Genomic DNA, 72,089 nt, shown 5'->3' with positions numbered 1-72,089 from the left:
TTCAAACAAATGGAAGAAGTTTAGTTTAGAAGAAAGTATTGTTGCTCTTGATAGAATCAAATCGGGACTCCAGCAAACCCAAGTGGCTAGAGATCTAGGATTGAACGAGTCTACAGTTCATGGATGGACAAAGAAGGAGGAGAAACTTCGTGATGCAGCTAAGTCCTTATCATTTGATACACTCTGTAATGACAAGATCGAATTGCACAGGTACTGTAAAATCGCACATGTGCATACTGAACAACAACACTATTGCATTATACAATATTGCAGCAAAACACTTTACTTGACACGTCTGTTGTTCCAGCCCAATTCTTGTCTCATTCTCCTGATGCTGGACTCGGACATTGTCAGGTTTTGTTCCTGCTGCAGAACTTCTTTAACTGCGGCAGCACAAAGTTCATCATTTGAATTGCTGATCTCATCCACAAGCCACTTTGCCACCCTACAATCGGACCAACATGTGAATGATTACAAGTGTGCATATGTATTTATCACACGACTGAAGTTAAATATGGCAATCGATAAACATTTTTTATTTCTACATAATTGTCCCAAAAATTGCTACAAGAAATGAGGGAGAAAGGGATGAGGGAGGGGGATGAGGGAGAAAGGAGGAAGAGGGGATGAGGGAGAAAGGAGGGAGAGGGGATAATGGAGAAAGGAGGGAACAGAAACAATAATATTCTCATTCAATAATTTACAGTTAGACTGTCTGTCTATACAGTACAGTACAGTACAGTACATACTCTGGTCTGACCGAGCGAATCCTCTTTATAACTTTAGTCTTTGCATAGGCATGATAGCAAACAAAGCTATGAGTGACGTTGAGTCCCAAGCTATTTAACCAGGCTTAGATATGGCTTATTTGTTTTCCTTTCAGGTACATCTGCCGTATTCTCATCCTCATCTCCTTGGAAATAACTGTTCTGGGCATTGCTGCTTATGAAAGGAAATGAAACGAAGCACAGTGAACGTTCACAGTAAGGTATGCACAGCATTTGTCATGTAACGTTAATGTTTACACCCTCTTTTAACACCTGCACCATCGAGTCAAGGATACAGTGCATAAAAGGTCAACCAAAATGGATCTCCTCCACAAAGTCTGATCTGTCTCTGAAACTGCTTTCTGTCCAAGATAACGTATTGTGCTTAATCTTCTGACATGGATCAGTCCCAATTCTACACATGCAACAAGCGGCTAACTGCTGCTGTCCCGAGTATAGAAAGAGAAATGCAGCAGCTGTCTGCGTGCTAATGGCGAAGATAGTCAGAAAGCCTACGGTGCCTAAAGAAAAAGCACTAAAAGTTCCCAATGCAATGTACACAGAAGGAAAAATCTGCTACATTGAAGTGTTTCTCTGTTATGAACAGTATTGATGTCAAAGTTTTATATTATATGAACTCTATTATATATTAAGTGTTTAATGATGTTATGAATACTATAAATACTTTTTATATGATCTTCATATCATATACTGTTCTCTCCTCTGATAAACAAGGTGTTTTCATTTTCCCTATGAACATTAACTGTGTGGGTACATCTTATGAAATAACATTATGTATGTATACTCCAGAAATATTGTGGTATGTTAGACAATATAATGTTTGTGATTATCATGACATTATACATTGATTTAGATAGAGTATGACATGCTCACTTAAATATGTTCTATTTAGTGTTGCATACATTATTATTCTTATATGCTCTATCAATCATTACTATACAGATAGATCTCCTAATGTATACTACCTCTATTTTTTCCATTTTACAGTTACATAGGGTTGCTGCTAATATAGTAACTAGTTATTTGTATTTTATTCGTTTATTCTACATTGTTTGTTTAATAAAGTTTTTGTTGTATAAAAAATACTCTTCGAGATTTTGTCAGTCTACTGAATATGACATCACATTGGCGCGACCATTCTATATGGTGCACGTCAATGACGTCACTCGGTGGACTGAAGCGTGATGTACTATTATGTCCGTTTATCCTCTGCCCATACTGCCCACTCTATAGGTGCGCGCGCACCATTCTCGCGAGTTTTCGCTGATACAGGCGACTGGATTAGCCGCCTTTACTCTGCGAGACGCGGGAAGGTGACGCGGCACGCTATTGGTTTGGAAGCAGTTTGGGTAAGTATAAATTAGCAGCGTTAATACACTGTGGTCACCTTGATAAAGTACATTAAGTACGAAACGCGTAGGTGCGTTTACCTGTCCGTTCTTTGTGTGTTATTTTCAGCATGCAATAAATCCAAAATATTTTTTCATTTTTTGAGTGGTCTGGCTGTTTCCTTTTCCTGAATGATTTTCACAGGATTCCCTGGCAGTGCGCTATCAACGCTCTCTATCCCAATGCAAAACATCCTGAACTGGGCTTTTGCAGGAAGTAAATTGAAACCGTCATAAATAAGGACATCTTATGTGTTCAAGCGAACGTTGCCGAACCAGACGACCCTCGGTCTACCCAAGCTGAAGATGAACAAGAAGTCCCAAGCACCACCTATGCACAGCCAGACGTCCACCAGACAACAGAAGCCGAACAAGACATCCCCTGCCGCACTGATGCACAACCAGACGTCCACCAGACAACAGAAGCCGAACAAGACATCCCCTGCCGCACTGATGCACAACCAGACGTCCCTCTGACAACAGAAGCCGAACAAGACGTCTCCTGCCACACTGATGCACAACCAGATGTCCCTCTGACAACAGAAGCCGAACAAGATGTCTCCTGCCACACTGATGCACAACCAGACAGCCCTCTGACAACTGAAGCAGAACAACACTTCCCCTGTCCCACTGATGTCCCCCTCCGATCACCTAGCCTCTTAGAGAGAGAACACTATTCCACCCTAACACCTTTTGTGAGCCCGTAATCTTTAAGTGACTATGGAAGAATTTGCAACACAACACAGCAATACAGGGAAAGAATGGAGGCAAAGTTGGATCAACTTTTGGAGAGAATGGAGCTGATGGAGAGGGGCATGGTCAACCTTTACAATGACATTGCTGGGCTCTATTATTTTGTTTCTGTCCCTCCCTGTGTATATCTGACGCAGGAGCAGGAGGAACGCCACCCACCACCTGCACCTTCTTCTTCACCGGAATTGGCCTGCATGTCGCCAAGACAACACACACCACCGGAGGAAAGCATCCTACCAGACACTCTACCCTCACCCACTGACAGAAGCACACCTCTTCCACCAACAGCCAGTGCACTCAGAGGTATACTGGTGCAAATGCGAAGCCCCACAGACTATCTATCCTTGCCCAGTGAATTAAGCACACCTGCTGCACAACTCGCAGAACCCAGGAGAGTACAGCTTCAAATGCAACTCGATCCGGGCACAATCCCAGACATGGCTATTATTTTACCTTGAGGCTGCATAAAAGAAAAAATACGTTTCAAGATTTTTGTTTCCTAAGTTGTTTGGTCAGAAGACATTTCTCATTTCTCTAGCTTTTGCTGTCATCTTCATCCAGATTACTTCCATATAGTGAACTATGAAAGAGTAGATACAGAGAGGTTCTTTAAATCTGGCTACTAATGTGACGTTACCTATGTAGTTAATGTCCATTAGTTTTTCTCCGTTTAATGGGTAGCCACACAGCCAATGATATTCAAAAACAACGGTCATTCAGCAAACTAGCAACTAATGTTAGCCGTATTAAGTATAAGGAACAAGGGAAGGGGGGGGGGAGAGGGAAAAGCTCCCGCATCAGCTTAAAGTAATGAGATAATGAATAATGTAATCAGAAATACCATCCGGTGCAAAAAGGATAAGGTAATAATGAACAAAAACAAACAGAAAGGTTCCTTCATGAATGCACTCAGATCGATAAAGTGGGAATAGTGAGGTATAATTAAAACTAATTTAATGAATAATAAAAATATATTTAAATATATTTTTATTATTCATTAAATTAGTTTTAATTATACCTCACTATTCCCATTTTATCGATCTGAGTGCATTCATGAGGGAACCTTTCTGTTTGTTTTTGTTCGTTAGCCATATTAAACTTAGATTTTCATTGTACAGAGACGTGTTAACCAATTCACTGCACAGGTGTGTTGGCAAAACTATAACGTCCATTCCAATTAATACACATGCACTACAGCCACCTTACACATGTGTGTTACCTAAGCTTATCGCCCGTTCAAATTAAAATAAATACACATTACATACTGAAATTACTCAGCCATATCAGCAAGACCTTTGAAGTGTTGGCATGGTTGAGTAGACTTCAACTTCTGCTGCTGCTGCTCCTGGTGCATCAAGAATAAGAAGCATAAAGTTTAATCGAGGAGGAACTTGATAATCTTATAAATGCAATGATGGACAACCACTCCAAGTTGCTGAGTGCTTTGTGCTCACGTACAAGCACTGCAGAGAAGCAGATGATTTGGGGCAGGATTCTGAGCTGAATCATTGTCCACACTGTGGACATGCTGAAGAAGCACTACGCCAACAGCAAGTACAAGCTGAAGTGAAAGCTTGCTGACCATGCAGTGCACACAGAAAGACAGGAGGGGGAACATCTGCTCGCTTTGACCTCACGGATATTGAGTAGCGGTTCATGAAGGTCATATCCACCTCCCAGGTTGTGGAACTTCCAGGACTGGTCAATATAGAGGATCTTGAGAAGGATCAACTTGGTACGTGAAAATACAGTACATGTTCTATACAATATATATCAATTTACATGTATAGATGTCACTTTATACACAACATTGAAGATCAGAATAGTGATTAATGTATTATTTGCTTTGCAGTCACACATAGAGGTGTTGAATATTTTGCAAAATAATGTATGTGCTTGGATGTCTGCCCTCATAAGATTAGAAAACACTGCCTTGTATGCCTTGCATATGCGTAACTTAGCAATCATTATTAAGTAATCATTTGCATATTTTAGGAACACATAACTGCTTCTAGATAGGATTATATGGGAATCAGACTTCATTTTGTCTTATATATTCTATGTTGTATAAAATTGTATAATTATAAATAGAATTTTGAGTTTGTTGAATTCTATAGTTTGAGTCTGGAAGGTACATGCAGTACACATTCAGCCTTGCCACTGTACTCATGTAACATGCAATACACATTCAGCCTAGCCCTTGTCCTCGTCTAACATGCAGTACACATTCAGCCTAGCCCTTGTCAGCATGTTTTTCCTACAGCTAGACAGGAGGGGACACAATAAGTTACGATGACCGACTTGAGATTCTGGCTGGTATTGCATATAACACCACATATCGAATTTCTGCCTACCTTCAGGTCTCACTTCACCCAGGTTAAAATCGCGGATAACTTACATAAATTTCTTGGGAAATCTCATGTAAGGGACAGAAAAGGGTCAGGAAAACCCCAGATACAAACAGACTAGTACATCGTATAGTCAGGGCCGCCAACAGTGGGGGACAAAGGGCACTAGCGTCCCGTGCCCCGTTATGCTTCCGGCGCGCCAGTGTGAGAGGGAGGCCCGGCATGCGCGGGAGCAGCATCGGGAGACAGGTGTCTCAGTGGGGCTGGCGGCAACTGCTGTGACCAGCTGCTGGCCCCCTCCCCGCAGCCCCTGCCACCTAATCACCCCACCCCACCACCTCCCCCCCACAGCCACCGGGCCAAAACCGCCAGCCCCCGCCACCACAGCAGCATCGGGGCACTGCCCCTGCCCCTGCTGCCACCGGGCCATCCCGCCCCACCACCCCCTCCCCCCGCAGCATCGGGCCAGCATCGACCCCACCCCTGCAGCACACCGGGAGCAGCAACGTGGGGTGCCTGCAGCAGGGCTGGCGGCAACTGCTGTGACCAGCCGCTGGGCCCCTCGCAGCACTGCCACCCCTTCCCCGCAGGATCAGGCTGTCCAGCCACTCCTTGCAGCCGCCAGACAACCCCCGCAACCGCGGGACACCCCCGAACTGACCCCCCACAGCATTGACCCCCGCAGCATCGCCCCTCCCCCCCTCCCCAGCTGCACTGCCACCACCACCGGCACGCCACGGCCTCCCCTCCCCTCTTGCAGCCACCGGCCTGACCGGCTGAGATCATCCCCAAGGTAAGTTGGATTTTTATATATATGTATTGGGGGGCTTGGGGTATTTTTTTTACATGGATTGGGGGGCTTGGGGTATTTTTTACATGATTGGGGGGCTTGGGGTACTTTTTACATGGATTGGGGGCTTGGGGTATTTTTTACATGGATTGGGGGGCTTGGGGTATTTTTTACATGGATTGGGGGGCTTGGGGTATTTTTACATGGATTGGGGGGCTTGGGGTATTTTTTACACGGATTGGGGGGCTTGCGGTAATTTTTACACGGATTGGGGGTCTTGGGGTATTTTTACATGGATTGGGGGTCTTGGGGTATTTTTTACATGGATTGGGGGGCTTGGGGTATTTTTACATGGATTGGGGGGCTTGGGGTATTTTTACATGAAATGGGGGGCTTGGGGTATTTTTACATGGATTGGGGGGCTTGGGGTATTTTTACATGGATTGGGGAGCTTGGGGTATTTTTTACATGGATTGGGGGGATTGGGGTATTTTTTACATGGATTGGGGGGCTTGGGGTATTTTTTACGCGGATTGGGCAGCTTGGGGTATTTTGTACATGGATTGGGGGGCTTGGGGTATTTTTTACATGGATTGGGGGGCGTGGGGTATTTTTTATATGGATTATATATATATATATATATATATATATATATATATATATAATCAAAAAATAAATAGATGATACCGTTCTGTGGCTAACGAAATGCTTTTATTTGTGCGAGCTTTCGAGATACACTGATCTCTTCTTCCGGCTATGTTACAATGAATGAAGCAAGGATAACTTAAAAACAGTGTCTCTTGGAATGTTATCTGTGCTTGTCCTTCCCCCGGTGTGGATGTGTTTTATGGCTAGAGGTGTCAAAGGGTAACTGAAAGCAAGTGAAGAAAGAGTGTGTATGTGTATCAGTGTGAATAAAAATGAATGGAGAGCCCACAGTATAAACAGTGCTCTACACAAGGTGTGTGTGGAGTGAGAGGGATATAAATGGTGTGGGTGGGTGTGGAAATGTGAGAGTTTGTAGTACAACTAAAAGTGTGTGTGGATACTATGTGGTCCCTATTGGTGTATATGGATGGAAAAATAAGGAGTATTAGTATGTGTGAGAGACAGCTGTGTGTGCATACATATAGCACAGTATGTACAGACATGGCCTTTAGCGCTCATGGGAAGAGACTTCGCTAGTGTCAGTAATGACTCATAAAATTTCGATCTCTGTTTAGGCCACTGCTAAGTGTCCCGAACAGTTGCATAAATTTGTATTCATGCAACCGTCTCTCTTTCGGGGTTTTAAGATTACCTTTGAGTATGGCAACCTTCAGATCGTTCATCTTATGGCCAGAGTCAGAGAAATGTTCGCCAACAGGACTTATTCACACTGATACACATACACACTCTTTCTTCACTTGCTTTCAGTTACCCTTTGACACCTCTAGCAATAAAACACATCCACACCGGGGGAAGGACAAGCACAGATAACATTCCAAGAGACACTGTTTTTAAGTTATCCTTGCTTCATTCATTGTAACATCGCTGGAAGAAGAGATCAGTGTATCTCGAAAGCTCGCACAAATAAAAGCATTTCGTTAGCCACAGAACGGTATCATCTATTTATTTTTTGATTATTGAAGCTCGGCTAACACGGTACTGATACCTCTACATATATATATATATATATATATATATATATATATATATATATATATATATATATATAAAGTGTTCGACAGACCTATACATTTGCTCGCCCCGGGCGAGTGGATTTAACCCCTGGGTGAGTAAATATTGGCCCAAGCAGCACACGTTTGGTACTAGGTGGCGAGTAGATTTTTTTGTGTGGCGAGTAGATTTTTTGGTGATTTGTCAACCACTGTATATATATATATATATATATATATATATATATATATATATATATATATATATATATATATATATATATATATATATATATATATATATATAAAGCTGTGTCTAAAGCAGCATGCATTGGCTAAGGGTTGCTCATGTAATGTGAGCTTGAGATAAAAGGTGGCACTGTGTGCTCATTTGCATGTCATTTCCCAGATTCCCTTGCTGCAGTGGAAGTGCTGTGTGCTGGGTGATAATGGTGAAAGACAGGGTTGCAGACCAGTCTAAGACATGCAAATGAATATACAGGAATATTTACAGTTGCTTTATGCTTTACTGTGGAGGGTTTTTGTCACGTTTTTTTACCCACCATAACCTTAATAAGTGTGGTGATTACCGACTCTTATATCATTTGAGCAAATGCCAGCAACCAACCTCACACTGATGATACCCATCAAGGTTGAAACATGTCTGTGAGTGGGTTTACTGGCTTTGCATCTCCCAAGCCCTTGCTTAAAAGCTGCGTCTAAAGCAGCATGCATTGGCTAAGGATTGCTCATGTAATGTGAGCTTGAGATAAAAGGTGGCACTGTGTGCTCATTTGCATGTCATTTCCCAGAATCCCTTGCTGCAGTGGAAGTGCTGTGTGCTGGGTGATAATGGTGAAAGACAGGGTTGCAGACCTGTCTAAGACATGCAAATGAATATACAGGAATATTTACAGTTGCTATATATGTATATATGTATATATGTATTATATACACACATTCCCAGTAAGGTGTGTGTGTGTGTGTGTGTGTGTGTGTGTGTATTGGGTAGGTGGGGTTTTTGTTTGCATTTGGGGGGGGGGGGTTGTATATATTTTGGGATGGGAAGTTTTTTGGTGTATATATCTTGTGGGGGAATTGTGTGTTGGGGGGGGTATGGAATGAGTGAGCATGGGGTAATTGATGGAGGGAGAGGAGAGGGGGTGAGTGAGGAAAAGAGGGAGTAAGAGCGAGAAGCAGGGGAGAGAAATACATGCGAGGCGGGAGGGTGAGATGGAAGGGAGAGAAATACATGGGAAGAAGGGGGGGAAAGAGAGGGGGCTCATGAGGTGTGAAATGGGGGTGGGAGGGTGGCGGGCAATACCGCCGACACGGGGGGGGGCGGCCTGCTTAAAATGTTTGACCTGGGCCCCACGATTTCTGTTGGCGGCCCTGCATACAGTATACTGTAAATAGTCATAATTGAAAGATAAATGGGTAGTAATATAGTAGTAGTAATAATAGAGCTGTTACAGTTCAAATTACAATTGTAAAATAATAAGGAAATGTACAGTTTAATAAGTGATGTGCCTCCTCATCAGCCTCTGAGAGGAAGAAAATGTTACAGCTGTTAATAAAGATTATTGTTATTCAAATCTACAAAACTCCTGGCGCTCATCCTTTTAACACCTTGTTTATCATCTGGAAGATCCATGCCCAACCACCACAACCATCAGTTTGGACTAAGGTATGCACCCTGAGAAGCTACAGTAGTACCACCTTTAACTTGTAAACTCCCTTGAAGCCGGGCAGGGAGGGTTAAATATTAAATAAAGTTTCTATTATGTATGAAAAAAGCCTATAATAGTAATAATTCCCTCAGAACAGGGCATTACTGGCCAATAATGCCCTGGCTGGGTTAAAGTCCCTCAACTTGGCCACAGGCCTTCAACTCTTCCAGCCAGGGCATTATTGGCCAGAAATGCCAGAAATGGGATTATTACTTAATTATACTGTATCAAATATAATACCTAACAGCCCTTTTCAGTGTATTGGAGCATGAGGTCTTCCGCTTTATGATTTCTTGAGGCACACTGCTGCCACCTTTACTCATCCAAGAAGCCACCATGCTGCCTCCTCCATAATTCTTTAGACATTCAGCTCCCTGAACTATATTTTTATCTGTACAAACAAAAACAGAAAAGCCAGCGCATCATACAAAATGACACAACATATAATGCAATATATATACGTATGTATATTTTTATCTGTGTTATCTTCACCCTTACAATATCTGTCAAATGGAGAATGGTGTACGTACTATATCTTATGTTTTTATGCTGACTATTTAAAGTTATACATTGTTCAAAGGGAAAAAAATCTACGTATCCAATTTTATAACTAAGTTTGACAGTCCTATAGTGTAATATTTGAGAATGAGCATATAAATTTGTTAAGGGGTGTTTAAGTGCTGTCTATGGTGCTGAAATCATCATAGGTACAATATTATACCGTAAGTGACTAGGTGTAGATCTGTTGTTATTTGTTTTTTACAATACGCTGTGTTATATGACTGTATAATGAAAATGATCTTTTCCAAACACGTTTATGTTTGAAGGATGTGACTAGAAATAGCAAGCAGTGATATTTTGTAAGCAATGATTTTTTTTAGATGTTTTTACACATGGTGAATAACCTTTTAAATTAAAGTATTATTATGTAAGAGTCCCTTTAAGGAGATTGTGTTACAGTACTTTATTAGATACATTTGTAAAAAGGAATGTGCCAGCGGCAAATACATATTAAAGATGAAACTCCCTCTTTCTTTTTTGTTGACTACTAATAGAATAAACTACCCCTACAGAATATAAACTGCATTTCCTAAGAAAATAAAACATGATTTTATAAGAATTTTTCCTTCATAGTAAAACATCTTTATATTGTAATGTCCCAGAATCCCTTGCTGCAGTGGAAACACTGTATGCTGGGTGATAATGGTGAAAGGCAGGGTTGCAGACCTACCTAACAGTGAAGGGATAGAGGAATGAACCCCTAGCGATGCTAACCAGGAAAATGTCCATGTAATGGATGTGCAATGCATAGCATTAAAGCCTTCATTTCTTCCAAACAAAACAGCTTAATGAGCCCAGAAATCCATATTCCACAATGACTGTAATCAGTATGTAAACCCCTGCATAGGTCACTCAAAAGCCACTATCTGCAAACACCCAAAAGCCTTGTAGTAGGTATGTCTTATATGAGTGTCAGTGGCTAACCAAAAGCTTGATTGCAGTAGAAGTCACGTTTAAATGTGTAACAATGATAATAGAGTTACTCACTGGTGACCATGTGGAGATCCGGGTGCTGTCGGCGTGCTCCTACCAGGGGGATACAGCATACAAAAGAGTTGTGAGCGGCGGTGCAGTTGCCTTGGAGGAAAATATATGAACCAGCACTGCACAAGTTCTAAGTACAAAAATGTATTGGTGGCACATTAAAAACAGCAAAAGAGCACTCTTACGCGTTTCGCGTGGTCACCCACGCTTTATCAAGGTCCCATTCGTGGACCGAAACGTTGGTTTTGTGTTTATTTTTTCAATACACTTGTTTGTTCAATTCTGGAGTGCTGCCTGCTGATTTTGTTTCCAAACGGTATCGTATTGCTTATATATATATATATATATATATATATATATATATATATATATATATATATATATATGTGATAAAAAATCACTGGCACTCCAATAGAAATTCAATAATGAATAGGTACATGTCCCATATAAATAATAAAAGTATATATTACCGCATAGCAGCAAATAGGGAGACAGCACTCAGGTGAATGAAAATAAATGTGGAGTTATGTGCTGTATTTAATACATTTATCTTCATTCACCTGAGTGCTGTCTCCCTTTTTGCTGCTATGCGGTAATGTATACTTTTATATATATATATATATATATATATATATATATATATATATATATATATATATGCAAATATAACTGTATGCTCATCTGCATGTCTTAGGCAGGTCTGCAACCCCGCCTTTCCCCATTATCACCCAGCATACAGCACTTCCACTGCAGCAAGGGATTCTGGGAAATGACATGCAAATGAGCACACAGTGTCACTTTTTGCCTCAATAACCATTTTTAACATGGTTCCCTATAGGCTTAAGCTTGCTGCATGGTCACAGCTTTGAGCACAGCCAGGGTTAAGGTGCATACCCAGAAAACCACCCACAGACAGCTGTTTCGACCTTTTTTTTTTGTTTTTGTTTTTTTTAAATGTTTATTCACATTCACATATTTACAAACAGTAAATAAGAAAACTTTTCAATCAATAATACATTTTCAAGAACAAATAAGAAACTTTCCAGCAAATCATAAATCACTGTTAATTCACACAAAAATACATTCTAATCCTAACAGAAAATTCATGTTTCTTAATTTCTGAAAACGTAGCCATGTACACAAATATACTGCATTGGTTTCACATTTTAACACCCATACATTACATAAGAAAACCATCCGCCTCATAAAACTCAATACATAAAACACTCCATTCCTTTCATTTTTTTCAGTTTAAGGCATTCCATGGCATAATACACACCCCTTGCTATCTATCTTTACTATCCCGTACAAACATATTATATAACTCGTCTAAACCTTTTCTCACATCCTCTTCACTCCTTTCTGCCTCCTGGCAAACTTTAGCCCACGAAACTGCATCACTTATTTCCTGCTGAAACATTTTTTATAATTCTCTTCCGTTTTTCCTCAAAAGACCTCTTCAAACTTCCGTTAATCTTACCTTCTCTCAAATCCCCTCCCTTCATTACATTTTCTTCCTCTTCCCCTGCACCCAACTCATCTTCCTCCATTGTTGTCACCCTATACTTATTTCCACTGTCCTCCCTCTCCTCCCCACTATCCTGTCCACTACCCTCAGACTCAGTTTCCACCTTCTGCACACTGATTTCCTCCTCCCCCATACTGTCCCCCTTCCCTTCATCCTTATCTTCTTCTCTGTTATCAAACTTGTCTTCCACTACCCTCTTCCTTTCCTTTCTCACCCACACCTAACACCTCTTCCTCTGGACAAAAACCGTCTTCCACCATATCTGTCAGCCCAACACTTAGCTTTCCAAAAAAACCTCCCTCCAACCCCTCCCCCAAAAATTCTTCATAAAAGTCCATAGTCCGTTCTCCTTGTTTTTCTTCCTGATTCACCTTCTCCTTTAGGCTTTCCGTTTGTCCAATTAGCTTCCCAGTACCAAAACCCGTGAAATGTTTGTCTCCGTTGTCAAAGTTACTCCTTTTAGAAATATCACACTTTGCAGTGACCTGCATTTCTCTGTCATATAAGTGGTCACCCAGTCCAGGGGGCTGCCCTGGAAACCACAGAGCGCCTCCCTTCCCTTCAAAACAAAACCTGGCAGGAGGGTAGGTCACCCCTCCCACTCCCTCCGGGTCTGGCCCAAGGCAAACCCAGAACTTTCTTTCACCATTGAACATTCCATATTAATTTCTTTGTTCTGCACCACCTTTAACGACTGTACAAAAGTGCTTCAAAAAACTCACAATCGTTTCCTTCCGTACAAAGGCATTATTCATCTGTACAATCACCGGTCTTTCTCTCAGCAAAAACTGGGGCAACACGCTGATTCCCAGCATCTTTGGATCTCCAGCACTTTCTTTCCATCTTTTATACGCCTTCCAGCAGTCTGCCTCCTGAAAGAAGGCCAAATCAAAGATCCCTTGCTTCCGGTACTCCAGTAAACAAAGATTTCTTCAAACTCCACCTTGAGTAAGTCTCTCATCACCTCCTCCACGATAAAGCGACGTCCCACTCGATCTTTCCAGGCCGTCTCCACCAGAAACCTGAGGGTGTTCTTCGTTGTCCCCTCCATCACCATCTGCCGTCCACGCCTTTGCTCTCGTCCTTGTCCGCCAATCACTTCTTGGCTCCGGAGCGGCACCCTTATAGCAGCAAGGGGGTAAAGTCTGTTAGGACGATCCCCCAAGGCCAAGGCGCCGGCCCTTCGCCATCTCTCTCTCCTTGTCCGCTCCTGATCACCTCCCGCTGCCTGAGATGGCGTACCCCCCTAATAGCAGCATGAGTCTTAAGTCCCTTCCGGAACGATGACTCAAGGCCAAGGGGGCACAGTCTCAGCTACACAGCTGTTTCGACCTTGATGGGTCTCATCAGTGTGGGGTTGATTTTATTGGGAATGCAAGAGAGGCTTATGGGATAGGCTAAACCATAATACTGAGTTAAGTTATGGTGAGTAAAAAAGTGACAAAAACCCTCCACAGGAAAGCAAATATGCAAATATAACTGTATGCTCATCTGCATGTCTTAGGCAGGTCTGCAACCCCGCCTTTCCCCATTATCACCCAGCATACAGCACTTCCACTGCAGCAAGGGATTCTGGGAAATGGCATGCAAATGAGCACACGGTGTCACTTTTTGCCTCAATAACCATTTTTAACATGGTTCCCTATAGGCTTAAGCTTGCTGCATGGTCACAGCTTTGAGCACAGCCAGGGTTAAGGTGCATACCCAGAAAACCACCCACAGACAGCTGTTTCGAGGTATCAGTACCGTGTTAGCCGAGCTTCAATAATCAAAAAATAAATAGATGATACCGTTCTGTGGCTAACAAAATACTTTTATTATGCTCGCACAAATAAAAGCATTTCGTTAGCCACAGAACGGTATCATCTATTTATTTTTTGATTATATATATATATATATATATATATATATATATATATATATATATATATATATATACACAGTATGTATGTATATATACATTATACTGTATGTCTGCACAACCATATTAATATAGTTAGACAACATGGCAAAAAGTGCACCACATACTGTATATAAAACAAAAAATCTAGTTAAAAGGTAAATGAATTTTTCTAGATAAAATCTGATGCAGTAGGCACCAGTTTTGCAATTAATAATTTGGATATGACCCATGCATGTAGATGAAACTTGCCAGCTTTGGTGAAAACCTGCTTCTGAATTTATTTAGCATCATATGGGAAAAAACATTTTGCTGAAATGTAGTCAAAGAATGTCTGAAATATGTTACACCAACTATTGAAAATGTTCCAATGCCCATATACATGCAAAAACAAGATATGCCCAACGAAAACTGCACTAGCCCAAAATAAAGAAAATGGGAGCTATATATCCTTGCACAAATGCCCCCACAGCATCGCTCGGATAAAAGACGCAGTGTTTCGCTGGTAGTTCTGCTGAGAGGACATGGGCAATGTGAAAAGAAACAGACAGCCCTAGATAACAAAGGGGAACGCCACATCAATACTCACTAAACACTTCAACATAACCCTTCAATGCCTCCCCATGTCTATCGCTGCAAGTTTGTTTTAATATTTTACATTTGTGGTTTTAGCGCTTGTCTATTTTTTTTCTTTTGTTTATGCTACCACAATGTTTACATGTTCTAATATTAGGTCGGCATATTAGTGCCTTTAGCTAAAATGATGTCTCAAATGTTCAATTTTTCAGTGGTTTTCTCCTACAGTATAATAGGTTAGTTCTAGCCATTATCCAGTCGGGGTATTATTATCACATGGTGATGCTACCACAATAGTCATTATCACAGTTTCATGAATAACCGCCATAGTCCAAGATGGAATAGCTGCTGTTGGCATTCAATGGCAAAAAGCGAATGAAATCCGATTATCTGAGGGTTTTGAAATACACATGATAAATATAAACAGTGGGTGCAATTTATAACCGGTTTTACCTCAAAAGATTCAAGAATAATTTTCTGCCTCGGGAATACAAACAAAAAACAGGGATGCCCAATGCTACATCCAATTGACAAAACATATAAAGTAATAAGTATAAAGTTTAAATACTTCAATAATAATAATAATAATAATAATAATAATAATAATATTTACTTGGTTATTTAGTTAAACCCTTTGGCCAAAACATCATAAGCCTGCATACCACATCAAGGTAAACCAAAATGAACGTGGTATGCAGGCTTACAGTATGACGCTGGGAATGTGTGTGCCTCAGGAATACACCAATAGTTTAATTCAAATGTCCTATTCTGGAATATTAGAGGATAGAACAAAGTCAATACACATATTGCCTTTATTGCAGCGAAGGCTTTGTTTTCATTCTGTTAATATCAAATCATACATAATAATACAGCTCCTGGAACAGATTGATGTTAGTAACCACAGAACTTGATGTGAAAGTATTCCGTGTTAATTCTTCACATTGATAGCTATATAATTATGTGATGAATAGGATCACATTCATGTGTACAGTACCAAGACAAAGGCTAGCTAGAATAAAAGAACTTTGTATGTGTACTCGTAGCGTAGCAAGCAGCCTAATGTCATGCTGCTTTTCAAAAGGCATTTGTTAGATTAACTGCTTCACACACAAAGGGAGCGATTCACTAAGCAGTGAGTTTTTGCGTCCCGATTGGGAAATTTGTAATCACACGATAAAAAACGATGCCTGATCGCGCGAGCTGGTCTTTATCCCCCTGCTATTGTGCTTAAGATTCTAAAGCGCGAAAGCTGATAGAAAATCGTACAGTATAAATATACATTTTACTAGTGTACATATGTAGGGGGTTTACTGAGATGAAGCGCATTGGTTTCAGCCTCGGGGACCCCCTACTTCATGAGATACAGGCCCTGTTATGGGGTGCTGATATCCCCTGTGCTTTGCAATCTCCTGCATCATGTGACCGGGGGATTTAAATCATACAGGGGGATACCGGCACCCCATAACGGGGCCTCTATCTCATGAAGAAGGACAGGCCTGCACTCCAGTCCTTGAGGGCTGCAAACAGGCCAGGTTTTCAGGATATCCTTACTTCAGCATAGCTCACAGTCATACTGAGCCACTAATTGAGCCAGCTGTGCAGAAGTAGGGATATCCTGAAAATCTGGCCTGTTTGTGGCCCTCAAGGACTGGAGTTGTGCAGGCCTGAAGTAGGGTGTCCCCGAGACTGAAACTAACTATTGAAGATATGTGAACACTAGCATACATTAAGAAAGAAAAAACATACTTAGTAAAGACATATGTAGCCCTGGGCTCCATCCGGTCCTAGAGACCCCCCTCCCTTGGAGCCGCGCGGTCGCGGGTGCCGCCGGAGCCAGCGACGGACCCGACGGCTGCTTCCAAGGGTGGGGGCCGGAGCAGGGAGCAGCGCGTCTTCCCCTGCATTCAGCAGGTTGCCGGGGACGCGATCGGGCTGTTGCTAGGGCCGCGATCGCGTCGCTAGGGTCTCGGCGGCTCGCGGAGCAGGGAGACGCCATTGCGAAGTGTGTTGCGCATGCGCAAGGGCTAGGAGCGCCGGGAGGCCACCAGATAGCTCGCGCATGCGCAGATAGGAGCCCGCGAAACCCTAGGCTACCAGGGAAGGCTCTGAGCAGGGACTACGAGTCCCATGAGCCTCTGCGTGCCCCACGTGATGCCAGGGAGCCAATAGGGCTTAAGATGTCCCTGCAGAGTGTATACATTTCGCGCGCTGAGGCCACGGTAGCCAGTTGGAGCAGGGAGCTGTGAGGGAAGGAAGGGTGCGGGCAGCGAGTGCAACTCCTGCACCCAGATAGGTACCCACACCCAAGGTAGGCCCCAACTCCCTACCAGGTTAGTGGGTAATTGATCAGGGACGGCCCAAGATAGGGACGCTGCCCTTAGTGTCAGTGTGCTGTCTTGTCAGAGTCACGGCTGTCAGTGCCGTGAGGTCTGACAAGCAGACACAGTGTTGCGCAGCACGTTGGCTGCAAGCCTCCAGTGGGTCACAGCTTGTTGCTGCAGGCGCTGGGATCAGTTAAGTAATAGAGAGGCGGAGGGGACTTGGGTAGTACGGGAGGAGGTAGTGCGGGTGCAGGGGGTCAGGGACCCCTGCATAAGATAGGCTACCCCGTAGGCCCCTAGGAGTTTTCCCCAAAGCCATTACAGGTTGCTGTACAGATAGGGACGGCCTATAGTACAGAGCGTGTCACTGTAGTTCAGAAGGAACCATATAGGGACACAGCGGACGCTGCGCCACCGTGCAGCGAGTGGGCGCAGTTCTTCGTTGCGGCTGTTGCAGTCCTCCGGGTGGGATCGCCCTGGAGGTGGTTCCGGTGTTCTTCGGTCGCCGGATCCTTTGTGAAGCCAGTTGGAGATCCGTGCTCGGGCAGGTACTATCAAATCCACAAGTGCACCAACGGGCCCTTAGTTTAATAGTGACTGCGCAGTCACCCACATTCTCTCCAAGAGTGCGGGACATTGGTTGGGAACTACTGGACACTGGGTGGGATCATCCTGTGTTGGGAAAGGTTCGGGGTGACGCCGCAATCAGTGTTGCCTCTGGGGAGGGACACCTGTTATATTCAGTGTGATAATATATGTGTTGTATGCTGTTTCAAAGTAAAAGGTAGTTGGTTATCTCACATATTGTGTATATGGTTATTGTATGATGTCCTGCGAGGAACAATTCCTGCTCTGCTAGGAACCATCACAGGTGGAGGCGCTGCACCGAGTAAGTGGTTACTCATAGTATCATATTGCCCCAGGTTCCCCTTGGCGGAAGCTCAGCCCTCCTGTGAGCCAACAGGTAACGCATCACACGCTGGTAACACTGTACGTTCTCCACACCCACACTATAATCTGCGATTGGGTGGGGGAATACCCGTTACATTTGGAGGCGCTGCTGAGATAGACCTGGGGTGCCCTGTTCCATTTTTTTCAAATTGTCCCCTCCCTATTTTTCACCATGGTCGTAAAGTCTGGACACAATGTCCTCGCCTGGGCCATAGAGTTGCAAGTGCCGCTGCTCTACACGCTAGCGGTGTGCCGCGTCCCTGTAGATACTCCATCATCGGATATACGAGCGGCCTTGAGGCAACACCCTAATCTCTGGGGTGCTGCCAACATAGCAGTGTTAGATCAACATTGGGAGGACAAGGAGTATTGCTCCGTGTTAGTGAGTATAGGACAAGATATAACTGAAGGCGTGGGTCCGTCCAGCTTGTGGTTCGAAGGCTCGCCCGGTTCCGGTTGTAATGTGGTGTACCCTGAAATGCCCAGTAAATCAGACTCTCCGTTGTATGGGTTCTGGCCGACAGAGGGAGGAAACGTATCCTTTGTGTTGTGCCAGTGCTTTCAAAAAGTATTGGGTTGGGCTGGTAGCCTGGACTGTGACTATGTGATGCACTTGATAGAGACCCAGGTGTGCAAGAGGACCGGGGAGGAGTGCATATGATGTGTCTGTAACAAATGTGACTGTTCATTCTGTAAAGCAATCTGGGGCCTCCACTGTGCCATCTGCAGGTCACCGCTCATGACACCCGTGCTACTGCGGTCGACAGAACCGCCAAAACAGGGGAGAGCATGTGCTGCTGACTGCAAACCTGCCCTAAATTGTGTCGAAGAAACTTGTCCGGGATTGGCGGGAAAACCTATGCCCCCGCCTGTAGAACCCGCAGAGGAGGAGGAGCCTGACCTCTATATTACTATGAGTTGTGCTGAAGTTAAGTCTTTCTTCAGAGAGAAGTTACTTAGTGCTTTCCGTGACCAACGACCAGCTGTGGAGGTTGTGGAGGGCCCGTGTGCCAAAGTGAACATTCTAGACCCGGTTCCCGAGCAGGAATCACCTGCCCAGCTAGCTACGGAACCAAGCGAACCATCCGTGGTGATGCGCCTGCCAGCGGACCACTCTAGTGAAGCCACTGAGCCACCTACCTCAGTGGCAGTGGATCCTGATATGGGCCTGTGTGCCCTACAAAGGCCAGTCCAGCCTACAAAGGTACCATCTGTCCCAGGCGTGGGATCAGTACCTTCTGATAAAGACAACTGTGAGTTGACTGCCCCAGGGGTGTTGGGGGTAAGCCTCCAGGTGACCGCGGAGCACGATAGCTCCTTAAGGCTGGTCACCAGGGTGAATGGCTCCCCTCTGTATCGCGTCCTGGCGGATGTGTCCTCCTTAGAAGGTAGCTGTCCGGTGGTGCGAGTGGACCCCTACCTACCTGACAGTGTTCCAGATGAAGAGAAGCCCATCGCAAGCCAGCGGAGTGGTGAGGAACCTACTAACTCCCCTCAGGCTCCGATGGAGGTGATCGTGAAAAAGGCCAGAATTAAGGTTCCGGATCTGAGTGAGAGCCCGTGCGCTCCAACCCAAATGGTCCCAGGACTGGGATCCAACGCTCCCGAGTTTCGAGACAGTGAGTGGACTGTCCCAGAAGTGTTGTGGACAGGTCCCAAGACAGCCGAGGTGGGAACTGATAGCGTCCCCGAGGACCTGTTGGCCACCGGGAATCACCGCAGTGGTAAGGTATCTACCCTTTACCCCTTGCCAGGTGACACCGAGATTGTGAGGGAAGAGACATTGTCCATTGCTCGCTTCCCAGTGGAACCCTCGCAAGTGTGTAGAGACAAAGACGGTATTGAGAAGGATTTAGGGAAATTTGCCTCCTTTCAGGCCAAAAAGGAGCGGCCCATTCGCCTAGTAGTGGACCGCGGGAAAGGTCCTGGCCTCCTGGTCTACCGCCTCCATGCCGCGGATGGCTGGGTAAAGGCCTGGTTAAAAGACATGCTACTATTCCATCCACCAGGGGGAGGAAATAGTAAGAACCCCATGACTGTTACCCCAGAGTGTACTCTCCAAGAGGTTTTACTGGGGGAGGCTCACGGAAGCAAAAGTGAGGTACCCCCATTTGATCAGTTAGGGGCACCCCACAAATGGTCTCAGCTCGCTTCGGTTAATTGGTGTGAAGTGCATTGTAACCTGATGTTTAAAGTCACAAGTGATAAGTTGTACATATTATGCACTGCATTTTCATTGTATAACCTCATGCCGATTGATGTCGTTCCTCAAGCGGGGACGTTGGGTTTTTCACCAGGGGGAGAGTGTATCTCTGGACTCCATCCGGTCCTAGAGACCCCCCTCCCTTGGAGCAGCATGGTCGCGGGTGCCGCCGGAACCAGCGACGGACCCGACGGCTGCTTTCAAGGGTGGGGGCTGGAGGAGGGAGCAGTGCATCTTCCCCTGCTTGCGGCAGGTTGCCGGGGACGCGATCGGGCTGTTGCTAGGGCCGCGATCGCATCGCTAGGGTCCCGGCGGCTCGCGGAGCAGGGAGACGCCATTGTGAAGTGTGTTGCGTATTCGCAAGGGCTAGGAGCGCCGGGAGGCCACCAGATAGCTCACGCATGCACAGATAGGAGCCCGCGAAACCCTAGGCTACCAGGGAAGGCTCTGAGCAGGGACTACGAGTCCAATGAGCCTCTGCGTGCCCCACGTGATGCCAGGGAGCCAATAGGGCTTAAGATGTCCCTGCAGAGTGGATACATTTCGCGCACTGAGGCCACAGTAGCCAGTTGGAGCAGGGAGCTCTGAGGGAAGGAAGGGTGCGGGGAGCGAGTGCAACTCCTGCACCCAGATAGGTGCCCACACCCCAGGTAGGCCCCAACTCCCCACCAGGTTAGTGGGTAATTGATCAGGGACGGCCCAAGATAGGGACACTGCCCTTAGTGTCAGTGTGCTGTCTTGTCAGAGTCACGGCTGTCAGTGCCATGAGGTCTGACAAGCAGGCACAGTGTTGCGCAGCACGTTGGCTGCAAGCATCCAGTGGGTCACAGCTTGTTGCTGCAGGCGCTGGGACCAGTTAGTTAATAGTGAGGCAGAGGGGACTTGGGTAGTACGGGAGGAGGTAGTGCGGGCGCAGGGGGTCAGGGACCCCTGCATAAGATAGGCTACCCCGTAGGCCCCTAGGAGTTTTCCCCAAAGCCATTACAGGTTGCTGTACAGATAGGGACGGCCTATAGTACAGAGCGTGTCACTGTAGTTCAGAAGGAACCATATAGGGACACAGCGGACGCTGCGCCACCGTGCAGCGAGTGGGCGCAGTTCTTCGTTGCGGCTGTTGCAGTCCTCCGGGTGGGATCGCCCTGGAGGTGGTTCCGGTGTTCTTCGGTCGTCGGATCCTTTGTGAAGCCAGTTGGAGATCCGTGCTCGGGCAGGTACTATCAAATCCACAAGTGCACCAACGGGCCCTTAGTTTAATAGTGACTGCGCAGTCACCCACATTCTCTCCAAGAGTGCGGGACATTGGGTGGGAACTACTGGACACTGGGTGGGATCATCCTGTGTTGGGAAAGGTTCGGGGTGACGCCGCAATCAGTGTTGCCTGTGGGGAGGGACACCTGTTATATTCAGTGTGATAATATATGTGTTGTATGCTGTTTCAAAGTAAAAGGTAGTTGGTTATCTCACATATCGTTTATATGGTTATTGTATGATGTCCTGCAAGGAACAATTCCTGCTCTGCTAGGAATCATCACAGGTGGAGGCGCTGCACCGAGTAAGTGGTTACTCATAGTATCTTATTGCCCCAGGTTCCCCTTGGCGGAAGCTCAGCCCTCCAGTGAGCCAACAGATAACGCATCACACGCTGGTAACACTGTACGTTCTCCACACCCACACTATAATCTGCGATTGGGTGGGGGAATACCCGTTACACATATAAGACCAGGTCTGTATAGGACATATACATAGTAACCCTGTAGGTAGATTATCATGGTTTTTTTTACATATTTTTTTATATGTCTTTACTAAGTATGTTTTTTTCTTTTTTTAATGTATGCTAGTGTTCACATATCTTCAATAGTTATGTTTACACTTGTGTTTTTAGTTTTTTTTTTACATGTACCTGTTAGTATTTGCCGAGTGACTGATGTCACGATACTTTACATACAGAGATGTTAGTGTGAGCATCAATAAAGTTTTCCCTTTGGAATGGCCAATAAAGTTTTTGTTCAAAGGCTGTTCACTCTTAGAGGTTGGGAGAACACTTGTTTAGTGTAAATAAAGTTATTCTAGTTTGGGGCACACACCACCCAATGAGAGGCTCCACACGAAGTAGCAGGTAGCGGATTATTTGAAGTTCCGTGATGTCACTCATTAGCGCGAACTGGACCGGTATTTAGGTACTGTTTTTTTTTAGCAGCAGTATACACCTTGATAAAGGGCATACGGCCCGAAACGCGTAGGTGTGGTGCTGTTGGACATGTCTGGGGGCTTTTCTGTCTGATCCTGTTATGGAATAAAGGATTTTTTATTTTTAACCCTTGAGCCTCCTCCCGTTTTGTTGGCAGTGCGCTTCCTATTTTTCATATTTTTACGTGTTTTGATACTAGTGTACATGAGCAGGGGGTCTCCTGAGCTGAACCGCAATTGCCCCCAATAAGCCTTGCAATATGTGCTACCCACCACCCAAGGGCCCAAAACAACCCCTATACCCCCCTAACATACATAAAAAGGTTTTTTTAAGCATAGGAAGGTTACTATAGGCTGGTGGGGGCCCTCGTGTGGTCCCCCCGTGTATCAGGGTGTCTCTGCTAGCCTCTGGTACCAATCCTCTGCCCAAAAAAAAAATACTTGGAAATAAATACATTCCCCTCCCCCATAACAGATACAGTACAGTAATGGGCAAAATTACTATTATCCAGATAGTGAAATTGCCCATTTCACATAAAATATTAACAAGCATAAATAAAGTAAATAAAACTTGCACTCACCCCTGCCAGGCTGCTACAATGAAGGCTGTCCTCATCCTCATCACCGCCCATGTCCTCCGTTACCACAAACAATGCAATCAAAAATACAATCTAATGTCCCCTAACACCTTAATCACCCTAGCGGTTAATAGCCGCTAGGGTAATTAAGGTGTTAACCCACCCTATCCCACTATCCACCCTGGAGGCCTAGCCACCCTCCCCAGGCAACTACCACCACCCTACACCTATTCATTGGTACAGTGGGTTCATCATGTTGATTTAATATGTGCATGATTTATCACTATAGCAATAAATGGTAAAGGAATAAAAAACAGGCCCAAATAAAAACACATTACATTGAAACATCAACACATTACTAATACCAATAAAACAATTGAATGGCACAATGGGTACATCATGCCCATATAATATGGGCATGACATAACACTATGCCAGTCAATGGTTAACCTAAAAAATAATAATCAACAGCAATATCCAATGCAGTCAAAACAATCACAAAATAAAAACAAATAAAGAAGTAAATAGAACAAAATTACCACCAATCAATTAATCAAATCCAAAATAAAGACCAGAATAAACAATTAAAACACCAAAACAAAAACATGAATAAATAAAATAAAGCTCCAAATAAACACCATCATTCAAAATCAAAACACAAAGAATGAAACACTATTAAAAAGCAAACACCAAACATAACCGAGCAATAAACATTTTAAATCACCACTAAAAAGGTAAATCAAAATAAAAAATAAATAGGCCAAAAATGTCCAAACAAAGAACCAAAATACATTTAAAATACATAAAACTAAGCATTTAGCAAAACAACCATTGCTTGTCCCTGTATGTATGTATATCCATAAAGAGGCATACATACATACAGTGCTAATGAATGGTCATTAAAAAAAATCAAATACCAAGAAAAATACAATGAAATAACCTGTAAAAGAAAAATAACATACATTCAAATTTTTTCCTTACCTTTAGATGTCTTTACCCTCCGATTCCAGGGGTCTCCGCAAGCTCTCGAACCAATCCATGATCCCAAACAGCAACGGGCCATAGGTAAAATCCAAAATCCTTTTCTTCTTTCTTTATCTTCATCTGTATATTGCAATCCATTTTGAGGTCTTTTGGGGTATTCTAGCTTTTTCTTCTGTATCTTCTTCTTCTTCTTCATCTGTATACTCTTCATCTTCATCCATCTTCAGCAGGCATGCCCTTGTAATCCTATTGGAGGAGGAGGTCCTCCCTCCTCAGCTTCTTGTCATCAAATGAGGCTGCACAGGCTTTTATAGGCCTGTGACGTCACATTTGAGTGCAAATAGTTCACACACCTTTGATTGGCTGTGAAAATCATGTGTCTTTTAAACATTTTCTTTGGTAACGTCATGTAAAGAGAGTGAAGCCAATCCGATATTACTTCAGCCAATCCAATTGGGAGATGTATATCCCCAATCTGATTGATTGTAGTAGAGCATGTGACTTTTTGGGAAGGGATGTGATGTCATCCAAATGGAGTCACATGGTCTACTACAACCACTAAGATTCGGGATATACATCTCCCAATCGGATTAGCTGAAGTACCATATTACAGCAGCCATGTTGCTTTTGGTGATGTCATATTAAAGGGAAAGGACACAGAGCCATTCTGATTGGCTGGCTTCACTCCCTTTACTGTACAAAATGTCACCAAAAAAAAAAAGGCACATGGTTTTCACAGGCCAATCAGATGGCGTGTGAACCATTTGCACTGTAATGTGACGTCAAAAGCCTATAAAAGCCTGTGCAGCCTCATTTGACGACAAGAAGCCAAGGAGGGAGGACCTCCTCCACCAATAGGATTACAAGCATGTTACAGATGAAGATGAAGAAGATACAGAAGAAGAAGCTAGAAGACCTCAAAATGGATTACAGTTAACAGATGAAGAAAAGGACGTTGGATTTTTTTTAACCTGTGGCCCGTTGTTGTTTGGGATCGTGGATTGGTTTGAGAGCTTCCGGAGACCCCAAGAATCGGAGGGTAAAGACATCTAAAAAGGTAAGAAAAAATATTGAATGTATGTTATTTTATTTTACAGGTTTTTTCTTTTTTTTTTATTCTGATGTAATTTTGTGGGATTGCCCATTGATTGCAAATGTGTATACATACATACGACAATCAATGGTTATTAGTGCAAATGCTTGCTTTTATGTTTTTTAAATGTATTTTGGTACTGTGATATTTCTTTTTAATGCTATTTATTTTGTGTTTGGATTTTGTGTGCTGTTATTTTTGGTGGTGTTTTCAATGGATTATTTCAGGGGGCCTTTTGGTGTTTGCTTTTTAATAGTGTATTATTTTGGCTAATTTTAATTTGAATGATGGTATTTATTTTTAGCTTTATTTCGTTTCTTGATGGTTTTGTTTTGGTGTTTTAATGACTTATTGTGGTCTTTATTTGGTATTTGAAAGATTGGTGCTAATTTTGTTGTGTTTACTTCTTTATTCTTGTTTATTTGGTGCTTGTTTTGATTACATTGGCTATTGTTTGTGGTGGTTATTTTTTTGATTGACCATTGACTGGCATAGTGTTAAATCATGCCATATTATATGGGCATGATGTACCCACAGAGCCAATCAATTGCTTTATTGGCATTTGGCTATGTAATGTGTTTTATTTTGGGCCTGTTTTTTGTTTAATTCACAATTTATTGTTATAGGGGTAAATCAGGCCCATATTATTTGGGCATGATGTACCCACTGTACCAATGAATGGGTGGAGGACGGTGGTAGTTGCTTGGGGAGGGTAGTTAGGCCTCTTGGGTGTGCAGTGGGGGAGGGTGGATTAACCCCTTAATTACAATAGTGGTTACTAACCGCTAAGGTGATTAAGGGGCTAGGGGATTTTAGATTGTATTTGTTATTGTACTTCATTGTTTGTAGCAACGGAGAACAAGGACAAAGATGAGGATGAGGACGGCCTTCATCATGGCAGCCTGGCAGGGGTGAGTGTAAGTTTTATTTACTTTATTTCTGCTGCCTAATGTTGTATTTTAAATGGACAAATGCACTATTATCCAATCTGGATAATAGTAATTTTGTCAATTATTGTACTGTACTGTATGTGTTAGGGGGCGGTGGGGGAGGGGTGGTGTATTTATTTCTAAGTGTTAGCTGTTATGTTTTTTTGGGCACAGGATTGGTTCCACAAGCCAGTGGGGAACCCCAGACACCCGTGGGGACCACCTGAGGGCCCCGGACACCTGCGGGGACAACCCGAGGGCCCATGGATACCCGTGGGGACCACCTGGGGACCCCCACCGGCCTATTATATTAATGCTGTGCTGAAAAAAAATGTAAACAATGCTTTTGAGACTGTTTCCATCTCTTTTGCGCCAGCCTTTAGCTGGTGAAAAGAAATAGTGAGCTTTTAAAGTACGATTTACTTATCACTCCTTTGTGAATTGCGGCGACTGGCAAAAAAACGGTGCATTTGCAGTTTTTTGGCTGATCGTATGACTTTTTTTGTCAATGAGCTTTTTTTTCTGAAAAATGCCTTTTAAGCTCGATACTGTAGTGTTATCTCTGCTTTGTGAATCGCGCTGCAGGCCTTATCGTACTTAAAGGGCATTTATCTCACTTAAAGGGACTTTTCACTGCTTAGTGAATCGCCCCCAAAGTGTTTTGAAGTGTTCAGGGTGAAATGTCATGTCATAAAACCCTTGTATCTCGAAGTGCTGATTGACTTAATTAGAACATTCTTATTAATTGTTCAAATGCAATAGGGATAAAGGGAGCCTTTACAATGATATATATGCAGGGGATATACTATAGCTTTTTGTACCACGTTGAAATAATTGTTGTAACATGCAAATAAGTGAAAAATCCAGGCACTCCAAATGAATGGAGATAAAGGAGAAAAAAGGGGGAGCACAGGTTGAGGCACACTAAATAATAACAAATTATACAGCTCTGGGATGTAAGTCCCCAAGTTGTTAAATGGGCTGATAATGGAGTGTATAATATAAAAGACACTTACACGGCCTTGTGTAAGTGCTATCACATCAAGGATTCTTTTCTTCTTCTTCTTCCTTCTGTATCCTCTTTATACGAAATTTCTTTTCTTCTTCTTGAATCTTGATGGTGGGTTCTTCAAGTAGCCAGCTGCCGTTAAATGCGAAGTATCCCTCAAAAAGAATTGATAACACAAAAATTGTTTCAGAGACAATGCAATTTCAGAGGGGCCACGATTAATTCCAATGAATAACAGGGATATATATAAAATGCAGAAATAAACTCCTGCAAACACTCACACGGGCAAATGTGGGTGCAATCTCGAGGAAGGTATCTATCCTTTCCGCATCCAAAATAAATAAATAAATACAAGGGATACTCCTGTAAAGATAAAGGAGATCAGGGTTAGGGAAATGGGGAAATAAAAATAATACTATAGTACTCACACGGCCACGTGTGAGCCCCCACGTGGAATGGTATCTTTCCTTTGTGTCCCAATGCTGAAATGTAGCAAATCCTCCGTGTATTTGCACCAGGTGAAAGAAGCACTCAGAAACAAAGTCCAAATGGCGTGTTAACTTTATTAAAACAAGATAAAAAACGAATAAAAACAGAAAAAAACCCTTAGGTCTAACACCAAAGGGGCTGGGGAATGAAAAAACGCCAACCAGTCCTCAGGAGATTCGTTTCCAGGGCGCGTGGTGCGCAGGTACACTCAACCCGCGTCCAGGTATGGTCCTTTGCTCCTCTGCCCTGCTCCTAGACGGTGGCCTCACTAGTTCAAAAAGGCTCAGAGGTTCGAACCTGTTGGTGTTTAATGATCAATGTTGGTGTTTAATGATCAATGTCAAGGGTGACCAGATAAGTAACTTCAGATAATTTACTACTTGTATTATTCCTACCCAGGAAATAACCAGAGTCCTTAAGAAATGATGGAATCCTAGTCACTGACTGGTGGAGAAAAGAATCAACTGTATAAACTGTGCTGATTGATGATACAAAGAACCAACCCCAGACCCTAAAGGGGTTATTTATTAAACTGCAATAGTGCCGATCGAGGTACTATCCCACACAAACTCCCATTCAAGTCCGTTTTAAACAATAACCACCGAAAGGTCTTCTGGGTGGTGCACTAAAAAAAATAGATACAGTTGTACTGTGGGGCCTACAGTATTCACTAAACTTCGAAAAGTTCAATGCATTACTGATCAGATTGGCATGTTCTTACCACAAGATATGAAATTGTGTAAAAACGGTATTCACTAAGAAAAATAGCACCTTTTTTATTATGCGCTAAAAAAAGCCAAATCGCATTAATCTGCGTTTGCTTGATGAGATAAATGTCGCTCCAGCAGTCTGTAAGAGCTGCACAGAGAGAGCTGCACAGACAGATGCTGTCTCTCCCTGCATAGCTCTTACACGCAATAGCGCAGTTTTAATTTAAATTTGAATAACATACTGTAGTATTGAAGCAGGGTATCTCTGGAGCTCAACCACATTTATTTCAGCCTCAGAGACCCCCTGCTTCCCAAGTTACAGGCCCCTGTATGGGAGGCCGGTTTCTCACTGCATTGTTTAAATGTCCCGGTCATCCGACGCAGGAGATTTAAACATGCCATCAGCCTGATGCGCAGAATCCCATAATCCTCTGTTGACTGCAGAGGAGTCTCCGGTAAGTTCTTTCTTCTTTCTTTTCTTCTTATCTTCCTTCTTTTCTTCTTTCTTCTTAGTAATCCAACAGGTCCAGGATAGGAGATGTTGATCTGACGACTTCTTGGGGTCAAATGAGACGTGACAGGCCTTCTATAAGGCCTGTGACGTCACATTTGACTGACAAAGATTACACCCACCAATCCAATAGGTGGATATACCATTTGATGTCTTCCATTTTTTTTAATGATGTGACATCATCTTAAAGGGAGGGAAGCTAGCCAATCAGGTAGGATATGCTTCCCTCCCTTTAAGATGACATCACTTCAGCAAAACAAAAAATTGAAGCCATCATATGATACACCAACCAATCACATTGGTGGATATACCATGTGATGCCTTTCCTTTTTTGGAGAGATGTGATGTCATCAAATAGGGGGGGAAGATATCCAATCAGGTATCATGCCTCCCTTCCTTTTTGATGACGTCACTGCACTCCCAAAAAGGAAAGGCCTCACATGGTAAAAATAGTAAATAACATCACATGGTCAAAATACAATAAAATCTGTTAGATGCTAAACGCATTTCCGATCTCGATTGCTAGATACGAATGTGAGTATTTAATGAGCTCAGAGCTTAGTGAATAGCAGTTACCGGCAAAAAAAATGCGAGTTTGGGCATTTTTTCAGCTACCGTGTGGCTTGTAATAGACAGTGTGTAAAAGCTCGTTAAAAAGCCGTTTTTATGTGATATTGCCCTGTTATCGAAACTTTGTGAATAGCTACACATGCAATATCGCTTGAAAAGGGCACTTAACCAGCATGAATGCACTTATCGAAGTTTGGTGAATAGGCCTCTTTGTGTCTTTGGTGCCGCTAATACGTGTAGTCACACGACCGCAGTGGTCACGGCACTTTAGGATTAATGCTTCTGTGGGTCCCATTCAGAAGCACGGATCTCCAGCAGCCCAATCGTGGCAGACACTGCCCCTGACACTGGAGAGATTTTCTTCTTTGTTGTCGCCGTGGACAGTAAGTCTTGTTATATTTAAACACATACAATTGAATTTGACAACAGGTTTGGAAGGTGTGAAGACATTGCACATTGACATTCAGGAAGAAAAAGATGCTAGCAGAGTTTTGGGGGGCAACAATTATACTAGAAATAGAAAACAGAAGGCACATAGAGGTCACAAATAGAATGCCCTACTGGAAGAGATATCACAATGTAACACAAGGGCAAGGGAAGAAAGTTTGATAGTAAATATTGGCTAAGATGTCTCTTCCTAAGTGATGCTCTACCCTAAAACACTTTCTGATGCTGGTAACACGGAACCCCAAAAACAACAAAAGACTGGAATAAATTAAATAGATAGTGTTTAATGCTCACACCAAGGTGTAGTTACACAAAAAGCAAACAAAAAGGTGTCTGCAATATCAACTCAGCTAGGTGCAAAAGGAACAAAAAGGTTGACAAGCAACAACTACTGTAGCAGGCTGGGTGAAGTTTATATACCCTAAGCTAAGCTGACTGCTGGTCTCATGGGGGATTCTAGTTCCTACGAGTTCTGGGCCTGAACTTTTCTTGACTTTGCGCCCCAAAAGGTCTATTGCGGGAGGGAATCTGGACATTATGCCCTATTCAGTTGAATATGAATTTTAAGACTATAATTTAAATGGACTGTAAGCTGTCTTGTGACATAATAATGTTTAGTAAACATGGTTCCAAATCAGGATATGGGTAGTTGTAGATATAGCAGGAGAGACTTGTGAGGGAGACAATTATAGATCAAAACATATCACAGAGAGAAGCAGGGGAGGAAATTAGAACAAACACAGGGCACAGTATCTCCAGATCTACACTTAAGTTAATTGCCCATTTTGCAATGGCAACGAGGTGCGAGATAGCAGTATTGTGGAAGCAAAACGAGATTCCAACCGTGGCCAAGATTAGAAACAGAATTTAGTTTGTGTGCCAGATGGAGAAGCTTACAAGTCTAGTTAATGACTCTGGCAATAAATTCCAAAAAGTCTGGACACCCTGGCTGGCCCAGACAGACATCCCAGGAGTGAATACCATAACGGTGTTGCTTTGATAGCCCCAAATGCGTTCTCCTTTGACTAGTGGCAGGAATATCCAATATATAGGAGGACTATGGGGCCGCACAGGAGTCAACATATCTGGGATCTCAGAAGGAGAAGGCAGAAAAACCAGAGATTCAAAAATTAGACCAGCCGGACACTTCCCCCTCCCCCCCCCCTCTATCCCCCTCCTCACCTCTCCCCTTCTTATATTTTATCTGTATCAACTGAGGTGTTACTACTATTTACATAGGAGAATGAAAGCTGACTATGAAATGTTATGTATTATCGGTGCAAAAAATCAATAACAATGTAAGTTATAAAAAAGAGATGGGGCAAAGAATGTTAGAGATTTAGAGCCTCATGCAGAGAGCAGCGAATTTAAAAATTGGAGAGTTTAATTAAAAGTAGCTTTTTTGGAGAGTTTTATTCTCCATATGCAGAAATGTGCGATTTCTGCAATGTTTGGCATTAATGCGTGTGGCGAGTTAGAATTGGAGAGATGCGCGCTGCAGAAATGTGTAAAAAAAAAAATCGCGCATGTTTTTTCCCTTTCCTATAGGCGGCGAGCTCCATGTAATTGCCAACTTTTCTTGGTGAGGCAAATAGTAGAAAATTGCGACATTTTCTTGGCGCGAACAGCCGCTAGATGCCGTTCGCGGCTCTCTGCATTAGGATATTTTTAAAGCTGGCGAGATGTAGGTTCTCGCCAGCCGCGCGGCGAGATTTTGAAAACGGAAAAAAAAAATGGCGCGTTTTCCGTTACTCGCCATTTTCGGCAGTTTTCTGTGCGACTTTCCCCAAAAAATGGCGACTTTTGCAATAGCGCTGCTCTCTGCATGAGGCCCTTATTTCTATATTCATAGAGATGCAGCGGCCGTTATTCAAACACTTCTCGCGTTGTGTACATCGGAATACCCATGTCATGACGCGGGATGTCTTCCAACCTTACCGCCTTAAGATGTGAGTGCAGAAAATGGCATTTTAGTGTTCTGGTTTTTAAACACCTTAAATTGACACAGTAGCACAGTACTGTACACATTGCAATTCATTCATTTAATTGCACCCATAGAAACAGAATCCATGAAATTCAACAAAGCAATCGCGATAAGCGCGGGTGCCTGGTGCACCGCGTTCATGCTGCGTGGAATACAGCTGAGCACACAAAATCGGCGCCGTGATTTAGTTGAATAACAGCCGCTGCAGCTGTACATAACGCCCTGTGGCCTTTTCTTTTGACAGGTGAACGTCATAGCATGATCATTTCTGATATACATCATAAAAGAAACCACAATTAGCTTTCATTCACATACACTCTCAGTCACAATTACAGTGGGTGATTACTGTTTAGCTTTGTAGATTAGTTTTTAATAGCATTATAGACTCATATTTTGTAAATACAATCCTTATAAACTGTATAGTGATAATTATTTTTCAAATACATTGTAAGAGAAGGAAGAACGTGCTACTGATATCAAAGGGAACTTAAAGGTGTTTTCTGCTTACCCTGTCAATAGCAGGAGGCAAACGTACAGTGGCGATTGCTGGCACTCAGGGCGAACATTATTAGCATAACAAAACCTGCTAAACCTTTAATTACACAAACCTCGTAAATATTTACTAAATAGTGCAACTCTGTGAGGTGAAAGTGAATAGACCGCAAGGTGTCTTCCTGAGCCAGAAGGTGTCTAATGGAATAGCACTGATTAGTAATTATAGTCCATGTCTTTTAACTTAAGCTAGAATTCTCCATCCACTTCTGTTTGCAGCTGTTTTTTAAAAAAAGTCAAGAAATCAATATGAAATGTAGCTCTAATTATGACTTCATATCACATTGCTTTGAAAAGAAAAACAGGTTTCATCAGAATCCTAAAAGACTTGCTTGTTTTCCTGCCAGTTTTTCGCTGGAAGCATTGCAAATAAGTTTACCATAGTCTGTGTAAAGAAATGCAGTTCCCCTGATCATCAACTGAAGGGAAATTACATGCAAATGAGCACACAGTGTCACCTTTTGCCTGAAATCCATTTTTACACAGAACCATTATAAGCAAATGCTCTGTTTAAGCACAGCATGGGTTTAGATGCAAAGCCAGTGATCTCACTCACAGACAGCTGTTTCGACCTTTTGGGTCTCATCAGTGTGCGGTTAGTTGTGCTGGCTTTGCAATTTTCAAGGCTGGGTAGGATTTACCATACACATTTTAAGTTATGGTGGGGGATAAAGGCGACAAGAAACCTTCACTGTATTGCATAAAGCAAATAAAAAGATCACTTGTGAGCACATTCCCATGTCTTAGACAGGTCTGCAACCCTGCCTTTCACCATTATCCCCAGCATACAGTGCTTCCACTGCGGTAAGGGATTCTGGGAAATGACATGCAAATGAGCACACCATGTCACACCTTTTGCTTGAAATCCTTTTGCCTGAGATATGTATATATACAGCTCAACCCCGTTATTGTGCGATTCGATACAGCGCGGATCCGCTTATAACGCGGTTTGCGCGTGGCTCCCAAAATAAAAGAAGCGGTAGATCTCCTACCATGCAGGAGCTTGCTGCCTGCGTCCCCCCTCCTCCTCAGCTCTGGCGATCCCCCTCCTCCTCGGCTCCGGCTTCCCCCCACACTCGGCTCCGGCATCCCCCCCTCCTCCGCTCCGGCATCCCCCCCTCCTCCTCGGCCGCGGGGTCATGAACGGCCGCTGCGCTCTGCACATGCGCCAAACTTCTAGGCTGCGCTTGCGCATAAGAGGTTATAAACCCTGCCGTGCATGTGCTCTAATGGTGCTGCCTGCACCGTGCGCGTGCGCAGGACAACAGACGTTGGACGCAACTTCCCTGCTCAGCCGCCTAGACCCCTTCGTATGCCTGCCTCACACCGAACTGTGCTGCACACGTGGGCCCCTTCCCTTGTGAATAATAGAGTAATTATTTTTTTTGCGATCCGCATATAACGTGCTTGCATTCTGTAGACCCCAAGCACCGCGTTATAACGGGGTTCAGCTGTATAGATATTTATATACCGGCAAGTGGCTTGCCACGCTATCATTGCAATTCACACTTAGTCAAACATATTTAACATGCAGGCGGGAGTTGTTGCGGACCCTGCAAAATATGACATGCAGATATTACAGTTACTTATACTTATTCCATTAACATATACTACAAAGTATCTGAGATACATACATTAAAGGCTGGAGTGATAAACCATCCTAATTCAAATAAAAACGAATTTAAAAGCAAAACAAGACCTTGTACTGCACAAAGTACACATAGAAAAATTATACACTTTTAATCGCACACAAAAAAATACATAAACACTGCAATACATTTTTTAAGCTTACTGTAGATAGAGCATACTCTGAAGGAAATATTAGAGAGCACGTAGATCTCATACAAACTTATTTTGACAATAATTATAAGCACTGAGTGTGTGTTCACAAAAAAACAAAAAACATATATGACAAAACAATAATTTCCTAGGCGCACTGACAGATATTAAACCTGGCAAGAAGAATGTAGTCCCATGAATCAAATGATGATAAAAGGTGAGATCCACAGTCCACAGTATTCGGTTCCTTTAAATTGAAGGCTGATCTGGGGATAGAAACAAGACAGCCATTGCGCAGTACCCTATGGTCAGTTCTGTACACCCCCACCGTTGCTAGCTACTTACTTAAAAGTAGATGGAAATGGGCCTCAAAAGGTTTCTTTGATTTCCTCACGGTTGGCTCCTGACTGGATATTTACAGCTGGTGACGAAGGCCTCACTCCAAACGTCAGCAACACCACAGACCGTGTGGAAACAAAGATGGGCACCAATAGTGTGATTCCAAAACATTTATTACTAAAACAAGAGGGTTAAAAACATGCACTCACATGCCGTTATGCCCTATATGTGGCCTACAACGTGCCGTCCGCTCACATGGGAGGATGCCGAGGGGATGCAGGAAGAGGCTGGAGTTGGCGTAGTTCCCCGCTTCGTGGCTGCGACTCGGAGCGCCTAGTCCCTCCTCTGATGACGTTCCCAGCTGATCGACCTCTTCTCCTCTCAGTGAGTATGCACGTTGCAGCACGTCCTGGAGGCTCCACCCTACGCGCGTTTCGTGACTGCTGACGTCACTTCTTCAGGGGTAACCCCTGATTACCCCTGAAGAAGTGATGTCAACATTTTTTGCCCTAATTTAACAGCGCTTAGTGCATCCGGCCCTTTCAAGGTTGCCCTGGTACGAGGAAGACTTACTTTACCTTACAGGTTTTGTATGCACATATTCAGAAGTTTCCTGTTTGCTTCTTCATAGACCACCTGATATATCTAAACACATCTTAATAAGTGCAAAAGCGTGCCCTTTACTTACTTTAGGTTGCACTTAATTGGTGCATTGAGGAAAGCCGTTAAACTTCCATTAACACATCCCTTTTGTTCACTGGTAATATTGCTGACTTTGAAGCAGTTGCAGCTGGTTTGAATCCCAGTATCAGCTAACCCCCCTGGTGAGCTTAAGGAATTCACTTTATCTTCCTGTGCCTCACGCAACAAAATTCCCAGGGCAGGGAATCATGGTGCGTGCAATATTCTGAAGGGGTGACTCATTAAGATCTGTTACTGGTTAACGCACCTGACCAATCATTAACTCCTATGGACTTGAAGGGGAGTTAACATCAGATCAAATGCAATAACCCGTAATCAACCTTAACAAATCACCTGTAGGTACAGCGCTACATACATTATCAGTGCTATACTATAACAAATTTTCCAATTCTTAGTGATAAAGAAAAAGCTGCTGTTAAAGGGACAAAATATGGGCTAAAAAATTACAGGAAGTCCTTTAGTAAATCACAATGGGAAAATGCCAACAATTTTTGTGCATATGTGCCACTTTTTACATTTCATAAAGCAACAAGTATTTCCTATCACAAGAAGATTCTTGTCATCTGATGTGTTAATCTGCCATGACATTAAAGGGTTACGTTTGTGCTTTTTTCAATCAATAAACGCGTTTATTCTAACTCCCAGCGGACATGATTTCCATTAGCATATTTTAATTGTTACAGTAAAAGGCTGAAGTAGAAGCTGAAGAAATAACAGTATAATATGTCCCTACAGAGGTCTGACTCTGTTAACCAGTGATTAGTCACTGGATGCAAGGTCTGAGTTTACACCATCACAGCAAAGCACAAGCATTAAATGGTATGTTTTTAAATCTCTTACTCATGTAATGTATAACTCATGTAGGTGCCAAAACTAATGAGCTATGTTGAAAAAACAATAAATCCAGCGGCATACAGTAACATCAAAAGTGAATGTATAGTATGGTGACATAGATAACTTACATTGATTTATTCCGTGTTGAATGTAAGTAAAATGCAATTCAGTCTCAACAGTACAATTTAACTATTAGAATGTAAATGGATGTGTTGACTTTGAGTTACATAGTATGTGAGATTGAAAAAAACCATATCATCACTGTAAAGATAATGGGGCCGATTCACTAAGCTCCGTTAATTAGCGCTGAAATGGGTTACATCGCTCGGCCAAAAAAGGGTGAAGCCATAAGCGCTATTCACTAAGGCTGCTCGGCGCGTTTTCGGCCTGCCTTGCCCAAAAGGGCCATAGCGCGCGATCACCTTCTTCCCCCCCTGATATCGTGCTTAAAATTAGATAGCACGATAACTATTATAAACAAAGCAGCCTGTAAGAACTGCATGGAGACACTGCGTCTCAATGCATGGCTCTTACAGGTGATCGTGCTGTACAAATATGATTTTTAATACTAGTGTACATGAGCAGGGGGTCTCCTGAGCTGAACCGCATTGGTTTCAAGTCCGGGGACCCCTACTTCAGGAGATATAGGCCCCGTTATTTGTGCCGGTATCCCCTGCAGAATGTAAATGTCCCGGTCACGTGACGTGGGAGCTTTACAAGTGCAGTGGATACCGGCACCCCATAATGGTGGCCTATATCTCCTGAAGTAGGGGTCCCCCGGACCTGAAATCAATGCGGTTCAGCTCAGGAGACCCCCTGCACATCTACACTAGTATTAAAACACCAATACCAATAAATAATAATTCATTACAGTAGAGGATAGCCGCTATGGTAATGACGCTGCATTAAAGTACATTTTAATAATAGTGTGCGGGATCAGGGGGTCCCCTGAGCTGAACCGCATTGATTAATGCCTCAGAGACCCCCTGCTTCCCGAGTTACAGGCCCCGGTTTGGGGCATCGGTGGAGTGTCGGCGCCATCTTTATAGCGTCCAAGACTCGACGTGGGCTCTATAAAGAAGGCGGCGACACTGGCATCCGATGCCCCTTACCGGAGCCTGTAACTCGGGAAGCAGGGGGTCCCTGAGCCACAAATCAATGCGGTTAAGCTCAGGGGACCCCCTGCTCCCGCACACTATTAATAAAAATACATTAAAGCAGCTTCATTACCTTAGCGGCTATCAGCTAAGGCAATGCAGGGGTTAAGGCATAATAGCATGTTTATTGGGGACAATTGCCCCCAATAAACATTGCTATATACAACACACATCCCCCCCGCCCCCTAACACATATACACTACAGTAATGGGCAAAATTACTATTATCCACATATGGATAATAATGCATTTGCCCATTAAATATACATTAATCACAATAAATACAAAAAATACATTTTGTACTCACCCTTGTCTGGCACCCACGATGAAGGCCATCCTCATCTTCCTCACCGTCCATACACTGGGGTGCTGAAAAATATACACAAGAAGAAAAAGAGCCAAACTAATGTCCCCTAACCCCATAATGACCTTAGCGGTTATTAAGCGCTACAGTCATTAAGGGGTTAAGCCACCCTTACCCGATACCCATCCTTCACCCATTTATTTGTACAGTGACTTCATCATGTATATTATATATATATATTATATATATTCGGTGTTTTAAGATGATATATATATATATATATATATATATATATATATATATATATATACACTACCGACACACTTTATTGCAGTGCGGCCGGTTCCACAAGCCGGGAGATTTCCCGGCTTGCTAGTGGCCGCCCCTCGGTGACGCGCGGTCACGCGTCATCGGGAGCCTGCGCCCCCTGCACGCGCGTCCAGGGCTCCCCGAGGGAGCCCTGGTGTCCCGCGATGTGGGGGACGGCGGCAGGGGGTTCCGGGGGACCCGGCGGACCCGGCAGCGGGAGGTACAAAGCCCCGATCGGAGGGCGCTCCTCCACTGCTTCGGCGCGTGCCCGGCACCATCCGGCGCGCGCCAGGTTACTGCTGCGGCCGAGAACGGGCAAATGCTCGAATAAACTCGGCCGCAGCAGTATATATTGTATATGCATGATTAACCAATATACAAACAAATGGTTAAGGATATACTGTACATGCCGAAATACAAATCTCTCCCAATATCAAACAGCACCAAGCAAAATCAATATCTAAGAAATGCAAATAAAAACACTCAATTTGACAATGTGTACATGATACAATTCATCTGTGCATCATGTATACTATGCTAACCAATGCTCCAAATCAAATACACTATTCCAAACAAGATACAAATACAATCATTAAAGAAAAACAAAGCATCTCAACACAGTTAAATTACCATCAATTAATCCAATCTCCAATTAATTACAATCCAAATCAATTACACACTTCAAATCCTAAAAACAAACCATTGTGAAAAATAATCTATGTCAAAGTAACCATCACACTAAATCTAGCTTCCAAAAATAAACCAATGAAATAATCTATAGCAAACAGCCTTCAAATATTCTCAATCCCAACTCTGATTGGCTACCATAACATGTGAGGCCGGCCATGTTTGTTTGGGTGACGTCATCTTAAAGGCAATTGAAGCACAGCCATTCTGATTGGCTGGCGTCATTGCCTCTAAATGACGTCATCAAATTTTTTTTTCCCGGCCAAAGCACATGGTTTTCACGGCCCAATCAGGACCGTGAGAACCATATGACGAAAATGTGACGTCATAGGCCTATAAAAGCCTATGTCGTCTCATTTTGAAGCTAGACGGCAAGGAGGAAAGACCTCCTATGAAAGAAAGAAGATCAGGGCGTGGCGGATGAAGATAAGAAGACCAGGAAGAAGACAGAAGAAGACCCCCACTATGGATTACAAATAGAAGAAAGAAGATACAGACACTTGTGGATTGTAAGGGTTTATTTATTTAGGGTTACCTGGTTCCTGATGTTGGATTACTTGTTCGAGAGCTTCCGGTTCCCCTTGATTTCGGTGAGTGGTTCATCTAATGGTAAATAAACAAAATAAATGTATTTTATTTTTATTTTACAGGTTTTTTTAAAAAAAATTTCATGACGTCCATTTTTTTTAAATGTCCATTTATTTGCTCTGAATTTATGTATATCACTATGGATATACATACGTACAGGACATAGTGGTTGTATTGTATGTTGATTTTTAATGTTATTCAATTGTTTTTGATGCTCTTTTATTGCACCTGATTTTTTGTCTGTAAACTATAGATGGACATACATACAGGTATAATAAAAACTTGTTTGCTTGCCTTGTTTTGATGTTTTTTTAAATTGCAATTTGCTGCTTTGTGTAAAAATGTGTTTCTAATCTACATTTCATTTTTTCAAATGTTTATTTAAAGGCCGTTTGCTATAGATTATTTCATTGGCTTATTTTGGAAGCTAGATTTAGTTTGATGGTTACTTTGACATAGATTATTTTTCACAATGGTTTGTGTTTAGGATTTGAAGTGTGTAATTGATTTGGATTGTAATTGATTGGAGATTGGATTAATTGATGGTAATTTAATTGTGTTGAGATGCTTTGTTTTTCTTTAATGATTGTATTTGTATCTTGTTTGGAATAGTGAATTTGATTTGGAGCATTGGTTGGCATAGTATACATGATGCACAGATTAATTGTATCATGTACACATTGTCAATTTGAGTGTTTGTATTTGCATTTCTTAGATATTGATTTTGCTTGGTGCTGTTTGATATTGGGAGAGATTTGTATTTCGGCATGTACAGTATATCCTTAACCATTTGTTTGTATATTGGTTAATCATGCATATACAGTATATATATATATATATATATATATATATATATATATATATATATATCATTTTAAAACACCGAAAGAGAGACGGTTGCATGAATACAAATTTATGCAACTGTTCGGGACACTTAGCAGAGATCGAAATTTTATGAGTCATTACTGACACAAGTGAACTTTCTTCCCATGAGCGCTATAGGCCATGTCTGTACATACTGTGCTATATGTATGCACACACAGCTGTCTCTCACACATACTTATACTCCTTATTTTTCCATCCCTATACACCAATAGGGACCACATAGTATCCACACACACTTTTAGTTATGCTACTAACTCTCACATTTCCACACCCACCCACACCATTTATATCCGCTCCCTCTCCACACACACCTTTTCTAAAGCACTGTATATACTGTGGGCTCTCCATTCATGTTAATTCACACTGATAAACATACACACTCTTTCATCACTTGCTTTCAGGAACCTTTTGACACCTCCAGCCATAAAACACATCCACACCAGGGGAAGGACCAGCACAGATAACATTCCAATAGACACTGTTTATAGTATAGCTTTTGCTTGCTTCATTCATTGTAACATCGCCGGAAGAAGAGATCAGTGTATCTCGAAAGCTCACACAAATAAAAGCATTTCGTTAGCCACAGAACGGTATCATCTATTTATTTTTTGATTATATATATATATATACACATGATGAAGCCATTGTATAAATAAATGGGTGAAGGGTGGGTATCGGGTCAGGGTGGCTTAACCCCTTAATGACTGTAGCGATTAATAACCGCTAAGGTCAGTTAAGGGGTTAGGGGACATTAGTTTGGCTCTTTTTCTTCTTGTGTATATTTTTCAGCACCGCAGTGTATGAACGGTGAGGAAGATGAGGATGACCTTCATCGTGGGTGCCGGACAAGGGTGGGTACAAAATGTATTTATTGTATTTATTGTGATTAATGTATATTTAGTGGGCAAATGCATTATTATCCATATGTGGATAATAGTAATTTTGCCCATTACTGTAGTGTATGTGTTAGAGGGCGGGAGTATTTTTTTATAGTATTGTTTATTTTTTGGGGCACACCATTGGTACCGCAGGCCCGCGGACGGCCACGGGGACCCCCAGACACCCCCGGATGCCTGTGAGGACCCCCGGGGACCCCCGTAGTCCTGGGACAGCCTGGGACATCCGCGGGCCTTTTGTATGGACGGTGTGCCTGCAAAAAGGTAAACAAAGATATTTTTTTTAAGTCCAGCTCCTTTTGCGCCTGCCTTTAGCTGGCGCGTTTGTTAGGCGCGTTTTTTAAGGCCGGTTCACTTGGCGCTGCTTAGTGAATCTCCTGTACTGGCAAAAAGCAGCGCAATTGCCTGATCCTCCGCATTTTGCGCCGAGGGCTGAAAAAAGCCCTTTTTAAGAGCGATAAAGCGCAGTTATCACTGCATAGTTAATCTCACTGCAGCCTTATCGGTCTTAAAGGGTACTTTGCGCTCTTAAAGCCACTTAACGGAGCTTTGTGCATTGGCCCCAGAAACTTCATTTTGGGCAAAAACGCACTAGAGGCATTTCTTGATATTTCTATTGAAAAACTCATTACATGCCTAAATTAAGTGACTCATTAAAGACACCTAATCTTCAGAATTTTTGATATCAAAATACCTTCCCAAAAAGAACATTTATTCGCCTTTTCCTCAATACTCAAAGAATGTAATTAATTACTTTTACCTCTATAACAACGATATGCCCATCGAGCTAAACCTACAGTATGTTAAATTTACAGTAGATGACTGGTAGTCTATCCTATATTTCTATTTAGAGTATATTGATCAGGAGGAAGGCAAACAAAAAACCCCATTGAAATATTATCCAATGATATGTCATAAGAGGAAAATAATTATTATTTGCTGACTCCACAAACAGCTATCAGATTACTCCATGGATCAACAGACTTCCCATGTTAATAATTTGGTAAATCTCTATATACAGTACAGTACTTTTACTTTGTAGAAAGAAGTCCAACATTTTGTTGGCTGCATTTGGAATGGCCTGCTATACTCTGGGAATCAGCCGCTCGGATCAATACCGTATATTCCGGCGTATAAGACGACTTTCTAACACTGCAAAATCTTCTCTGAAGTCGGGGGTCGTCTTATACGCCCGGGTATAGTCTTATACGCCGGCAAAAGTGCGGGGGCAGAGCAGAGCAGAGCAGTGGCAGGCAGAAGATCCGTGCTGCTGTTGCTGTTTCCCTGTGCTTGCAGAGGGGGCGGGGCGTCCCTCTGCACACAGACACAAGCCCTCCTCTTCCTGTCTTTACTCCTCCAGTGTTCAGCAGCGGGGGGAGCAGAGCAAGCAGTACAGGTGTGTGTGTGTGTGTGTGTGTGTGTGTGTGTGTGTGTGTATAGTGATGTGTGTGTGTGTGTGTGTGTGTGTGTGTGTATATAGTGATGTGTGTGTGTGTGTATATATATATGTATAATGGTGTGTGTGTGTGTGTGTGTGTGTATAGTGATGTGTGTGTGTGTATAATGATGTGTGTGTGTGTGTGTGTGTGTGTGTGTGTATAATGATGTGTGTGTGTGTATAGTGATGTGTGTGTGTGTATATAGTGATGTGTGTGTGTGTGTGTGTGTATATATATATGTATAGTGGTGTGTGTGTGTATATAGTGATGTGTGTGTGTGTGTGTGTGTGTGTGTGTATATATATATGTATAGTGGTGTGTATGTATGTGTGTTTGTGTTTGTGTGTGTGTGTGTGTGTGTGTGTGTGTGTGTGTGTGTGTGTGTGTGTGTGTGTGTGTGTGTGTGTGTGTGTGTGTGTGTGTGTGTGTGTGTGTGTGTGTGTGTGTGTGTGTGTGTATGTGTATATATATGTATAGTGATATGTGTATGTTTTGTGATTGTGATTGTGTGTGTGGGGGTCGCGAGGGGAAAGGAAGGGGGAGGGGAAGATGCGGCTAGGATAATAGTGCACTGAGTAAGACGGGCAAAAGTTAGATTAGGATGTGCCGGCACAGTATATTGAAATCAAATCTGATGTTTTTTTAATTTTTATTTGGTTGGTGTGTGCGTTGGAAGAGGGGTAGTCTTATACGGCGAGTATATCCCAAACACTATATTTTAACTGGAAAAGTTGGGGGGTCGTCTTATACGCCGGAATATACGGTAATTGTTCTGAAAGCTACTTGTATTGTCCCTGAATATATATGTATATAGTTATCATATCGCCTCTTTGATGCCACTTTTCTAATGTAAGCAAATCTAATTTAACTAGCCTCTCCTCATAAATAAGATTGTCATCCCCTTTATTAATTTGGTGGCTCCTCTCTGCACTTTTTCTAGTTACATAATGTATTTTATATGTAGTGGTGCTCAAAATTGTACTCTATATTCAAAGCGGTGTGCAATTAAAATGTAAATAAGAGCACACAAGCTCTCGGTATTCTATGGGGGTTATTTACTAAAGTTTATCTGCTGCAAAATAAGTTCAAAATAATCCTAATGCTTTCAATAGGATACTTCTTTTTAAATAATGTACATCTTTTACTGGTTTTTTTGCACTGATTCTGCCCTATTTTAGCAGCCGGGAGACTCAAGCAAATAAACTCTTACGTGGCTAGGCAATTTTGGAGGTAACCCCTTCACTGCCAGATGTGCCTCCCTGCTTAGTAGGAGTGGTGAATGGGATCTCAATGGAACAGGAGGACACTGCTCTTCTGTGCTCTTCACCACGTGGGCAGTGAAACCACGGGATCTTGGGACTCTACTGTATGTAAAAATGGGAGTTTGTGAAGGGGCTTGGAAAGATCGAAATTAAAATTAAGTGTAACACACGTGTAGATAAGCGTATCAGGATGTATTGCTATAGATATGATATCATTTTGTCAAGTAGTGTTGGCCGTTTTATTTGTTCATAATTACAATTATTCCTTCATTTTGCTTTAGAAGATCTTTTCAGGAGATCCTTTTACAGATTCATTAGAAATGTTTACAGATGTGTCACACATACTGGCACAATGCACTTTAAATTACTTTGTATACTGTATGACCATTGCAGCTGAAGTGGAAAGTGGATTTACATGGCGGAGCTTAATTATTGCAGTTATGAATCTTGGATAGATTACTGGGGAACTGAAGCAATCTGCTCAAAAACCACTACAGCATAACTGTGTATACTGTATGGTGACTAGTAACTGACGAGTAAAGCTGTACATTGCTACGATGTATCAGAAATGAAATGTCTTGATTAAGTATAGAATCAAGAAGATGAATTGAATTAAAATCTCCTGCAATTCTCTCCTGTGTTTTCAGAGGTTGCCAGGATTAGTAGAGATATAACACAGCTCTTAGAACAAGAGATTGCTTTCTCCAGGTGTTTTCTTTACATACTGTATTTATACACCTATCCCTATTTGTACTATCCTTCCTGTATTTTTCCTCGTACTGTGTATATGGTTGGCACAATATATAATGAAACACTATCAATGCATACTTGCATCTCAATGTTAATTGCAATAAATTATTTTATTACAAAAGAGGACTATCAAATTGTATGTTTTGAAAAATAAATATGAAGCCTGCAACTCTTTCAGGTTAATTGCCTTAGGCAGGTCTATTACGGTATGTTTACATTATTACTCTGTCTTATGAGCTGAACTACTAGACTTATTTCTCATTTGATATGAAAATAACATTTTGGAATGCATATATCAGGTGTGCTTTTATAGCCTATTAAACAATACTCTTTAAGACTTATAATGGGATTGAATAACAAGTACTGTATGTATGTTAAGTTTAACATAAATTCTATCTAACGCTTAGATATTTTTCCAATATCCTTAAAATATTTAAAGAAATGAATCAAACTAAGTACTGTATAATGTTTCATCCTCATATACCTTTGGAGACTAATTCATTGTATATCTTTTTTTCTTTGGTTAACTACACTAGTTGTAATTTCTCTTTACTGTAGCAAATTACTTATTTTTTATTTTTTTAGACACTACTATTGTCCTGTATATTAGTGTTTCATTAGCTTCCCAGCTTTTGCAATGAGGGGGCAAGATTTTTTCATGTAAAGGCATACTAGTAATTTTAATATTAACCTAAACAGTGGAGCTTTCTACATGGTCAACACCTCTTGTATTGTACATTTTATGTATGAAAGAGAATAAGGTTATTAAATTGAGTAATAAAATACTGTATTTTTTTTTTTTACCAATGACCTCCAGAGCTGTTTAGAATACGTGTTTAACACGTACGGCATGCCTTTGCTGGTGGTGCAGTTAGGATATACTGTGAAATAATAACTGCAGACACAATTTAAGGTGCTTTTTTTGGAGACTGCATTGTATGAAAAATGGTATTGACTATTGATATACAATGTAACCTACAGTTTAAATTATTTTCTGCTTTCCTGTTTTCCAACTAAAGCATTGATCAGGGTTGTCAAGCTGCCAGCAATTATATATAGTGGTTATGTCTCAAAGGACACTATTTCTTCCACTCAATAAATCATACATTTCAGAGGTATTACTTTGATTTTGAAATGCCTGTTTCATTTCCACTATTAATTTTTCACTCTACGTGTTCATTTAGTCTGCCAAATTACTGTATTCACAGGGACAGCAGTGTGTGCTTATCCATCATATTGACTACAAGTGCTATATTAAATGCTACAGAGCAATCCTAATCACATCCAGTGTTTTGATGAAATGGTTCTGAAATAGCCCGCTTTGCAAACACAGAGAGTAACTCAATGATTTTAGTGAACTTTGACACCTAGAGGGTAGCACAACTATACACATTGATTGACTTCTGCTGTTTCTGCTGAATGAAGCATCCAATGACATTAATAATAATGAAACATATTATTGCTGGAAGCTGTCCCGTGTTTACTGCGAGATCGTGGCACAAATACCGGTATCAGCGCTCAGTGAATCTCCTCCAAAGTGTGACGGTTTAGCTGCTATAGTAACTGAAGAAGGACTAGCTCAGTGAGTAACGACACTGACTGTACTCAACGATACTGAGTTTGAAGCAGGGGAGCCTGGTTCAATTCCTGATGTCCCGATTTTGGGCAAGTCACTTTATCTCCCTGTGTCTCAGGCACCACAAACATAGGTTGTAAACTCATCTGGGCAGGGACTGTGTCTGTAAAATTCCTATGTGCTGTGTACTACGCATTATACTATAATTGTGGAGCACTTTGAGTCCCATTGGCAAAAGGCAAAGAAGAACCAACAAATTAATAAAAGGGATGGAAAATCTGATTTATGAGGAGAGGCTAGCTAAATTAGATTTGTTTACATTAGAAAGAGGCGTCTAGGCGGGGATATGATAACTATATACAAATATACTCAGGGTCAATACACTGAACTTTTATAAGAACTATTAATCCCAAGGACAGTACAAAAGACACAGGGTAATTCCTTAATGTTGAGGAAAGTATATTTCCCCAGTCCATTTATAGGGTACCACTTAAGACCTTCCCTTTCCCTTGTAGGCTATTTGGAGAAATAACGCAATGCTGCTCAGGGTTTAGAAGTGAGTAAGCATCAAAGTAGGTGAAAAAAAGAAAAACGGAGCACTATATCCATAAGCAAAAGAACCACCAGGAGAGCGTTTCCCATAAATAAAAGCTTAATTTAATGGATCCAGACTAATTACAACACACACCAACGCGTTTCGGACTTGTGATAGTCCTTTCTCAAGGTGAATGCACACATCACATACCAAATACAATTTATACTAATCGTGGCATAACGGGGGCCAACCGCAATAACTTCCGGGTTCGTCACATGACATGAGTCGTAACCCATGATCAGTGACGTAAAAACGCCAGATAGTGCAACCTGATTGCATAGTCGATACCGACATGCGCGTCACTACGCTCATAGGACCCGAGGGGTGTAGTGTGCGCATACAAGAAGGAATACGCATTCCTACCACCACATCTCTGAGTACTAATATGGAGGCAGCGCTTGACGTAAGCACGTCGATCGGCGTGTGAAAAAATCACAATGCTTCATGTTGCTATGCAACCGGACCTCCGTCATTCAGAAAGGTTAAAATAAAAAAAATAAAAAAACTTTATTAAACATTAATGAACAACAATTTTCCATTACTTATTACTATGAATACAAGAAAAGATTAAAATCCAATGAAGTGGAATTAAAAACAATTAAATAAGCCAACCACCTTTGCTGTAAGGTATCCTTAAGTCGTAACATGACTTGTGCAATACTTGTGAAGGTTTACGAACAACCAATATATGTAATTATAACAATAAAATACAGTATACCAAACTTAGCATTGTTCGAAAAACCTTTTGGAGAGAGTTGGAAATGAGATACTCTTGATAACAATTTCTAGAATAAGGAACCATAATTTCAATTCTTATATGTATATATTGCATTTTGAATATTGATTATTAATTCAATTATGCATATTATTGAACAATGTAAAGATATTTATCATTAAATATATATATTTATCAAGATAATCTGTGCTGTTGCCTAAACAAAAACCTTTATGAGAGAGATATTCACATATCAAAAAGGAGGGGACCTATGTCCCAATCGCAATTAAGACCATTAGGGATGCGGGTTTGTAAAATAAAAATCCAAAAGAGTTCTCTTCTATTGAGGATGTTTAATCTATTGCCTCCTCTTATCGGATGGGGTACATGTTCAATACCTTGAAATGTCATATTCTTTACGTCACCCATATTACAGTTGCTAAAATGAAGGGATACGGGGTGATTAATGTCTTTTTTTAATAATAAACCGAATGTGTTCAAGCATACGCACTTTTAGACATCTAATAGTTCGTCCCACGTACTGTTTTCCACAACCACATTTTAGCAAATATACCACATAGGTGGTATCACAATTAATAAATGTTTTTATGTGGTATTTTTTACCTGTTTTGTTAGAGAAAAACTCAGAATTACGTTCCATATATTTACAAGCTTTACACTTTGAGCAAGTGAAGCTGCCTTTCGGTAAATTTTGAGGTAAGACATTGGCTGAGGAAAACATACTAGGAGAAACATAGTTTGCGACAGTTTTTGCTCTTCTAAAAACTAGTTTGGGCCCTTCCTCATAAACGAAGTGTAAGACTGGATCTGCAGCCAACACTCCCCAATGTTTTTTAACTATCTCCCTAATTTGATTAGCTTGGTTGTTATGTTGAACAACAAAGAAGGGAGAGTTAGAATGCACTTTTGGTTGATCACGAATTTTATCCAACAAGACAGATCTATCCGTATTAAAAACTTCTAAAAAAGCCTTATTTAAATCTCTTCTTTGGTAACCTCTGGCTTCAAAACGTTCCATCAGGTCTTTAGACTGTTTTAAAAAGTCATCATCATTTGTACAAATTCTTCTCAATCTAATGAGTTGGCCTTTTGGTATGCCTTTTATTAATGATTTTGGGTGGCAACTGTCAGCCCGCAAAAACGTGTTGCGTGCATTTAATTTACGATAAAATGTGGTAATAATATTTTTGTGCATATCAATAGAAAGTAGTAAATCCAAAAAGTGAATGTGATAAAGATTATAATTAATAGTGAATTTTAAATTATAATTGTTATCATTAAGATAATTAGTGAATAAAATAAGTGAGTGCTCATCCCCATTCCAAATAAAAATAAGGTCATCAATATAACGCCTATAAAAAGTGATAAAGTGTCTGTAAGGATTTTTATCTCCAGACACGTGGACCGACTCCCACCAACCTAGGAACAGGTTGGCGTAAGAGGGGGCAAAACTAGTGCCCATAGCGGTACCACGTGTTTGGAGAGAAAAATCTCCATCAAACATAAAATAATTGTGTGTCAACAAACCCTATTGCACTTAAAATAAAAGTGCTTTGTGGTGGTGAAAGATCCGATTGTTGTAAGAAAAACCTGACAGCTGCCAACCCATGCTCATGCATTATGACTGTATACAAAGATATAATATCAAGTGTGAGCCAAATAAAATTTGTTTCCCATCTGATGGAATCTAATTGAGCCATAAGGTCACCACTGTCCTTGATGTATGATGGCAATAACTGCACAATGGACTGCAAAAAGTGATCAACATATCTTGAAACACCATCTCCCAAAGATCCAATACTAGAGACGATCGGCCTCCCAGGTGGGGAGACCAATGTCTTGTGGATCTTTGGGAGATGGTGAAAGATAGGAATAATTGGATAAGGACGAAATAGGAACTCCAATTCCTTGGCATCTAAGGCACCTAGAATAGAACCATCATCCAAAAGGGTTCTCAGTTCTTTGATAAAAATTGGAGTGGGATCACCTTTTAATGATATATAGGAGGAGCGATCATTTAATTGGCGGAGTGCCTCATTCTTGTAATCAATTTTGTTGAGCACAACAATCGCTCCCCCCTTAACTGAACATTCAATTATTATATGGTTGTCTTTTCAAGCATCATTATCTAGCTACCACAGTTTTTACTTCAGAGCACCAAACTACACGCTGTTTTATAGAATTGAGTAAGGGCAACTTTTCACAGGCAGTAGTGGGTTAATCTATGGGCCAGTAACCCACCTTCTGCTTCCCTTTAAAGTGAAGGAAGGAAGGTGGTGACTCATGGCCTGTGTACAGCCCCTTGGAGGTGGGTACAGTCCATGAACCTGCCCCTTCCAGAGTTTTACAAGGGGAGTAGCTAAAAGTTAGACAGCCCGACTCTGATCCTCAAGGAGAGAGGGAGGGCTGTCAGTCTTCCCCATCGGGGAAAAGCATGCCCACTCTAGGCCGGGCAGCCTGGAGACCATCAAGATCAGAGCCCCACACTATCGGGGTAGCACCATCTAGAGGTCCTGGGACTTCAGAAACCATGCTCAAGAGAATTGGATTTCCTGTATCCCATACACCCAGTGGTGCCCATAATTCACCATCTCCCAAAGATCCATAAATCACTGACACGTCTGCCAGGTAGGCCTATCGTGTCTAGCATTGGATCTTTGGGAGATGGTCTCTCACGCTATATTGATTCACATTTGCAACCAATTGTTCAATCTCTGCCGTCTTTTCTTAAGGACAGTAATGATTTAATTGACAAACTACAGTAAATACAATGGAAAAACAATTATAGATGGGTTACCATGGATGTAGTATCTCTATATACAGTCATCATACACCAACAAGGTATTGCAGCCACACGTTATTTTCTTGATCGATCCAATCTATCACCGACACTTTGCACTTTTCTTCTTGAATCTATCACATTTCTTTTGACAACCAATTATTTCAAGTTTGATTCACAGTTTTATTTACAAATCACTGGCATTGCTATGGGCACATCTTTTGCACCCTCTTACGCAAGTTTATTTATGGGTTTCTGGGAATCACTTTTCATTTATAATGAATATACAGTAACACGTTTAGACATCACATTAAGTTTTACACACTTGATGACTTACTTTTGATCTGGGATGGAGACACTTGTTCACTTCAAACATTTATGGATGGACTAAATATTAATGATTATAATTTGCAATTCACTTTTGAGCACAACATTCAACACTTATATTATTTAGATATGATGCTGTATGTAGATGTACATGGGAAAATTCAAACTACATTATACAGGAAACCTAATTCAAGAAATTCATTTCTACTGGCTAGTAGTAACCATTGTAGACCCCTTAAAAGGGGCATCCCCAGGGGCCAATTTTTGAGGCTTAGGAGGTTATGCTCAACTGAAGAGTCCTTTGAGATACAAGCCCAAGATTTATTGGCAAGATTTCTGCAAAGAGGATACAAGAGTACTGACCTACATGAGGCACTCAGTGTTGTCAGAGCTATGGATCGACAAGAACTACTGTCTTCATATAAGAGATTTCACAAATCTAGATCTGCCAATATCAACAATACACCTCTGTTTATCACCCAACAGAGTCAACAGGCAGATATAGTGAGATCCATTGTACTGAAACACTGGGATACTCTACGTTTAGACAAAGACGTGGTTTCTATAGTAGATAAGGGACCCAGATTTGTCTTCAAGAAGGCCAGATCTTTAGGAACGTATTTATCTCCTTCTTTATTCAACTCAAAAGAATCTGGTTCAAAATTGGGGAACATTCCGAGGGGATTTTACAAATGTGGATTTTGCGTAGTATGTCAATATGCACATTCTACTAAATCTGTTTCATGTACTAAACCCAAAGTCTTTAAAACTATAAATACTTTCATAAACTGTAACACTGGTCATGTTATTTACCTCCTAAAATGTGGTTGTCAAAAAGTCTATGTGGGACGCACAATGCCTCAAAGGGGGCATTCAAAACTTTTTTTCAGAAACGAACCCAGTCCTCTGAGAAGGAGGAGGGGACGCTTATGGTATCTGAGGGGAATAGCGCTTCATCTTTAGTGGCGTCTGATCTGCCCTCGCAAGGGAATGTGATAGAAGGGGGGGGGGTGACGTTGACACCTGGTGTAGATTTTAGAGAGGCCTGTGAACTTCAAGATATATTGGATTTAGAGGAATTGTTAGGAGACAATGATGAGGACCGACAGTATGACGGTTTTCCAGAATTTAGTACATGGAAGTCTGACTTAAAAAGAAAGTCATTATTCTATCCTCAGTTTGCCAAGAGTCCGTTTCTAACGACTTTTGAGAACCTGGTTATAAGAGACTTGCGGATTTTGGCAGATGGGGTTTCATTCTCAGGGGCAACTAATTTGAACCAAGGGGAAAAGCAGGCATTGTTATCTTTACAGAAAAATTCTACGATAGTGATTAAGAATGCGGATAAGGGAGGGGCCGTGGTGGTGCAGAGTAAGACTGGCTACCTCAAGGAAGCTTATCGGCAACTTGGGGACACCACTACCTACTCTGTACTACCAGGGGATCCCACTGAAGGGTTTATGGAAGTTTTCAAAGAATTGTTAGAAGTTGGAGAAATCACACAAGTCCTGAGTAAAACAGAAAGCGTTTACTTATGGAATCCATACCCTACCATTCCTGTTTTTTACCATCTCCCAAAGGTCCATAAGACATTGGTCGACCCTCCGGGGAGACCAATTGTGTCGTCTATTGGATCTTTGGGAGATGGTCTCTCCAAATATATTGATCGGTTCTTGCAACCATTTGTGAAGGGGTTACCTTCCTACCTGTAGGACTCGGGGGACCTGATTAAAAATCTTGGTTCAGTCACCTGGGGCCCTCATTCTATATGAGTTACCATGGATGTTACCTCTCTGTACTCAGTCATAAAACACGATCAGGGGGTGGCGGCTGTCAACCATTTCATCGGGGGTTCCAGATAGCAATCAATTTCACACAGCGTTCATTTTAGATTCTATTCATTTTTTACTCACACACAATTATTCTCTTTTTGATCACAATTTTATTTACAACAACAGGGCACAGCGATGGGCACGAGTTTTGCACCGGTGTATGCGAATTTGTTTATGGGGTGGTGGGAATCACAGTTCATTTTCACGAGCACTAATCCATATCGGCAGTTTATCACATTTTACAGGAGGTTTATCGACGACCTCATCATGATTTGGGAAGGTGATATAGACACGTTGCACAGTTTTTTTGAGTATATTAATTGTAATGACAATAATTTGATATTCACCCACAATTTTAGTGAACATCACATTGACTATCTGGACCTTCGGTTATTCATTGACATGAAAAGAGAAATTCAAACTGAAGTTTTCAGAAAACCAAATGCTAGAAATATGTTGTTAAGAGCAGACAGCTGCCACCCTCCTGCGGTGATAAAAGGTATCCCCAAAGGCCAATTCCTCAGACTGAGGAGGAATTGCTCAACTCATGAGGGCTTTGCCCGTCAGTCTGGGGAGTTGAGCCAGCGATTCCAACAGAGGGGGTACAATAGTAAACATTTAACCAGTACCCTTCAGGAAGTGGTATCTGTAAATAGGGAGGATTTATTATACCCCCCACAGGTGGATCTAAAAGCAGATGGAACCAAGGATAAAATAGTACAGTCATCTAATAAGGTGCATGGAGATCGTACAAAATACCGTACCCCCAAGGATGTACCCCTTGTAATTACCCAATACAATAAGTTCAGTCGGCAAGTCCAACAAATTATTAGAAAGTATTGGAATATTTTGCTCCTGGATGGGAGCCTCAAAGATTGTGTAAAGGAAGGACCCCGGTTTGTGTACCATAGGGCCAAAACTATAGCTACGTATGTGTCTCCAAGTTATGTAGCCTCATCCCGGACAGGGAGGAGATTTATCACTAAAGGGTCATACAGATGTGGAGGCTGCAAAATGTGTCAATTCATGTCACCTGCTAGAAATTTCTCAGCCTCTCCCAACAGTAAAGAATTCCCGATTAAATAATTTATTAATTGTGACACTCAGTATGTCATTTACCTGTTGACCTGCGGGTGCGGGATTAACTATATGGGGAGGACCACGAGATCTTTGAAATGTAGAATACTTGAACATATCAGACTGATTAAGAAACGGGACTGGTCACATCCAGTCTCGAAGCATGTCTCTCAGTGTGAAAAAGGGGGCATCAAAGACCTCACTGTTAGAGGCATTGAAAAAGTATTTGCCAGTGAGAGAAGGGGCGATCTGCTCAATGTTCTAGATCGCAGGAAGGCATTTTGGATATTTATGCTTCAAACAAGAACCCCTTGCGGTCTGAACGTTGAATGGAATCTCAGCCACTTCCTCAAATATCAGTAGAGGGGTAATAGTTTTCCTTATTCTACAAAGACCCCGCTGTTTCTTGACCTCATGTACTGTTTTTTCGAATTGAATACTGTTTTTTCGAACTGTTTTTTCGAATTGAATACTGTTTCTTTGAATTAGATATTATTTAAGGATAAATTGATTGGGACCTTATACTTGCAGAGGATCCATACTATTTAATGTCATATGATTTTACACTTAAATGGATTTTTTGTGTATTGAATAATGTGATTACAAGTTAGTGATATTGTTGATTCATCCCTCCATATTTTCGTTACTCCATGGGGAATTCATCAGATGTTTTTATTCGATCGATGAGTGTCATTTAGTTGACTGTTTGTGGTTAATTAAAATTTGTATGTTATGCATTTTGTATAAATTATGTGGTCACTAAAATGTTGGTGTACTGAGTGACACCGTTTTAAATACCTAGTATTGTTCGCTACACTTGGAGCAATTCTTGCCATATACCCAAGTTGTATGGGGTTTCTTGCAACCATTGGGACATAGTAGTTCTTGTTTAAATGATATATTATTATTATTATGGTCGATATAGATTGCAGCTAGCCTGCATAGTACATTATGCTTGGGGCATTTCAACACCTGCTTGTGGCATCGTGTGGAGTCCCGGAGGGTGGGCGTGCACTCAGAACAGCCAGCTTCCCTATTGGTTGGTCGGTGGCGCGCTTGGACCAATCGGGGCTCTCGGTGATGTCACGGGGCGGGACTTGCTGTCCATTCACAATGTGCCTTCCCCACAGGCCTCTGTAACCTGGAGCAGGGGCGCTCGTTATGACGTCGCGTGCACAGACCTTTGGCCCTGGAGTGGTGGCGCTTGATTTGGCGTCACGCGCATGCGCAGTGGGGAGCGACCCAATTTCAACAGGTTTGTAATATTCTGGTTAATTAACTGAGAGGGTATTTAAGACAATCAATTGCTCCATAGATTAGACTCCTTGATAAAGGACCTACCGGTCCGAAACGCGTAGGAGGTGCGTTTGTGTCCCCATGGGGGTTTTTATTGTATCCAGTCATGTACTGAAATAAAGGACGTTTATTTTATTCCACCTGGCTCCCTGGCTGTGCGCCATTTGCTGCTGTTTTTTGATGTTATTTACCTCCTAAAATGTGGTTGTCAAAAAGTCTATGTGGGACGCACAATGCCTCAAAGGGGGCATTCAAAACTTTACATTCTTTGGTCTTGAATATGTCCCCATCCACAATCGTGGTGGAGACAGGTTGAAGATATTGAACCAACAAGATATGTTTTGGATTTTCTCGCTTGATTCCATGTATCCCAATGGCATTAATATCGATTGGGAGCTCGTTCACTTTTTATGAGAACATTTCCTGTTAGAGTACTCTCTTACATCATAGATCATGTGATCATATGCTTGGTTATGTATGGTTCTTGTGTTATATATAGGTTCTCAGCTTGTTTTTCTGGTTGATAACATACTGTATAGTGTCCTAAGTTGGAAAAATACATGATATATATATCCAACTTTGATTAAGCTTCACATATGGATTTTGTGGAGATTGAACATTAATCTCCTTCAATATAGCAATACATGACAATTTATTAAACATCAAGTTTTTCTTTATGATAAAAGCTTTATATATCAATGTACATTATAATGTCTTGTATCTTCTAACACTTGTAATTTACTTCCATACAGTAGTTTAGATTTTACGTTTGTATTATTTCATTATGATTTACTACCTGCTTATATTTGGTTAACAATTGATATTATTTATTAACCAAATAATATATATTGAAATTTGTATTCATATGTTTATAATGTACACAGTATTATTTCTCAATGGTTATTCTTTTCAGAATAATTTTGTATACCATTTTTGTTACATTGCAATATATAATGGTTATTGTTCAGTTACCTATGTTTCTTTTCATTACACATTTTTTTAGTTACATAGTTTATCAATACACATTATTGTCAAATTTATTTTATGTTTCACAGTTGTAATAATTTTATTCATTTATTTTTAACATAGATCCATTGCACATATTGGGTTGGTCACATTTATATTTAACACTTTTATCTATTCAGACACTACAACACGTATGATACAGTTTTTTTATATATGTTTATTGGTGTTCACATTTTTCAACAGGGCAGTAATATCTGCAGTCCTGATTTACATATGTTTGAGCACATTTAGGATTCTATAATAACAAGATTGTTTATACAGTATACTTTATTCATGTCAGTTTTTAATATTATGTTTCATATGGGGTTGCATACTATGTAAATGCTTTTCAATAATTTTTTGTGATAGCTCCACGACTGTGCAGGTGTTACTTATCATATATCAGTGATTAGCTGTGTTTCATTAACATCTACCCAGCTAGTCACTGATTAGTGACACCTGTTCAGGGTGAGATGCTACACAAGGTACTTTATGTCCAAACACCATTACCCTTTGAGAAAGCGCCCTGAGAGGCGAGAAACGCGTCAGGGGATACTCTGCGCTTTTTAGATTTGGCTATTATGCCTTAATAAAGTAATATTTTATTATCCAATATCAGCCTCGACATCCAGTGATTGCAGTGCACAAATTTTCTCTATCTATATCTTTTATTCTTTGGTTAACTACACTAGTTGTAATTTCTCTTTACTGTAGCAAATTACTTTTTTTTATTTTTTAGACACTACTATTGTCCTGTGTATTAGTGTTATGCTATGAAGAGCTGCTGCAGCTATGCTATTCAATAAAATCCTGTTCAACTATACCCCTGCCTGGTGTCAGTTCCTGGGCAGGGGGGTTAAGGAATGCAGTGGTGGGGACTGACACCCATACATCATGGGTCTCATCACAGCTGCAGGCGCTGAAACCAACTACAAGAAGAACCCAGAGATCTGTCCAAGCCTGTCCTGTTCCTGTCTCATTACCAACTAGCAGACAACTCAGTACTCCTGCAGCCTACAGGTATAGCACCACACACCTGGTAATAACCTATCTCCACAGCACTGGTCCCTATGTGAGATCGGGAGGGGGAGCATGTTACATTTGGAGGTGCTGCTGAGATGAGTGCAGGGCAGGCTTTTAAAAGCAGCAGCATATGCATAAGGGGCATGGGCCCCTGATGGTACAATACCAGGGACCTTTGGGCACCCATAGTTCACATGGAGCGAGTTGGGCCAGTGGTCAGCCCCTGAGTTATGGAAGGGGGCCCCTGGGTACCTAGCACACAGACTGTGTGGGAAAGGGGGGATCCCCACTGGGCTAGCCTGGTGGGAGATATGTAAACCCCAAACCTTTTCTAAATTGGATGGTGTTGGGGCACACCCTGGTGGCAGTCAGCCTCAGGGAGTGTATACCCTTCACTCAGTATTTTCGAATAGGGTTCCCAAAGGGCTGTGTGTCCTGGGAGAGTATACCCTGAATAGGGCCAGATGTAAACTCAATTGTGGTGGGAAGCTCCTGGGTACATAGCATACCGAGTGTGCGAAGAAAGTAGGAATCTTCACTGGGTTAACCTGGTGTAATATATGTAAATCCCAGATCCTTTCTTAAATTGGATGGTGTTTGGGGCACCCCCTGGTGACGTCTAGCATCAGGGTGCGTGCAGACCCTTCACTTACTATTTGTATATTGGGGGCTCTTAGCAGGGCTGCGTGTACCCCAATTTACCACCATTAAAAAGGGACAGGCTCTGTATTATATAGCAGGGATCCTATGCACATTATGTGAGAGTTAAAATGGCTGCCACCACGTGGTGGTGTGCTACTAAGACATCTAAAATGGCGCTCCCGCCAGAGCAGGAGACCGCATGGGCTTGCAACTGCAAAAGTTGCAAAGTCCAGTGCATCCTTTCGGCGCCAAAGCCTGGCTCTGCCTCTCACTGTCACTATTCTCCCCAGCGCTTGTTGCCATGTGAGATCGGGGGGGGGGGGGTCAGGGAAACCGTGTTACACTTATTTTTAAGGAAAATGGCTAAACAACGTGGCGTTAGACTGCTTTAGGGATATGCGTTGTGGATATGGATACTTTCAAATTAGATAATGTAACGTTAAAAATTAGCAACCATCTGAGGATCTACACCTCAATGCCTGCCTCTTCCTTTACATTTCCTCCCCTACCTGTTTATTTAGCCACATTGGTTTAGACTTGTTTCTTTTATATTTATTACTGAATAGTATACACTGATAAGTGTGATTTTCTAACAATGTTTTAAAAACTGACCATTTTTTCCTGCAGAAATGTCATCCCAATTTTCACTTTGCATCCTTCTTCCTATATCACCGCTGTTTCAATGCATGTTGAGCAAAGGTTGATGTAATCTTTGTTACTATTTCATAGTTTGGTATTATGGTTAGTACTATTGGCATTATTAGTATATTTTGTGGTGAATTTATTCACGTCGGTTTTGTTGTAGTACACTTTCTGACCAATTGTACAATTGACAGCTGCTCGCATACTGTATGGGGCTTATTCTGTAAGCTCCGATAGCGCTGAACCGTGTGATCTGCACGGAAAGCCCCATTGACTTGAATGGGGTTTTCCGTGCAGATCGCACAGTTCAGTGCTATCGGAGCTTACAGAATAAGCCCCATGGTCTTTAAAGAGACGTTTGTACAGTAAGATCACCTCTCATTTTCTGTTTAACATTGCTACTGAGCTAAGGACAAACAATCTCTACAAAGTGCAGGTTTCCTCTAAGACAGAGAAACAAAGCAGAGCTCTACTCATATGTTCATAAAGAAGTTCTCTATTTAATGTGACAGCCATTGTGTAAAAACGGTGTAAAAACGGTGTAAAAACAACGTTTCAGGTCCCATATGGATTGTTTTTCCACTTTTCTTGGCTGTCACATTAAATGGAGAATTTCATTATGAACTTGTGAGTAGAGCTCTACTTTGTATCTCTGTCTTTGAGGAAACCTGCACTTTGTAGAGATTGTTTGTCTATGTTGTGTTGGCTGCACAAGCAGGTTTCTCCCTGCACTTTGTAATTGTACTGAGCTAAGGACACTTCAAAGACAGGTCATAGAAGTTTTATGAAAGAAAAATCGACAAATGTCCTGTAGCAATTCCACCAAACTACAGATGCAGCCACCAAGATTCAACCATTTCTCACCAAAATGTTTGGGATTTCGGTGAGATACATCGTGAGGTACTGTACTCTGCAGTAGACTAATAACCCAACAGATTAACACAGCGGAGGTCCCTGCCCGGGTTCTACCTGTGTGTAAGAGACGCGCATTAAGAGATAGACTGAATCAGTCACTCTATCTGTGCGCCTCTAACAGGCGATTGCGGGGTTTTTATTTAATTTTAATATTACAGTATTGTAGCAGGGGGTCTCTGGAGCTGATTTCGGGTCTGGGGACCCCCTACTTCCTGAGTTACAGGCCTCATTATGGGGTGCTGGTATCCCGGCGGCCATGTTTAAATTCTCCCACGTCACGGCCCACGTGATCGGGGGATTTAAACCAAGCAGAGGGATACTGTCACCCCATAACGGGAGCTGTAACTTGGGAAGCAGGGGGTCCCAGGACCTCAAATCAATGCGGTTCAGCTCCAGAGACCCTCTGCTACAATACTGTAATATTAAAATAAAATTAAAGCAGCTTCATTACTTTAGCGGCTAACCGCTAAGACAATGAAGGGGTTAAGTCAGATTACCACAGTTTATTGGGGGAAGAAGGGGTGAGTGAAGGGGGTAATAGCCCCAGGGTGGGTTTGAGGCCTACCGGGAAGGTTGTGGGAGGGGTAACACCTTCATTACCTTAGCCTTAGTAACTGCTATGGTAATGAAAGGGTTAACCCATCCCACTTCCCGCCTGATGCCTAATCACCTACCCTGTGGCAACTACCCCCTTCACTTAATCCCACTACCCACAGTAAACATTAAAATACCTACTAGCTATTGTACCAATACATAACCCACCCCCTGTACCCCCAACAACTCCCCTAACACATTTAGTACAGTACTGGGCAAAATTACTATTATCCAGATAAGGATGATAGTGCATTTGCCCATTTAAAATAAAACATAAGCCAGCAGCATGAAGTAAATAAAACTTGCACTTACCCCTGCCAGCCTTCCAGGATGAAGGGCATCCTCATCCTCATCACTGTCCATGTCCTCCGTTGGCAGCAATAATACAATAAAAAATACAATCTAATGGCCCCTAACCCCTTAATCACCTTAGCGGTTAGTAACCACTATAGTAATTAAGGGGTCAACCCACCCTTCCCCACTACCCACCCTGGATGCCTAAACACCCACCCCGGGGACACTACCCCCACTACCCATTGATTGGCACAGTGTTAAAGCATGCCCATATAAAAATAAACACCAATAAGGAAGTAAACATAAAAAAAACATAAATAAATAAAACAAATGCCTAAGAAGCTCCAGAATAAAAAAAAGCAAAACACCATCAAACAAAAAATAAAGAAAACAAATACCAAAGAAATACCAGATATTTAAATCAAAACACCAAAAAAAAAAAACATTACTAAAAAGAAAAACACAAAAAATAAACAAGAATTGCAAAAATCAACAAAGAAACAAAAGAATTATACAAAGCAATGAACCAAAATACATTTAAAAGAAATGTAAGCAAGCATTTGCCCAAAAAATGCATTGCTTGTCACTGTATGTATCTATAGGGGAGAATAAAGGAGTTCTTCAGTATTAGGTGATACCTTTTTTATTTGGACTCACAATTTATGTCATAGGACAAGCTTATTTATTCTGCACTATCGCAACTGGACTAACACAGGTATTTCCGTTTTATCTGTAGGGGCATAGATAAATACATTGGCAATCAATGGGCAATGAAAAAAATAAAAAAATACAATGAAAAAACCTGCAAAATTAAAATAACATACATTCAATGGTTTTTCTTACCTTTAGATGTCTTCACCCTCCGATTCCACGCATCTCAGAAAGCTCTCGACTAAAGAAGCAATGATCCTCAACAGCCACGGTCTTCAGGTACAGTAATGTAATTTCTTTTTCTTTCTTTTCTTCTTTATCTTTATCTGTTAATTGTAATACAATTGTGGGTGTTCTTTCTTCTTCTTCTTCTTCTTCTTCTTCTTCTTCTTCTTCTTCTTCTTCTTCTTCTTCTTCTTCTTCTTCTTCTTCTTCTTCTTCTTTATCTTCACCTTCATCCATCTTCATCTGTACTGCCCATTGTAATCCAATTGCTGGGGAGATGTTCACTCTTCACCTTCTTGGCAGCAAATGAGATGGCACAGGCCTTTTATACAGCTTGTGACATAACATTTGACTGACAAATGGTTCCCAGCTAGTCCTAATGACTTTTTTTAAAGTTTTTTTTATGATTTGATGTCATGTAAAGGAGTGAAGCCAGTCAATCAGAAAGGCTCTTCTTCCTTTTCCTTAAAAGATGATGTCACTAAAACCAATATGGCGGCCGTCACATGTTTCTTCAACCAATCAGATTGTGAGATGTATATCCCCAATCTGATTGGGTCTATTAAACCATGTGACAGAGTCAATTTTTGGAAAGGATGTGAAATCAATGCGGTTCAGCTCAGGAGACCCCATTCTCACACACACTATTAATAAAAATAGAATTTAACTAGCTTTATTACCACTAATAAAAATGATTTTTTTTGAGGGGGTTGAGGGGAGATGTTTGATACCAGTTTGTGGGAACAGGGGGTCTTCTGTGCTGAACAAAGTTGATTTTATCCTCAGGACCCCCTGCTTCCTGAGTTACAGGCCCCGTTATGGGGTGCCGGTAACCCTCTATTTTGGTTAAATCCCCCGTTCATGTGGGCCATGACACGGGAGAATTTAAACATGGCCGCTGGGATACCGGCACCCTATAACAGAGCCTGTAACTCAGGAAGTAGGGGGTCCTCGGACCTGAAATCAATGCGGTTCAGCTCCGGAGATCCTCTGCTACAATACTGTTATATTAAAATGTTCCAAATACAGGCATACCCCGCATTAACGTACGCAATGGGACCGGAGCATGTATGTAAAGTGAAAATGTACTTAAAGTGAAGCACTCCCTTTTGCCCACTTTTGATGCATGTACTGTACTGCAATTGTCATATACGTGCATAACTGATGTAAATAACGCATTTGTAACAGGCTCTATAGTCTCCCCGCTTGTGCACAGCTTCGGTGCAGGTAGGGAGCCGCTATTGCTGTTCAGGACGTGCTGACAGGCGCATGCGTGAGCTGCTGTTTCCCTATTGAGCGAAATGTACTTACTCGCGAGTGTACTTAAAGTGAGTGTCCTTAAAGCGGGGTATGCCTGTATAAAACCCCCGCGATCGCCTGTTAGAGGCACGCAGGTAGAGTGACTGATTCAGTCTATCTCTTACTGTGTGTCTCTTACAGGACAGGTAGAACCCAGTAGGATTCAAACAGCAGGGACCCCCACTGTGTTAATCCGATGGGCCAATATTCTGGCTGTGGTCCACCTCACGAGATATTGTGGCATTTTGCGGTTTTCATCTTGAGAAATGGTCGAATCTTGGTGGCTGCATCTGGTTTCCAACACAGCTTGAGGAATACCGCTCTTTATCAACAGCATTTAATTCACTGCCAGTATTCTAAAATGTAATCAAGATACAGCTCAACCCCCTTGTAGCGCGATCCGTTACAACGCGAATCCGCTTATAACGCGGTGCAAGCGGGTCTCCCAATTTTCGTATTTATGAATACTTTACAACACGATTATTGGTAACTTAAATACTTTATTGTACAATGCATACAATTGTACATTATTGCTAACGCGATCCGCTTATAATGCAATGTGATTCTTTGGACCCCAAGCACAGTGTTATAAGGGGGTTGAGCTGTAATGTATACATTTAGTAAGTGACAAGTACTGGACCAAACTAGTTTTAGTTGCTTCAACAAATAAGGCTACTTGAATATATAGCATTGTTTGGAAAATGTAGTTAGACTAGGTACAGCACAGTATTTAGTCTATTGTCAACAGAACAATTGCAGTGAAATAGAGCTGGTCACTGACATAGAAACAACAAATATAGAACAGGAAATTAAAAAGATGTTTCTGTTTGACCTTAGCATACAGTTAAAATGCAAAAGTTGATTACTGTGGTCTCCTCTATAAGGTAATCATTCATAAAACCACATTGTTTTTTTTCCATTATAATATGTTGAATAAAGTCCAATAAATGTAATTGACATCAAATACTTTAGAAGTCGAGCAGGATGGAAGAAGCAAAAGTAATTTCACAAATGTTCCATATCTATATCTTTCAATCAACTAGTTAAATATTAAGAACCCCTTTATTAGAGTTTAAGCCAAAACTTTGTTTAAATAAAATAACTATTTTACAAAATAAACTTTTTTTTTTGGAATGATAAAAAAGACACATAAGTGCTAAGTAAAGAAATATATGTAACCCACTTTCCCCTGTGCCTAAGGGAAACCGTGGGCGATTACGAGTGCTACTGTTACATGTACGCTCACAGGAGGCCAGAGCCTCCACTTTTGGAAGCCTGGCGTGAGCTCTCTCTCTCTTTTAGTGCAGTGCCTCCACCTATGAGGGATCCCAGCGTTGGCGGGATGACTCCTCATAGGAACCAATACAAGCCATAATAACAATATCACACCAGCTATATATATGTAGCCCTTTTACCATACTTAGTGAGATTGGGGGTATGCTCCTAAGTGAGATTGGGGGTATGCTCCTTTCTGGCTACTCTTAGGTGGTTGGGCTGTAACCTGTTGGTGAACAGGAGGGCCGAGGGCTCTGCGGTGGTGTGGGGAGAGTCAGGACAGGGATAGGAGGGACAGGTTACCTTGGTCTTCCTCTGGTGCAGTGCCTCCAGCCAGCAAGGACCCCCGTGGAGATTTTCAGGGGATGGACCCCCACTGATACTCCTTCATCACAGAGACAGGAACACACACAGCATGTCTTTTCTGGTATTTATTGGCAGTCAGCTCCAGGATAGAGAATGGCAGGCTTCACATAATCTTCAACAGAATATACATTCTTCCTCTCCCTCTCTCTCTCTAAATCAGAGCCCTGACTTAGGTAACAGAATTCCCTTCCCTCCCAACCCTGCATGGGTGGGAGGGAGAGACTTGTCTCTGTGCTAACTGACTTCTATCTCCTTACTTTAACTCTCAACTCAACTAACTAATTTGGGAGGATGTCCCAATTTGGTATATCTTTGGGGAGTGTCTCTAACCCGGACTCATAGCAAGCCAGAGCCGGATACAGATTGGCCCACACACACCAGCGGGCGTTCCAACCAATATCCACCCCTCAGATTGACATCCTCAGAAGTTGCTAGGCTTGCCCTTGAATGCTGATGACATAATTCAAGGCTGTAACACACACACACAGGCCTACAGAAGGAAGTAACCTTTCCACTGCCTGCACTAACAGGACTGACCCCGGAAAGGCCCAGAGAAAAAGTAGTAACTACCGACAGTTATATATATATATATATAACTCGTCTTTACTATTCACAATATAACCATAAATCACACCCACAGTATAATACACCAATACATTAACATACAATAATATAACACCCTGAGTGGTTTCCCCAAAGTACTGAGGGTGCCTGAGGCAGCTATAACTCCGTGTCCGCACAAGCAATCCCACCCAAGTGTGAGGTAGCGCTACCCCCTGTAATTTGTAGGTGCACGTTGGTACCTTCCTGGTCACAGGCCAGACCAGGGAATAAGGAGAAGAGGATGATGGATCAGGTCCCATGCATCGGTGCCTCCAACAGAACTCCCCTCACACCTTATCCAGGGCGCGGTCCACGGTGCAATCTCCAGTCGGAGTGGTCCACCTCTGCTGCCACATGCAGCTCTGTCCAGGCCGCAGATCGCCTCACCGAAGTCCGTCCGTCGGCAGAAACAATAGTGCGGGTTGCAGCTCTATGAGGGAAGGTCCCTATCTAGGACCTTCCCTGCAATACTATGCTCAAACAGGGATAAGACTCATTCACATAAACTCAGATTTAGAGAAAAATCATCACATAGATTTAGAGAAATATCTTTGTAAACTCACGCTTAAGAGACACTTTGCTAAGAAAGCAGATATAGCTAACTCATTATGCAACGAGGATAGAATAGAAGTGACTGATCTAACAGTGAGTGACCATCAGTCATCTCCAAGATTAGGAGGAGTAAATATATCAACAAATGATAATGTTCCTCAAGAAGAATCACTTCTGAATGATATGTTAGAACTAATAGAAGAGAATTTACGGTTCACTGATAAACAGATTAATAGATCGGTGATTGATATTCCACCATCTATCAGTGAAGAAGATACACTTCAAGATCTTCTTAATCTGTATTTAGAGAGTGACAACGCTAAACAGATAATACATACTCCTTTGAGGCCTAGATCCATCTTCTATCCTCATGAATCTAAAGGCCCTTATATTGAGTTATTTGGAAAACTGGTAGAAAATGATTTTCAAAAACTGTGTAGCGATAAGCGTGATTATGTGGTGCATAATAACTTGACCCAATGTGAACGTCGTGCTTTAAAAGAGTTGAATTGTAATGGTGATTTAATCATATGCCAGGCTGATAAAGGGGGAGGAATTGTCCTACAAGATCGTGGCTATCTCAAAGAGGCCATGCGCCTTTTGGGTGATAAACAATCTTACCAATGCCTAATGGGTGACCCTACTCTGAAATATCAGTCACTTTTGCGAGACCATTTACAAGAAGCATTAACACATGGTATTATATCTGGCTAAGAGTTTAGCTATTTATTCAACCCTTTCCCTAGGATTCCTATCCTGTACCACATCTCCAAGGTTCATAAAACCCTGACTGATCCCCCTGGTCGTCCCATTGTGTCTGGAATAGATTTTATTACATCCAATCTCTCACACTATGTTGACACTTTTCTTGCACCTCTCACTATGGCACTTCCTGCTTATTTACGTGATAGCACTGCAGTTTTGAATTCACTCACAAATATTATTTGGGAGGATCACTTTTTATGGGTAACTTTGGATGTTACTTCGCTTTACACATGTATTCACCATTCACAAGATGTGGAAGCAGTATCTTACTTTTTACACCAGGACGACATCCTATCACTTCACCAACAACAATTTATTATTAATAGTATTTTGTTTATATTAGAGCACAATTATTTTCTGTTTGAGCGAAAATTCTATCTCCAGACCACTGGGACGGCCATGGGGACCCGTTTTGCCCTGAATTATGTGGGATTCTTTATGGGAATGTGGGAACAGGAATTTATATGGAAGCAAAGTGAATTTAGCCAATATCTTTTGTATTATAAAAGATATATTGATGACATATTGATGATCTGGACAGGGACGTCACATGACCTGATAAGGTTTATTGATTACTTGAATAGTAACACTAAAAATATTGTGTTACATGGAGAGAACAATCCAGTGGAGATTAACTTTTTAGATCTCAACCTTTAGATAGTTGACAGATGTATTGTCAGCAAAACGTTCTTCAAACAGGTTGATGTCAACACCTACCTGGACTTTACAACTAATCATTCGCGACAATGGCTAAATAATATCCCTTATGGGCAAATGCTACGGGTTCGAAAAAATTACCCATGTGGTAAATGCGTAATGTGTCCATTCCTATCACGGAATAAGAATATATGGGACAAACATCAAATTGAACACCCTATCACGCAATTCATAAGCTGTCTAACATCTTTTGTGATATATGTCATTACATGTCCGTGTCTCCTTAGATATGTAGGGAAGACCATCAGGCCCCTTAAAACAAGGATTTGGGAACATGTTAATGGGATAAAAAATGCTGAATCCAACCTAACTAAAGGGAGGAAAATCCATAATTTATCCCAGCACTTCTTCAAACATCAAGGTCAAACTAATGGTTTCAAATTTAGAGGTATAGAGGTGGTTTTAAGAGATCCAAGAAATGGGGGTCGAGATACAAAATTACTACAGAGGGAACAATATTGGATACATACATTGGGTACTAAATCACCAGACGGACTCAATGAACTAATAGAGTTGGCCCCATTTTTAAAGTAATATTTTCTAAGTAATACTTTTGATTTAAATAAGTAGTACTCTGAACTTGTTTGATATATCAATATTCATAGATATTCACAAGGTTGGGTCTTATCTCATCCATGTATTATTACATATATGTGTGGGTGTCTTTGTCATTTAGTTTTATTGCATTAATGTCTTATTTGAATTTTGCTTCATTTATGTACTGTTAGATTAGTTGCTGTTGTTATTTAGCCACATCCTCTTATTCTTTAATGTTGTATTTGTAACCTGTTTTATTTATTTCACCTATAGTATTGTTATAATTTTTTATCTATGAGTGTTGTTGTCGTCAAGTTTATATTCTTTATATTTTGTCTAGTCCAATGTTTTATCTTCCTATGTATATTGTTATGTCATGCTATATCATTGTTTATGTATGTGAGCATATTTGAGTTTCTTGCTGTTGTTATTTAGCCATAGTCTTATCCTCTTATTCTTCAATGTCTTATTTGGACCCTGTATTGTTATATTTGTTATATTTCTTTATTGTTGTCGCCAAGTTTATATTGCACATTGTCCAATGTCTTATTTTCTCCCTTTTTTTAATGTATATTGCAATGTTTAAGGTTGTCTTTAGTTAAGTTGATGTTTATGTATGTTAGCTTATATGAGATTTTTGCGGGTTGCTTTACACTGTTCTAACACTGATTGAAATAGCTTGGTAGCCTATAATGTTATTGGGAGAACGAACGAGCCCTATTGGTGCATTAGTTCCAACCTCCTCTACTTTAACTGGACGTCTAAACTGCCAATCATTCTCCTGACGAAGCGTCGTATGACGCGAAACGCGGAGGTGACGTCACACACAGCAGAGAGTAAGCGTTACTACGTTCCTCCGGGCAGCTGTGGATATACCTCCTTGTGGGTTGTTTAAGGGTGAAGTGTAAAGGTTGTTTTCTAAGCCGGAAGAACTGGTTTTACTGGACAATAAGGCTTTTTTGGAACTTGACATTTTTCGGTTTACTCATTCTAAAGCTTCACTACAGATGGTTGGATTTATTGTGATCATGTTTTTTTATGTAAGTGTTATTTTATCTCATGCTTACTATAAATATTAATTACTTTTAATCTTATACTAATAGTGTGTTTTTTTCTTTTTTGCGCCCTGCTATATGTATCTATCCACACCTGTGCTGCCACATGCAGCTCTTTCCAGGCCACAGATCGCCTCACAGACACCCGTCTGTCGGCACAATAGTGCGGGTTGCAGCTCTATGAGGGAAGGTCCCTATCTAGGGCCTTCCCTGCAATACTATGCTCAAACAGGGATAGGGGCCTAACTGGGGCCTTAGGGCAAAGTTCTGGCCTAGTCCAGGGGATTACTTGCTCCCTCGACACGTCCGTCCCTTTGCTGGCTCCCTCAGGACTAACTGCATGCTTCCTGCCCTGCGGAGGATATCCAGAGTCTCTAAAATGATCTCATTGGCTAGGGCGGCCCATATGACCTATCCCCACTCGAGGCTTCTGGGAGTTGCAGGTCTTGCTTGTTGTATACGGAGCTAATCCAAGATGGCCGCGCAACTTTCATTCAGGCTATCGGAGGAGCGGAGCAGTTCCCCCTCACACCGGAGGTAAGGAAGGGGGATCCCGCTACATGTAGAAAGTAAATGCATTTAAAGGCGTATGATTAATGAGTATGATTTAAATCAGGGGTGCGCAAACTTCTGGGTCTTCGCCCCCCTGCCTGCTCTCCTCCAGTCGTCATGCTCCCCCTTTCCGTTGTGCCAGCGTCAAATGACGCCGTGGGGTCATCACGTCAAATGCCCCCGCGGTGGCATTTAACCCTGCGATGCCATGGCGATGGGCGTCAAATGACGCTGTGCGGCCATGTCACATTACATGTCCACACGGTGTCATTTGACACTGTGTTGCAATGGCAACGCATCACCCGGAGCCGGCTGAATCCCGGAAAGTGAGTTACAGAGGTCTTGTGTGGTCCAAGAGCGCGGGGCCTCTGTAACCACCGCCCCCTCCCCCCAAAAAAAATCTCCCCAGTTTGCGCACCCCATATGCAACGGACTACGATTAAGATATAAAGAATATTTGAATCCATTTTACAAACACGGTATCCTTCTCTGGCTCGCAGACATTAGCTAAATGTCGGAGCAAAGCATACAGTAGCCATGATTGATAATCCAGAGGTTAGGGGAGGCAATGATGTTTGTTTCATGATGGAGCTTCAGTTGTTTTTCAGCTGTTGATCACCACAGAATATTCAGAGTTTAATTTCTATTTCCCTCTCATTAGCTGCAGTAAATAGAGCCAAATATGGATCACTGACATACTTAATATATGGTATACCTAATATATGAGTATTGATGACATAGTTAATGTAAGAATTAATGTCATTTACATAGTGCATATTGTTTTATTATTTATATTCATATATATATTTACATCCATTATGGTGCTTCTGATTAAGAGGTTTATAAGGCGATATTAGTTTTGAGTGCAGTGTTATTGTCAACACTAATTGCTGTTTTCTGGCACTGAATGTGGCTGAGATTTATAACCCAGAGCAGTGTTTGCTTTCATAAACATTTGTAAATGATGCGGTCGATCAGATTTTTATTGAAGTTGACATTTAGAATTAGTGCAAATGACAAACAATGTTGTCTCTTGTTTGCTCAGCAAGAAGGTGTCAGTCTTTGTTTTTTTAATTATAAGTGACCTATCCAATCTAATTGCACAGCTGAAGGCATAACTTATCCATGAGTGAGTGAGGTGAACATTGGATATCATTCAATAAATGGCATACAATTATTGGCAAGTGCAATTTTCTTGTCATTAACTACTTCTACTGTTGCTATCAGTTTTGTTTTATTTTTATTTAGTATTTTCAAAAATAGAGATACAGTTGTAACACCAACTATTCTCTAACAAGAAGCACACTCTTGGTGCACATCGGGGCAGTTACAATGTAACATTTGTTATTACCACAATTCATATAGGTCCACACATGCAAACAAGAATTTTATATATTTTGTAGTGTCTATATTTAATTCATAAAAATATTAGGAGGTAGGATGGGATCGCTTTTAGTGGCTGTGCAAATTCTATTAGCACAACTAAACATCAATACCCAGTGTCATGTGATACTCAATGTATGATCTGCTCCAGTATTGTGTAGCAGAGTATCCTTTATATATCCCAATATGTGTCAATCTCAGGCTCTAACCTTGGATATCACCTGTGGTGTCCCGCAAGGCTCTGTTCTGGGGCCCCTACTCTTCTCAGTGTTTATCAATGATCTTCCTACAGCTTGTAAGGGAGCCTTAATACACATGTATGCAGATGACACAATCCTATATGCACACAGCCAAAGACTCTCCGACCTTGAACACATACTTCAATCTGACTTTTTGAGACTTGAAAATTGGATTTCCCAAAACAAACTGTTTTTAAACACTGACAAGACTGTAACAATGGTATTTGGGACCAAGGCTATTTTTTTAAAGCTTCCAATGACTGAGCTCCAGATCAGAACCAACGCTAACACCACCCTAACTCATGTCACTAGTTTTAAATACTTGGGCATATGGTTTTCCCCCATTTAATATTTGGGATGCACATTGATACCCTGAAATCCAAAACCTGTCTTGCCTTCAATTTCTTTCTGGGCAAGCTACCCATCTATCTGAACAAGCTCCTCACGCCTACCACATGCAGCACTTATCATCTAACATCTGACTCCAAGATTGTTCATGGTCCCAAGGTTTAGCAAATTATCCGGCCGCTCCTCCTTCTCTTTCCGTGCACCTCAAAACTGGAACAATCTACCGGAGACTCTCACATCCACCACGAGTCTAAGTTCTTTCAAAACTAAAGCGGTCTCACATTTTAATCTGTTCTGTAACTGTTTCATACGCCTATAATATATATTATCTTTCACTGTGCATGCAATGTCTTGTATATAATGTATAACCCTGTTCACTTATGTGACTATGTATTTGTAACCATGTATTATTTGTCATCATAACTCAATACCCAGTACATACTTGAAAACGAGAGGCAACTCTCATTGTATTACTTCCTGGTAAAATATTTTATAAATAAATAATATAAAAGTATGTTGCTGTGTATAGTTTCTTCAGGATGTCATAGTTATACAAGGAGTGAACATTGCATGCTGTTATATGACACTACTCCACAGCGAGCAGGCTTGAGGGAGGTGTGAAAGTTCTTTCAAGTGGAGAGTAAGGCCTGGGATCCGCTGCGCTCGTTGGCGCGGGCGGCAATGTAGCGAGTTCCCCACCAGCAGGGGAATCCTCGCGAGCCGGTCCCGGTCCCCCCTGGCGGCACAGCTGACTACACGCTGTGGCGCGTCAGCCACTAGGAGACACAAGAGAATGGTGTTTCCTAGCTTCGACGCGTCACGTGGTGTGGCTGTGAGCCAATGGGGAGGGGAGGCTGCGGGAGGAGGAGAGGCTTCGGGGAGCGGGGAGGAGTGTGGAGTGAAAGCAGCGTGAGTGCCTGTCTGTGTGTGTGTCTGAGTGCGTGCGTGCCTGTCTGTGTGTGTGTGTATGTGTGTGCCTGTCTGTGTGTGTGTGTATGTGTGTGCCTGAGTGCGTGCGTGCCTGTCTCTGTCTGTGTGTGTGTGTGTGTATGTGTGTGTATGAGTGCGTGAGTGCCTGTCTGTGTGTGTGTGTGTGTATGTGTGTGTATGTATGTATGTATGAGTGCCTGCGTGTGTGTTTTTTTTTACTTACCTGCAGCCCGTGGCAGCCCGTGGAGGTAGGGAGGGGGGGAAGAGTAGCGGGTCCCTCCGCTCAAGCCACGCCCCCCCCCTCCCTGTCAATCCTCCCACTCCCGCCCACCTCCCGCTCCGGCCCCCCACGTCATGGCTACTGAAGTTTCCTGTAGACCGCAGATCGTGGTACAGCGAGTTGCACGCGCCGCCGGCAAGCAAGCCAGCCGTGCGGACGCGTGCAACGGGACCTTAGCCTAAAGTGTTGCTGAGTGCTTTGTGTTTGAAAGTATCTTTATCCCAATTGGATAACATGTAATAATGCAGTGAAGGAGGGTTATTTTCTGGATAAAGAGGAAATCTGGATGGTGTCTTTGGGCATGTGCAGTATAGATCCTGAGATAATTCTCATTTTTATAGTACCTTATTTTGTTGACTGCACTGCAGAGGGCTTGCAGCCATGGAGAGTTCTTCTTTGAAGATCGAGAGAGGTTGAATCTTATGCGAATCTCAGTGCAAAGAGACAATCTTTGGATTTTGGATACACTCAGGCATCAAGTGGTTGTTGGTGAAGGTAAATCCTTCGGTAATTAGTTTTCTTTGTAA

The sequence above is a fragment of the Ascaphus truei genome, chromosome 4 (genome assembly GCF_040206685.1).
Source record: "Ascaphus truei isolate aAscTru1 chromosome 4, aAscTru1.hap1, whole genome shotgun sequence".
Taxonomy (NCBI): domain Eukaryota; kingdom Metazoa; phylum Chordata; class Amphibia; order Anura; family Ascaphidae; genus Ascaphus; species Ascaphus truei.
Note: the sequence above shows the minus strand (reverse complement) of the source record.